The 62,980-nt window shown below is 47.4% G+C and overlaps 3 protein-coding genes and 2 pseudogenes across 3 annotated transcripts; 3 read left to right on the top strand and 2 right to left on the bottom strand.

The window, feature by feature from the left end:
• Positions 1 to 310: 310 nt before the first annotated feature.
• Positions 311 to 3,369, top strand: LOC141026775 (F-box protein At2g26160-like; annotated as a pseudogene).
• A 356-nt stretch (positions 3,370 to 3,725) lies between these two features.
• LOC109736566 (sphinganine C4-monooxygenase 1-like) lies at positions 3,726 to 5,015 on the bottom strand. Its single transcript, XM_020295782.3, has 2 exons — positions 4,791 to 5,015; positions 3,726 to 4,703 (listed from the first exon to the last, which is right to left on the bottom strand). The coding sequence occupies exons 1-2, from the start codon at positions 5,013 to 5,015 to the stop codon at positions 4,137 to 4,139; spliced, it is 792 nt and encodes a 263-aa protein (XP_020151371.1). The 3' UTR covers positions 3,726 to 4,136.
• A 9,621-nt stretch (positions 5,016 to 14,636) lies between these two features.
• Positions 14,637 to 19,867, top strand: LOC109736567 (COBRA-like protein 1; annotated as a pseudogene).
• Positions 19,868 to 34,195: 14,328 nt separating this feature from the next.
• LOC109736569 (putative F-box/LRR-repeat/kelch-repeat protein At1g11620) lies at positions 34,196 to 37,771 on the bottom strand. Its single transcript, XM_040395558.2, has 2 exons — positions 35,978 to 37,771; positions 34,196 to 34,593 (listed from the first exon to the last, which is right to left on the bottom strand). The coding sequence occupies exons 1-2, from the start codon at positions 37,242 to 37,244 to the stop codon at positions 34,520 to 34,522; spliced, it is 1,341 nt and encodes a 446-aa protein (XP_040251492.2). The 5' UTR covers positions 37,245 to 37,771; the 3' UTR covers positions 34,196 to 34,519.
• A 5,118-nt stretch (positions 37,772 to 42,889) lies between these two features.
• Positions 42,890 to 46,013, top strand: LOC120967820 (protein RDM16-like). The gene is made up of 7 exons (XM_073503574.1): positions 42,890 to 43,358; positions 43,741 to 43,803; positions 43,883 to 44,004; positions 44,132 to 44,347; positions 44,436 to 44,629; positions 44,731 to 44,894; positions 44,984 to 46,013. Exons 6-7 carry the CDS (start codon positions 44,809 to 44,811, stop codon positions 45,792 to 45,794), a joined length of 897 nt encoding a protein of 298 aa, XP_073359675.1. The 5' UTR covers positions 42,890 to 43,358; positions 43,741 to 43,803; positions 43,883 to 44,004; positions 44,132 to 44,347; positions 44,436 to 44,629; positions 44,731 to 44,808; the 3' UTR covers positions 45,795 to 46,013.
• The last annotated feature ends 16,967 nt before the right edge of the window (positions 46,014 to 62,980 follow it).

Here is a 62,980-nt window from a genome sequence, read left to right as displayed (position 1 = left end):
AGGACATACCTCAGAAGAGAAGCTTTTTACTAGTATATGGCTTTATGTGATATAAGGAAGGAAAGAAAATCGCCACTCTTATGTTTTTTTTAGAGAATTTTACACTAATCATCTGAACAAAACTCTTGGGCGAAAAATAATAATGTTCTGGGCCTAACTACGACTGAAAGCACACGGGTAAGCTGGGCGTGGATGGGCCGGGCCAAGCAGGTTCGTTTCAGCCGAATAAAAACCGGGCGCGCATACACATCGGCCATCTCCGGCGCCGCGGATTCCTTCTCCGTTGGTCGTTTCGTCGCCGACACATCCGATGGGGAAACGCGGTGCGGCGCAAGGGATAGACATAGACTGGCTTGAGTTCTTCAGGACCGGAAACCCAGAGCCACTGGAGACAAAGCTCTCGCCGCCGGCGCCCGCCGCTCTGCCCCCTAGGTCTGCAGAACCCTAACCCTGTGTTTCTCCTCTTCCTGATGCAAGTTCGTTATCTGGTGGTTGATGGCGGCCATGAATGATCGATGCTGCCCGGCCTGCCCCAAAATTATGTAGTCGAATTGTGCGATTGGACCTGGTGTTCATCTGACCCGAAAGAATTTTGCTCGTATTTTTCCAAAAGAATTTTGCTGGTATGCGCTTGGTGTTCTCGATCTCAAAAACACTTGGGAATTGGATAGCTAGTTACCAAAAATTATGTGCAGAAGGAGGGGTCGACCAAAAACAATAATTATACGATGAAAAGATTTGCTACGAGTATGATACTCTCACTACTTGGTATGCTATTTCTTTTCAACGATACTGAGAGCATCTTCAACAGCCGCGCAACGCGCGGCGTGTTAGAAAAGCGTTTGCAGCGCGTTGTTCGCGACTTTTTGCACGGCGAGGAGCGCTTGCTCCAGCGGCCGCTGCAAAGTTTAGTGCGCGCGAGCCGTTCCAACAAACGCGCTAAACTGCAGCGCATGCGACCAGACGGCGCTTGCCATATGTGCATTTTGGAGACAATGATGATATTTGAAACATGAGAACAAAGACATGGCATAGTTTAAAATCACCCAAACAAGTTCATAACATAAAAGTTCAAATTTATGCCCACAACATCATCCAACCAAGTTTAAAATCTGAACAAAGTTCATGACAAAAGTTCAAACAAACGATACCGGTGCTTGGAGGAGCACCGGCGGAGGCGAAGCCAAAGCTACCCGCGCTAGGGTTTGCGGCGGCGGCGGCAGAGGGGTCGCAGGTGTAGGAAGGGGTGAGGGGGGTGTTGGCGTGCCCGTCCATGGGCCAATTCGCCGCCGGCGGCGCGGACGGGGCGAAAGTGGCGCGGCGGAGAGAGTGCGGCACGAGCGCTCGAGTGTGCAGTGCGCGAAAGCGGGCGCACCAAATAAACGGCGCGCGATGGCGTTTCGGACCGCGCGCTGAACTCTTTATGCCGCGCACGCAGTTATTGTGCCTCCGCTGGAGCTCGCTTAGCGGTTGCACGCGCGCTAAAAACCACAAATTTCAGGCGCGGCGTTTATATAGCGCGGCTGTTGGAGATGCTCTGATGCTCAAGTCAGTAAACTATGAATCTCCCCCTGTTGGGTGAACTGGAAATATGCACATATTATGCTGTTGTACTCATGAAGTTGCTGGTTGTTTTGCTGTAGCTTATTGTAGCTTGGTATACATCTTATTCCGGAAAAAAATTGATGCTCACTGAGATGAGCATCTTTGTTTGTCTTAGTTTGTAGTACTGTAGTAGTTATGTCTCTGATACATAGTTTTAAATAGCTGGCTATAGCCCCGTTATAGCTCTGCTATAGCTGTTTGAGCATGTTGCCGCTAAATGATTTCATGTACAATTTGCCACTATAGCCTTGCTATAGCCCGCTATACCTGTTTTTAAGGGTTGCCGCTATATGCTATAGCCCGCTATTTAAAACACTAGTCTGATCTTGGATTTCTTGATTCTGATCTTTCTTTTTGAATTTTCTGTATGACAGAGAAGTTGCCGTTGTAGAGAAGCCACCTAATTTTTTTTGCCATGGCTTGGGCTCAAACGACTCAGACTCATCTGGACGACAAGTTTGGGCAGACCTTACGGACAGCCTGCTTCACCTAATCATTGTCCTCTTTAGCTCATTCCATGACTTCCTTGCTGTTAATAGCACCTGCCGCTCTTGGCATGCTACAGTTTCTTCCTTCCCGCCCATATATCACTTCTCCTTCCCACCTCTCTTTGTCAAAACAAGCCTTCATTATGCTCGTCGGCATATGGGCGACTACGATTCCTGCCACAACCCTTTATCTAACTACAAATGGCTGCTCCATGATCCTGCAAAGAAAAAATCATCCCTTCGTTGTTGAGCACCCCGACATACTCCATATTATGTGCGCTATTTGGGCTGCTCATATGGGTATTTGATCTTGTACTGTGAGGAGCAATGCTTCCTTATTGATGTGTACACAAGTACTATGGTGAAACCCCGTAAATTTCAACGCAGTGACAACTCTGAAATCTACTATGTCGTCTTTACGGCTCCTCTCAGTTCAACCAACTCGTGCCTTCTCCTTTTCTCGAGAAAGTCTATGTTCCGGTGGCAAGTTGGAACAAAGTCCTGGACGGACCACCCTTTTGTTGCTGCACGCATTCATCAAATTGTGTCCTTCAAAGGTCAGATTTTGGCCATGGACTATCTTCTGAAGCTCAATACCATTTCCTTGGCTCCTCGGCTTGGCATGCCGGAAGTACCACTTGTGTGGGGAGAGGACATGACCGCTGGCTTGCTTAAAAAATCATGGTTGGTGGTCTGTGGTGACATGCTTCTCAAGGTTGACCTCTCAATACATGATCTCAAATTCTGCTTTCAAGCCTACCGCCTGGACTTATCAGTCAAACCCGCTAAGTGGGCGAAGTTGGAGAAGTTGGGAAATTGGGCTCTCTTTGTTAGCCTTGATAGGAGGAGCTCTACATTTTCTTCCTTGAACCCTGAAAGATGGGGCGGGAAGAGTAATTGCATTTATGTTCCGAGCAAATCCAAAGATTCCGACGAACCTTGGATTGAGGTAGAGCTTGGTCAGTTCATGTCCAGGAGATCCCATCCCATTTCATACATTCTCGGACGCAAAAGCAAGCAGCTGGAGAGCTTCTGGGTGCTCCCCAGTTTGGTGTATGGTGTCAACAAGTGAACCATCATCTTTGCTCGTCGTGGAGTTTTTGCCTAGTCTTGCGCATGCCTTGTCAACTGGTGTGTTTATTATTTAGTATCCCTTACAAAAATAGCGAGGTAATCTCTATATTGTACTGCATTCAGCTAATAGTTTGGTTGGGTATTAATCCTGTATGCTGAACAAGAAAGATTTACTGGACTTGCCTTCCAACCTGGAACATGTTTTGATACTGTCTGATCACATATTTATCTTTCTTGGTCTGCATCTTCTCTTATTTACTTCTCCGCTTTCTTACTGTGATCTTTCGTTTTTCAAAAAAGAAAAGAACTCTTTCGCTTTAATGGAGTACATGGTTGTATAAATGATGGTTTCGTTCAGATAGATGCTGCTGAGATTTCATTCTTTCTCTCGATCTTCTATACTCGGATCTGGGGTACACTCTCAAAAATATATATAACATGTTCTACATTCATGTAGCGGCAAGCCGACAAGATAATCTGAATTGCAACACTGATTTCTTTCAGCTGCATGCCAGAGTTTCACACATGACACAACTTGCCTATGAATATTAGCCTAGTACTATTTTCTTTTAATCCGGTTAGCACGAATGAAGCAGATGTTTTCTGACTTTTGTAGAGACAGATCTCCAAATAGAAGCTTGCAGAAGATGAAGCTTTACTATCTAGTCTGATGTGGTGCTGCATGTTGTACAGAAAATCAAGGTGTTAGTTTTATGCAGCTTATTGCGATTGAAATGTATCAATTGTTTTCTCTGCCAGGCCTTGAAGCATGCCAGTTTCATCAAGAAGAAATTGCTCAGATGCTCGAATGACAGATATTACAAACCACCGCCGACAGGAAATGCACATGCTCCTATATATATGAACTTTTTTTGGGATATCAATTTCTGATGTATAGTAGCATCCTGGTTGCATGAGGGAAGGATAAATACCTTTGTGACATACAGTCAAATATGAAACACAATATGCTTAGTTAAGGGCTTCCATGGGCCGCACGAGGAGGCCTCCTTGGGGCCTGTGCTCGACCACATAGGGCATGTGCGTCCCAAACACCTTGTCCCACGTCACAAAGAAGGGCTGCGAGAAGTTGTATCTGCTAGCGCGCGGCTGATGGTGGACGTCGTGGTACAACGTGTTGTTCCAGAAGCAGAGGCGGAACACGTTCCCCGGCAGCCACAGGCCGCAGTGGTCGTCCACGCCCTTGACGGTGCAGAGCGTGAAGAAGAAGATGGAGACGCGGGGCGACATGCCGGAGGCGAGGAAGGCGAGCACGCCGCCGACGGTGTCGAGGAGGAGGCCCTCCACGGGGTGGTTGTACTGTGCACCGAAGGCGTAGGGCACGACGAGGCGGTGGTGCCACGAGTGGACGTGCCGGTACAGGAACTTGTTGCGGTGCATGTACCGGTGCCACGCGTACTGCCACCCGTCCAGCATGGACATGCCCACCACGATCTGCATCGCCACCGTCAGGCACGTGGCCCAGGTCGTCCGCTGCCGTGCTTCGCCGGCGGCCGTCCCGGTGCTTTCGCCTCGAAGCTGCAGTGGGTACTTGTCGGTGACTGTGTAAGTTTATATCATATGTATATGAATGTTTGCAGGTCCATGCATGGAGAATTCTTATACCGTGAAAATGGCGGCGGCGACGGCGGCCTGCACGAGCTGCTGGAGGAGGACGCCCTTGACGACGTCGCGCTTGGACACCAGGTTCTTGTTGCGCTCCTCCTCCCTTGGGTGTAGCCTGTACTGGTCCATGGACCGTCCAAGCGCCATGTACATGCCGGAGTAGACCCAGTAGGCAGCTATGGGGACGACAATGGCCAACGCTTCATCAGAGAATACGAGCTCCATGTCACTGTTCGTTCTAGTAGTAACTTTGCTTTTGCTAGCAGTGTCTGGTAGTACACCGGCGCTCTGGGTTTATATATATCGACCGATGAGAATGCTAGCTGGTTATACTCCCAACAGATTGCCTCGGTCATGGGACTCCGTTGTCAAGCTGTAATCATCGGACTCTTGAATTTTTCTTTCAAATCTAGCTGTAGAGCTTTACCCAGACGTCCCACATACGGAATTTAGTCAAAAGTCGTTCAAGCAAGGCGTTCCATGCACATAGGAATTTACTTAGTCAAAAGTGGTTCAAGCCGGACGTGTTCAACATACGGAATTTAGTCAACATATCGGTCGTTCCATGTTTGGATTTTAGTCGTTTAGTATAAGCTTGTGCGTGTCGATCCAAGGGAGAATCCCCAAAACTCAAAACCTCGTCTAACCTACAAATCTCGCTAGACTACCCGCCATCCGGAGGCATCCGCGTGCACTGCGCTTGTTCGGCCGCTCGATTCTTTTCCTGTAGCTCCGTTTTGGCTGCTGACGCGTGGTGAACCGTTCACTCTTTTTTATATTCACATATCTTTCAGGAGTAGCTGCCAAGTGGCCCTCATTATCTAAGGTACGGCGAATTAACTGCTTTTTACGGTTACTAAGATGCGCGTCGTTCGGGCGATGAAGCGAGGCCTAGAAAATATCTGGTCGCACTTCCTCTCTACTCCCTCCCACCTTGTCTCCTCCTCTTCTTCGTGCGGTGGACAGCGCAGCTCCTTGTGCCGCCATCCGTCCACCCTGCCGCTCGTGGAAATAAAGCAAGACCAAGAACAAGGGAAAGGGAGGACGTCGATGTGCATGCTGTTGGACTGAAAAGAATTCTTCAGTTTTGAAGGAAATATGCCCTAGAGGCAATAATAAAGTTATTATTTATTTCCTTATATCATGATAAATGTTTATTATTCATGCTAGAATTGTATTAATCGGAAACATAATACATGTGTGAATACATAGACAAACAGAGTGTCACTAGTATGCCTCTACTTGACTAGCTCGTTGATCAAAGATGGTTATGTTTCCTAGCCATAGACATGAGTTGTCATTTGATTAACGGGATTACATCATTAGGAGAATGATGTGATTGACTTGACCCATTCTGTTAGCTTAGCACTCGATCGTTTAGTATGTTACTATTGCATTCTTCATGACTTATACATGTTCCTATGACTATGAGATTATGCAACTCCCGTTTACCGGAGGAACACTTTGTGTGCTACCAAACGTCACCACGTAACTGTGTGATTATAAAGGTGCTCTACAGGTGTCTCCGAAGGTACTTGTTGGGTTGGCGTATTTCGAGATTAGGATTTGTCACTCCGATTGTCGGAGAGGTATCTCTGGGCCCTCTCGGTAATGCACATCACTTAAGCCTTGCAAGCATTGCAACTAATGAGTTAGTTGTGGGATGATGTATTACGGAACGAGTAAAGAGACTTGCCGGTAACGAGATTGAACTAGGTATTGAGATACCGACGATCGACTTTCGGGCAAGTAACATACCGATGACAAAGGGAACAACGTATGTTGTTATGCGGTCTGACCGATAAAGATCTTCGTAGAATATGTGGGAGCCAATATGAGCATCCAGGTTCCGCTATTGGTTATTGACGGAGATGTGTCTCGGTCATGTCTACATAGTTCTCGAACCCGTAGGGTTCGCACGCTTAACGTTTCGATGACAGTTATATTATGAGTTTATATGTTTTGATGTACCGAAGGTTATTCGGAGTCCCGGATGTGATCGCGGACACGACGAGGAGTCTCGAAATGGTCGAGACATGAAGATTGATATATTGGAAGCCTATATTTCGATATCGGAAGTGTTCCGGTTGAAATCGGGATTTTACCAGAGTACCGAGGGGTTACCGGAACCCCCCGGGGGCTTAATGGGCCATAGTGGGCCTTTGTGGAGAAGAGGAGAGGCGGCCAGGGCAGGGCCGCGCGCCCCTCCCCTCCTAGTCTGAATAGGACAAGGAGAGGGGGGCGGCGCCCCCCCTTTCCTTCCTCTCTCCCTCCTCTTTCCCCTCCACTCCTAATCCAACTAGGAAAAGGGAGGGAGTCCTACTCCCGGTGGGAGTAGGACTCCACCTGGCGCGCCCCTCCTGGCCGGCCGCACCTCCCCCTTGCTCCTTTATATACGGGGGCAGGGGGCACCCTAGAGACACAACAATTGATCGTTCGATCTTTTAGCCGTGTGCGGTGCCCCCCTCCACCATAGTCCACCTCGATAATACTGTAGCAGTGCTTAGGCGAAGCCCTGCGTTGGTAGAACATCATCATCATCACCACGCCGTCGTGCTGAAGAAACTCTCCCTCAACACTCACCTGGATCGGAGTTCGAGGGACGTCATCGGGCTGAACGTGTGCTGAACTCAGAGGTGTCGTGCGTTCGGTACTTGATCGGTCGGATCGTGAAGACGTACGACTACATCAACCGCGTTGTGCTAACGCTTCCGCTTTCGGTCTACGAGGGTTCGTGGACAACACTCTCCCCTCTCGTTGCTATGCATCACCATGATCCTGCGTGTGCGTAGGAATTTTTTTGAAATTACTGCGTTCCCTAACAGTGGCATCCGAGCCAGGTTTTATGCGTTGATGTTATGTGCACGAGTAGAACACAAGTGAGTTGTGGGCGATACAAGTCATACTGCTTACCAGCATGTCATACTTTGATTCAGCGGTATTGTTGGATGAAGCGGCTCGGACCGACATTACGCGTACACTTACACGAGACTGGTTTTACCTCCGTGCTTTGCACACAGGTGACTAGCGGGTGTCAGTTTCTCCAACTCTAGTTGAACCGAGTGTGGCTACGCCCGGTCCTTGAGAAGGTTAAAACAACACTAACTTGACGAACTATCGTTGTGGTTTTGATGCGTAGGTAAGAACGGTTCTTGCTCAGCCCATAGCAGCCACGTAAAACTTGCAACAACAAAGTAGAGGACGTCTAACTTGTTTTTGCAGGGCATGTTGTGATGTGATATGGTCAAGACGTGATGAGATATAAGTTGGTGTATGAGATGATCATGTTTTGGTGAAGTTATCAGCAACTGGCAAAAGCTTTATGGTTGTCTCTTTATTGCATAAGATGCAAGCGCCAAATAATTGCTTTACTTTATCGCTATGCGATAGCAATAGTTGCAAGAGCAATAGTTGGCGAGACGACCATGTGACGACACATTGATATAGATCAAGATGATGGAGATCATGGTGTCATGTCGGTGACGATGGAGATCATGACCATGCTTTGGAGATGGAGATCAAAGGCACAAGATGATGATGGTCATATCATGTCACATATTATGATTGCATGTGATGTTTATCTTTTATACATCTTATTTTGCTTAATTCGGCGGTAGCTTTATAAGATGATCTCTCACTAAATTTTAAGGTATAAGTGTTCTCCCTGAGTATGCACCGTTGCGAAAGTTCTTCGTGCTGAGACACCACGTGATGATCGGGTGTGATAGGCTCTACGTTCAAATACAACGGGTGCAAAACAGTTGCACACGCGGAATACTCAGGCTAAACTTGACGAGCCTAGCATATAACAGATATGGCCTCGGAACACTGAGACCGAAAGGTCGAGCGTGAATCATATAGTAGATTTGATCAACATAAATGATGTTCACCATTGAAACTACTCCATCTCACGTGATGATCGGACATGATTTAGTTGATATGGATCACGTGATCACTTAGAGGATTAGAGGGATGTCTATCTAAGTGGGAGTTCTTAAGTAATATGATTAATTGAACTTTAATTTATCATGAACTTAGTCCTGGTAGTATTAGCATATCTATGTTGTAGATCAATAGCTCGCAATGTTGCTCCCCGTTTAATTTTATATGTTCCTAGAGAAAACTAAGTTGAAAGATGTTAGTACCAATGATGCGGATTGGATCCGTGATCTGAGGTTTATCCTCATTACTGCACAGAAGAATTATGTCCTTGATGCACCGCTAGGTGACAGACCTATTGCAGGAGCAGATGCAGACGTTATGAATGTTTGGCTAGCTCAATATGATGACTACTTGATAGTTTAGTGCACCATGCTTAACAGCTTAGAATCGGGACTTCAAAGATGTTTTGAACATCATGGACCATATGAGATGTTCCAGGAGATTGAAGTTAATAAGAAGCCCAAGTTTGGACCTAAGCCCGAGACTGAGTGCTTCTACTGCAAAAGGACTGGTCACTAGAAGCAGAACTACCCCAAATAATTGGCGGATAAGAAGGATGGCAAAGTGAACAAAAGTATATTTGATATACATGTTATTGATGTGTACTTTACTAGTGTTTATAGCAACCCCTCAGTATTTCATACTGGTTTAGTTGCTAAGAGTAGTAACTTAAAACAGGAGTTGCAAAATGAACAGAGACTAGTTAAGGATGAAGTGACGATGTGTGTTGGAAGTAGTTCCAAGATTGATGTGATTATGATCGCACAATCCATATAACTTTCGGGATTAGTGTTGACCCTAAATAAGTGTTATTTGGTGTCTGCGTTGAGCATGAATATGATTGGATCATGTTTATTGCAAAACGGTTATTCATGTAAGTTGGAGAATAATTGTTGTTCTGTTTACATGAATAAAACCTTCTATGGTCATACACCCAATGAAAATGGTTTGTTGGATCTTGATCGTGGTGATACACATTTTCATAATATTGAAGCTAAAAGATGCAAAGTTAATAATGATAGTGCAACTTATTTGTGGCACTGCCGTTTAGGTCATATTGGTGTAAAGCGCATGAAGAAACTCCATGCTGATGGACTTTTGGAATCACTTGATTATGAATCACTTGATGCTTGCGAACCATGCCTCATGGGCAAGATGACTAAGACTCCGTTCTCCGGAACAATGGAGCGAGCAACTGACTTATTGGAAATAATACATACTGATGTATGCGGTCCGATGAGTGTTGAGGCTCGCGGCGGGTATCGTTATTTTCTCACCTTCACAGATGATTTAAGCAGATATGGGTATATCTACTTAATGAAACATAAGTCTGAAACATTTGAAAAGTTCATATAAGTTCAGAGTGAAGTGGAAAATCATCGTAACAAGAAAATAAAGTTTCTGCGACCTGATCGTGGAGGAGAATATTTGAGTTACGAGTTTGGTCTTCATTTGAAACAATGCGGAATAGTTTCGCAACTCATGCCACCCGGAACACCATAGTGTAATGGTGTGTCCGAACGTCGTAATCGTACTTTACTAGATATGGTGCGATCTATGATGTCTCTTACCGATTTACCACTATCGTTTTGGGGTTATGCATTAGAGACAGCTACATTCACGTTAAATAGGGCACCATCTAAATCCGTTGAGACGACACCGTATGAACTATGGTTTGGAAAAAAACTAAGCTGTCGTTTCTTAAAGATTGAGGTTGCAATGCTTATGTGAAAAAGTTTCAACCTCATAAGCTCAAACCCAAATCGGAGAAGTGCGTCTTCATAGGATACCCAAAAGAAAATGTTGGGTACACCTTCTATCACATATCCGAAGGCAAGATATTCGTTGCTGAGAATGGATCCTTTCTAGAGAAGGAGTTTTTCTCGAAAGAAGTGAGTGGGAGGAAAGTAGAACTTGATGAGGTAACTGTACCTGCTCCCTTATTGGAAAGTAGTTCATCACACAAATCTGTTCATGTGACTACTACACCAATTAGTGAGGAAGCTAATGATGATGATCATGTAACTTCAGATCAAGTTACTACCGAACCTCGTAGGTAAACCAGAGTGAGATCCGCACCAGAGTGGTACGGTAATCCTGTTCTGGAGGTCATGTTACTTGACCATGACGAACCTAAGAACTATGAGGAAGTGATGATGAGCCCAGATTCCGCGAAATGGCTTGAGGCCATGAAATCTGAGATGAGATCCATGTATGAGAACAAAGTATGGACGTTGATTGACTTGCCCAATGATCGGCGAGCCATTGAGATTAAATGGATCTTCAAGAGGAAGACGGACGCTGATAGTAGTGTTACTATCTACAAAGCTAGAATTGTCGCAAAAGGTTTTCGACAAGTTCAAGGTGTTGACTACGATGAGAGTTTCTCACTCGTATCTATGCTTAAGTCTGTCCGAATCATGTTAGCAATTGCCGCATTTTATGAAATCTGGCAAATGGATAAATAAAACTACATTTCTTAATGGATTTATTAAAGAAGAGTTGTATATGATGCAACCAGAAGGTTTTGTCAATCCTAAAGGTGCTAACAAAATATGCAAGCTCCGGTGATCCATCTATGGACTGGTGCAAGCATCTCGGAGTTGGAATATACGCTTTGATAAGTTGATCAAAGGATATAGTTTTATACAGACTTGCGGTGAAGCCTGTATTTACAAGAAAGTGAGTGGAAGCACTACAACATTTCTGATAAGTATATGTATGACATATTGTTGATCGAAAATAATGTAGAATTATTCTGCAAAGCTTAAAGGAGTGTTTGAAAGGAGTTTTTCAAAGAAAGACCTCGGAGAAGCTACTTACATATTGAGCATCAAGATCCATAGAGATAGATCAAGACGCTTGATAAGTTTTTTGAATGAGTACATACCTTGACAAAATTTTGAAGTAGTTCAAAATGGAACAGTCAAAGAAAGAGTTCTTGCCTGTGTTACAAGGTGTAAAATTGAGTAAGACTCAAAGCCCGACCACGGCAGAAGATAGAAAGAGAATGAAAGTCATTCCCTATGCCTTGGCCATAGGTTCTATAAAGTATGCCATGTTGTGTACTAGATCTATTGTATACCCTACACTGATTTTGGCAATGGAGTACAATAATGATCTAGGAGTAGATCACTGGACAGCGATCAAAATTATCCTTAAGTGGAATAAGGATATGTTTCTCGATTATGGAGGTGACAAAAAGGTTCGTCGTAAAGGGTTACGTCGATGCAAATTTTGACACTGATCCAGATGACTCTAAGTCTCAATCTGGATACATATTGAAAGTGGGAGCAATTAGCTAGAGTAGCTCCGTGCAGAGCATTGTTGACATAGAAATTTGCAAAATACATACGGATCTGAATGTGGCAGACCCGTTGACTAAACTTCTCTCACAAGCAAAACATGATCACACCTTAGTACTCTTTGGGTGTTAATCACATAGCGATGTGAACTAGATTATTGACTCTAGTAAACCCTTTGGGTGTTGGTCACATGACGATGTGAACTATGGGTGTTAATCACATGGTAATGTGAACTATTGGTATTAAATCACAGGGTGATGTGAACTAGATTATTGACTCTAGTGCAAGTGGGAGACTGAAGGAAATATGCCTTAGAGGCAATAATAAAGTTATTATTTATTTCCTTATATCATGATAAATGTTTATTATTCATGCTAGAATTGTATTAACCGAAAACATAATACATGTGTGAATACATAGACAAACAAAGTGTCACTAGTATGCCTCTACTTGACTAGCTCGTTGATGAAACATGGTTATGTTTCCTAGCCATAGACATGAGTTGTCATTTGATTAACGGGATCACATCATTAGGAGAATGATGTGATTGACTTGACCCATTCCGTTAGCTTAGCACTCGATCATTTAGTATGTTGCTATTGCTTTCTTCATGACTTATACATGTTCCTATGACTATGAGATTATGCAACTCCCGTTTACCGGAGGAACACTTTGTGTGCTACCAAACGTCACAACGTAACTGGGTGATTATAAAGGTGCTCTACAGGTGTCTCCGAAGGTACTTGTTGGGTTGGCGTATTTCGAGATTAGGATTTGTCACTCCGATTGTCGGAGAGGTATCTCTGGGCCCTCTCGATAATGCACATCACTTAAGCCTTGCAAGCATTGCAACTAATGAGTTAGTTCTGGGATGATGTATTACAGCACGAGTAAAGAGACTTGCCAGTAACGAGATTGAACTAGGTATTGAGATACCGACGATCGAATTTCGGGCAAGTAACATACCGATGACAAAGGGAACAATGTATGTTGTTATGCGGTCTGACCGATAAAGATCTTCGTAGAATATGTGGGAGCCAATATGAGCATCCAGGTTCCGCTATTGGTTATTGACCGGAGATGTGTCTCGGTCAGGTCTACATAGTTCTCGAACCCGTAGGGTCCGCACGCTTAATGTTTCGATGACAGTTATATTATGAGTTTATATGTTTTGATGTACCGAAGGTTATTCGGAGTCCCGGATGTGATCGCGGACACGACGAGGAGTCTCGAAATGGTCGAGACATGAAGATTGATATATTGGAAGCCTATATTTGGATATCGGAAGTGTTCCGGGTGAAATCGGGATTTTACCGGAGTACCGAGGGGTTACAGGAACACCCCGAGGGCTTAATGGGCCATAGTGGGCCTTTGTGGAGAAGAGGAGAGGCGGCCAGGGCAGGGCCGTGCGCCCCTCCCCCCTAGTCCGAATAGGACAAGGAGAGGGGGGCGGCGCCCCCCTTTCCTTCCTCTCTCCCTCCTCTTTCCCCTCCACTCCTAATCCAACTAGGAAAAGGGAGGGAGTCCTACTCCCGGTGGGAGTAGGACTCCACCTGGCGCGCCCCTCCTGGCCGGCCGCACCTCCCCCCTTGCTCCTTTATATACGGGGGCAGGGGGCACCCTAGAGACACAACAATTGATCGTTTGGTCTTTTAGCCGTGTGCGGTGCCCCCCTCCACCATAGTCCACCTCGATAGTACTGTGGCAGTGCTTAGGCGAAGCCCTGCGTCGGTAGAACATCATCATCGTCACCACGCCGTCGTGCTGACGAAACTCTCCCTCAACACTCGGCTGGATCGGAGTTCGACGGACGTCATCGGGCTAAACGTGTGCTGAATTCGGAGGTGCCGTGCGTTCGGTACTTGATCGGTCGGATCGTGAAGACGTACGACTACATCAACCGCGTTCTGCTAACGCTTCCGCTTTCGGTCTACGAGGGTACGTGGACAACACTCTCCCCTCTCGTTGCTATGCATCACCATGATGCTGCGTGTGCGTAGGAATTTTTTTGAAATTACTGCGTTCCCCAACAAGTTTGTCATTACATGGCTGATGCTCCTCTGCCTTAAACTTGTGGACAACGATATCTCAGGTTCCTCGGCATGTTCACTGAGCACTTCTGTTTTAATGTAATATGGCAATCGAAGTATCGAACCCTAGAGTATGGACACTTGCTCGTTTTTACCGGGAGCAACACATTTTAACCCTGAAGTATGAACGATTTAATCCCCGACGCCTAAAGTGGCAAAGTCCTCACCCCGCAACTTTCCCCTCCTCATTCTCTTCCTCCCGCAGCTCTCTGTTCACAAGTTCAAAACCAAATACAGCAAACAGGAAGGCCATGGCCTCACTTACCATGCTTGTATGCTGGGTCATCTGGAATGAGAGAAACACTAGAGTGTTTTGGAAGAAATCGACGTCGCCATACTACATTCTAAAACTCATCTAGTAGGAGGCCAAGACGCGGCTTACCGTGGGGGCTAAGCATCTGAGCATCATCATGCCACGAGAGTAGTCTTTTTCCTTTGTTTCAAAAAAAACAAGTTCCTCCTGCACTCTTGCTTCTTCACCACGAATCTGGTTCTTGAGCACGAGAACCATGTCTCCTGCTTGCTCTTGTTCGCCCTGGCTTGTCTTCTTGGTTCATCAGGTCAGCTACATTATTCTCTCTAGCTGTTTTTTAGGCCTGCTGTAATCCTACACCTACGTACCCATCTAGGTAAACTTACTTAAACTTCCTAATCCACTTCTCTCTCCCCTCTGATTTTCATGGATGGGGCCCGGGCTATTTTTTCCTTCCAATCAAATCACTGAAACCAGTTCTTACGTAACTTTACCTAGAATAATTACGTAGGTGTAGCAAAGCCCCCTAGCAACCAGTGGCGGAGCTTGATGAAGATTCTTGAGGGGGGCTTATCAGACTTGAGGGGGCGAAGAACATAAATTATGCATGGATTCTTTTTTCTAGAGTGGTGGGGGGGGGGGGGGCAATGACCCCCTTTGGCCCCCATGAAGCTAGAGATTGGTAATTCTACAAATCCCTTTGCCGCTGTGTGAGCAAAGATTGGAGTCCTCAACCCACTGGCATAGGACCCTGCTAATGTTGTGGCCTCCTTTGAAGTTTCAATTGGTCGATCAGGGGCCACAACCAAGACCTTGGAGGTGCCTAAATTTCACTCCGATGGCCCCTGGTCCAGGGTATACCTGTGGACCTGCAACCAAGTTCGATAAACCTACAAAGTTCACTACACCAGATGGAAGGAGGAAACTCAAGCCCACAGTAAGCCATTGTCTAATTTCTTGATGCATGGAAAGAATATCCCAAGAACTAGCATGCATATCTGACTGTTTGTTTTATTTTGCAGTGACATGGAATATGACTTGTACCTACTCACAGTTTTGCGCTCTGAGGTCTTCTACTTGCTGTTTATCCCTCTCAGTGTTTTACAGCGACACGCTTGTTACCTGCCCCAAATGCTCAAGTGGTTGCCAAGATAACAGTACAAAACCAGGAATCTGTGTAGAGTAAGTTACATTTGACAAAGCCCTAATAAACTAGAATGAAGAGCGAGCTTATTGTTCAGTTACCTGTGTGGAAATTATATGGTGGCTATTTGTGTTGTTGTTTTTTGTATTGATCTGACCCTCATAGGGGTATATATAGAGTAAATGAGAGAGGCCGGGATAGACTTGAAGTACAAGGCAAGGTTGTTTAAACCTATTTTATCTGTAATATCTCTAATAGATATTTATATCTAACTCTCAAATATTATCTCTAGTATCCCCCCCCCCCCTCAGTGGTAGCAGGAGTGAAGCAAACGATTGCCACTAAACTTGAAGTCTTGCGCTTCTATCATCTTCTCTGCTGCGACATCATCAACCGTGTCGGCACCTAGGGCGGTGACTGCGTCCCCTTCTGGTGCTTTCCTTGTCCATCCTCTATTCCCTCCCGTAGTCACAGCGGGAGTGGCGTGAACTCTAGTAACGACGCAGACGCTGTTGACTAGAGTTGTTACCGATGAGTTGCTGTAGACCAAGCCATTAATGTCAATGTCAAGGTAGATGATCATGGTGATGTAGCCATGGCCGAGGAAATCGTGGTCGATGGTGTAGTCGCCGTGGATGATGAAACCACACAAAGCCGGAGGCGCAAACAAATGTGCTATGTTGTAGATGACAGAGCTGTAGTCGTGGACGATGCACCTTGCGGATGTCAGAGGGTGCCGTTGGTGATGAGTCCACCGGTTTTTACTAGGACCGGAGGAAACCCATTGAGCACACATTGGTTTTGCCAGAACCATGTGGTCGTGTAGGGGTCATCACCATAGTGACACTGTGTCGATGCAGTCGTGCCGTCGTGGATGACGCGGTCGATGCCATTGTCGTGATGCGGTCATTGCCGTCGTCGTGGTCGCATCTTGCAGAAAAGTCTGTCAGAGGACGCTTGGTGTCCATCTTGTGGACCAGGTGGCGGCGATGTGTTGACGATGATGATGATGAAGACCACGTTGATGAAGACCTTGGCGATAAGTGTCAGCGATGGCGTGGCAGCGGCGTGTCGACGATAATGTGTTGCTTGAAATCGATGAAGAATTGCATAGCTTTCCACACTGGCCTGGCGTGTGGATGATGCATGTGGTGGTAGCTTCTCGTAGATGTGTTTGACAATGATTTTTTTTCTCAGGCGTGATGTAGTCGTACAGCTCGCTGTTGTGGCGCGGGGTCGGTGTAGATTGGCTTGATGCAGTGCAGATCGGTCGGTGTAGTCATTCGGCTTGGTGAAGAATTGTTGTTGGTCTTGGTCCTGCAATGCTCGGCCTGGTGAAGCCGGACATGTAGCAGCCATGTACGTTTCGGGGTAGCTGCAGATCTTGTCGAGCGGACCCTGGCGCATAAGCCTAAGGACCGGATCGAAATCTCTACATGAGAGCGACGCCCTCCTGTGATCGGACGCACGTGTCCGCACAGCGGCGCGGCGCTGGCGTTGCCGGTCGACCCTGCAGAAGGGCCGTGACTGGAGTCCATGTCTCATGCCATGCAGGTATGCACAGCGGTCCGGCGTCCGCATTGCCAATCGACCCTACAGAAGGGCCGTGGCTGGAGTCCACAACTCATGACATGCTCGTATGCATGTTCATCATGATGAAATAGGGTTCCCCGCTTTATATTATAAAGCACGAACAGGGATCACAAGGTAGCTGCCGGAGTGAACAACACATCAAGCCTAAAAGGAAAAAGAAGAAGAAAAATACCAACAACGGCAACTCGACAAGCATGGATGGTCCGCCACCGCTGTGCCCTTCATCTACGTCCCACCAGTCGCCATGGCACCGGACCACCGCATACCAGACAACACGAATGCGACGCCAATAACGCTGATGCCCGGACAAGTCCTAGGGTTTCCCCTAGCACGCGTAGAGGACCAGGGGATGGGTAGCACCGACGCCCTTCAGGAAGGAATGGTGGCACCCACCGGCGTCACCGCGTCGAAGCCGGATGAACCAGCATGGATTTCTCCCGCACCCCCATGCCCCGGCACCCACTAGAACGGAGCCATCCCACCATCTTACCACCTGCAAGCACACGCCACCACGGTCTTGGACCCATCCATGTTATCCCGTTGCGAACACCACCACGAGGTCAAGAGAGCAGAGGCAGGAAGTGCCCAGCTGGCACGGACTAAAGTGCCGGAGTCGAACAGGAGGGAACCGCCTCCACTGCCATCGCACGGAGGCCTCTGCCTCTAGCACCGACGCGGATTGCCGACCAGACGCCACAGCCGAGGCAAACCAGGCCACCCAGGCCTGGACGGGCCCATAACGGGACCGCAAGGCCCGGGCCACCGCGCTGTTGCACGCAGCCAACCGAGCCGCCACCCACCACCAGCCCGACGCACCGCCACCGCCTCCCGAGAGCCACACCGAAGCCACGCCTACAGCTGGCCCACCCAGACCAAGATGGGGCCCGAAGGGCCCAGATCTGGGCCAGGCGGGCGCCACCAGCCCGCGACGCCGCGCTGCCCCGCCGCCAACGACGCCACTGCCGACCAGAGCCCACCCCCACCCGCGCCAGGCACCCCCGCCGCCGCGCAAGACCGCCGCCGCCTGAAGGCACCGCTCAGAGCCGCTCTGTCCGGCGCCAGAGGAACCCTAGAAGCGGAAAGGCCGGGGGGCCGCCGCCAGCGTCGCCCGGGCCAGGCCCGCGGCAGGCGTCGGCGACGGTGGCGGGGAGATGGAGGAGAGAGGGGGAGCACTCGCGGAGGAAGGGGGGAAGCGCGGTCTGTCGCCCGCAGGGGTGACGTGGTCACGGTCGGGGAAGCTGACCGGTTCAGCGTGCGGTAGAGCATGTTCACCATGGCGAGTTGGTCCTGTGGCGAGTGTTGCCACGCACGTATGCATGTGGACACGGCCGTGTTCTTGCTGCTCGATGCGCTATGGAGTCGATAATGCTGCGGGCTCTTGGCGATGGACTGCGGCTGTGCGGCGCATGGCTGGACGGATTGTCGATGTAGAGCCCATGCGCACGTGGCGCTGGTCGTCGTTGCGAGCCGAAGCACGTCGTCGTCCCTGGTCGGTGCAGACGAACTGGCCTTTAGCAACGCGGATGCCCACCTCGTGCCCCGTGCGTTGCCGTAGGGACGCACAACCATGTACATTAACCTGATGCCGATTATGCACAACTATTCACCGGAATTAGACCTGATCCTGGGATTTATTAGTTGCTAAATTGGATCTAATCTATAAAACAGAAAATTTTGAAATTGATCTAATCTAATATATAAAACCGATCTGATCTTTGATCAGATTGGTTGCCGCGCCCCGGGGAGAGGAGATTAATCTCCCCGGGGCGGCGTGCCGCGGAAGGTGTGATTGTGACCAAGGATCGTTCGATGATGTTGGTCTAATGGCTCTTATACCATGTGAAAATTATATGATGGCTATTTGTGTTGTTGTGTGTTGTATTGATATGTATATACAACATATGAGAGAGGGATAGGCCTAGAGTACAAGGCAAGGTCGTTTAAACCTATTTTATCTTTAATAGATACTCCCTCTGTCTCAAAATATAAAAACGTTTTTAACATTACACTAGTATCAAAAACGTTCTTATATTATGGGACGGAGGAAGTATTTATCTCTAACTCTCAAATATTATCTCTAACAATCTGACAGTGGATGCTAAACCCTTTCGGGGAAACTTGCCATATCTTGATTCTGTCATGAATGGTCAAGACAAGAATGGCTTGGCACCTCTGGTCCAATGCACTACTCATATGTGCCCAATAAGAGTTCATTGGCATGTGAAGGCTAACTACAAGGTGTACTGGAGAGCCAAGATCATAGTGACAAACTTCAACTACCGGATGAATTACTCGCAGTAGAACCTAATAGCTCAGCAACGTAATTTCAACAGCTTGACTAGCATTGCCAGCTTCAACTACACATCTCTGAACCCTTATGGACTTATGAGTGAGCACCTCATCCCTGGACACTTGGTATTCCTTGTGTGAATTTTTTTCGGCTGTTGAGAAATCCTCTTATCGCAGATGACACCACTCGGGTATGGGGCATCAGGCACTACAATGATTACCTCTTGACTGTTGGACCTGATGGATATGTTCAGTCTAAGCTACTATTCCTGAAGGACCCGTCAGCATTCACCTTGCGGGCAGGATGGGCCTTTCCAAGAAGAGTGTACTTCAATGGCAACAAGTGTGTGACGCCGCCTCTAGATGCGTACCGATGGCTGCCAAACGCATCCACAAAATCAACTGTGTCAGTTATCGTCCCATTGGTTCTTTGGATATTGCTAGCTAATCCCTACTTCTGAGAAGAATGAAGGTGCATCATTAAGACATGCTTCTAATCTAGTTCAAGAGAAATCAGGGTGCCGCTTTGTCCTGTGGAACTCATCAATTATATTAAAATTTACTCGTCACTTGTGTATAAAATTAGGGCAGCGCTAGGCGCCGGCGCACCGGCCCAAACGTTTCGGCCGGTCCCCGCGCAGCCGCACGATTAGTGTCCCTAGGACCGCACGATTCAGCGAGCTATCCCCACGCGCGTCCCCTTCTTCCTCGCTTCAGATCCACCATATCCTCTCCGGTGGTTTGCACGTAGCCCCCACCCCGCCGATCGCCGGCTCACCGCCACCGATCGCCGGCTCACCGGGCTGCCCGCCGGCTCGCAGGCGGAGCCCGCCGTGGCCGCTCGCCCTGCTGGACAACTGCAAAAAAATATCTCTGTTTTGGCAGGTTCCAGCAAAATCAATTGCTGTTTCCAGCAAAAAAATTACGAACACAGTCTCCGCCCTTGCCACCCAGCAAAAAAATCAGCGCGAGCACCACCTCGCCGGTGGAAGCAATCCCATGAGCCAGTTCCAGCAAAGAAAAATGCAGGTTCCATCGAAAATCAATTACAGCAAAAACACTTCCGTCCCAGCAAAAAACTCAACATGCAGGTTCCAGCAAAAAATGCTGCTGGTAGAAGCAAAAACTACCGATTGTTCCAGCATCCCTGTTGCCCGGTTCCAACACGGTCACCATCCCCGCTGACCGGTTCCAGCAAAACAACCATAGCAGCAAAAAATCAGAAAAATCCGCTTGTAGCAAAGGAATAGCCTGTTCCAGCAAAATTTGACACTAGTTCCAGCAAAGATAAACATAGCAGCAAAAATCCCCAAAGTCTGATTGTGGCAAAGTAACTAGCCGGTTCCAGCAAAAAATATGCTGGTTCCAGCAAAAAAATATGCTGGTTCCAGCAAAAACCACATCGCCAGTGAGCGCGCTATAGCTCCAGCTCCAGTGGGCACGTCGTCTTGCCGGTTGCAGCAACCGCAGAGCCGGTTCCAGCAAAAATCCTGGCCGGTCGTAGCAAAATCGTTAGCCGGTTCCAGCAAAAATACAGTGGGAGCAGATTTTGGGTGGGGTGGGTGGTAGCAAAAACATGAGCTGGTTCCAGCAAAAATTATCTTCGGTTCCAACAAAATCATAGCATGGTTGTAGCAAAAAAATCGACTGAAAAAACACCGATGTCATGGAGATGGATGTAGCACAAATGCATCAAAACACCGGTAGTAACAAAAACCAAAAACGGTTGTAGCAAAATGGTTTGCCGGTTCCAGCAAAAACTAACGTGGCCACGAGCACCCTCATCCACCGTCGCGCCATGACCCCTGCGCATCGCCCCGGGTCACAGCAGCAGGAGCGCCCCCCGTCGTGGTCGCTCGCGCTGTGGGGTGGTCGTTGGGGCTGTGGGTTGGCTTTGGGTGCAGGTGTCCGGCGGCTGGCGAGGCGTAGAGTAGACGAGAGAGAGCTGGGATGTGCGTCATGGTGAATTTGGTAGTCTGAAGCAGAGGCGACTGGGGAAAAAAGAAGAAAGGAGATGAGGATAAGAAAGGAGCGATGGGGAACAGCGGTGGCGTGGGGCCCATAGTGATGCGTCCTGCGAGTGCGTGGAAGGATGATGTGGGGTTGAGCGTGTGGGGCTGAGAGGATGAGTCCACACGCGGGCCACACGATCACCCTCGATCGAACGAAGCGTACGCGACCGGCGGAGCGTTTCCGCCGGCGCGCAGCAGGGAAACGTTTCTCATAAAATTAACACTAGATTTATCCTATGGTATTTGCCCGCTAGCCTGCCCATTTGCATCACTATTGGTCAGCCTATTGGGCCTCAAACTACACAATTTGCTAATGTTGTTGGAACATTGGTGAGGATGCGACAAATGTCGAAGCATCAACAAAGGATATTATGTGGCAATATACGTTCTACCATCATTCACAGTCCTCTTTAGTATTATCTAACTATGTGTATTTTTTCAATGTTATTAAAGTCATTTCATGATGAGGGGGACAAGGTGATCGCGTTTGATCCTTACTACCATCTAACCGAAGTCACCGATGATGCCAATCTGCCACCATATGTCGACCAATCATCACAAAACAAAACACAACCAGGGCCTAATGTCGACCTAGCCACACAACTAGAATCTTGCTTACGCAACACATGATGTTGAGTAGCGCCTAAGGACACCGGTATCAAAACCACTCCCATGATGTCGAGAAGTGCCTAAGAACACTGCTATGATACCACTCCCATGACGCGGAGAGTATGGACCGTCCATGTAGGGCCGATTTAGGCAAGTGATGTGACACATCTTAGACAAGGGCCTAACCCAAGCATCAAGCACAAAGTAGAGTGGTTGGATTTGTTGTCGCACATGCCTTCGCAGGCCATGTCGAGCACTCCAAACTCTGCACTGATGTCGAAACCTGCCACCATGTGCCCTAGATATACCTAGTAGCTTAGCGTCCTGCCGCCAGGAGCAAAATAACAGATGTGTGTGCGGACACCTAGAGGCAGCCAACATCTGAGTAGATCAAGTCTGTCACGTGCACTAGTAGAAAAAGGACCATTTGTCCCGGTTTGTAAGGGCCTTTTGTCCCGGTTGTTGAACCGGGACTAAAGTGTCGTTACTAATGCCCTAAGCCTTTAGTCCCGGTTCTTACATGAACCGGGACAAATGGGCCTCCATGTGGCCCATGTGGCGAGCCCAGGCAGGAGGCCCTTTGGTCTCGGTTGGTGGCACCAACCGGGACCAATAGGCGTCCACGCGTCAGCAGCTGGCAGGAGCTGAGGTTTTTGTTTTTTTTGAAAGGGGTGGTTTAGGGGTTTTGGACTGTTAATTTAGGTGTTTCATATATTGTGTTATCTAGCTAATTAATAGAGAGAAGTGTCCCCTCTTATCTCCGTGCTTGGTCGACTTACGCTACGTATTATACGTATAGAGAGGACTCAACACGCTAGCTAGTAAGCAAATGAAGGAAACAGAAGATCGTCATGAACATATGCATACAGAGAGAAGTGATATCGACCACCTCTCCTTCTCCGAGAGATTGGTCGAACAACAAGTTCTCATATATCTATCCGACACTACTGGCTACATATATACAATATAATTATCTCTTACAATATAATCTCCTAATTATATACGAAGTCAAGGTCCATATGGTATTCTCCGTCTTTAGCGATCACGTGGTCAAGGAAGAATGCCGCCAATTCCTCTTGAATTGCTCGCATACGATCTGGTGGTAGGAGTTCATCCCGCATCCGAAAGATCTAATTTGAAGAAGGGGATCAATACATATATATATATATATATATATATATATATATATATATATATATATATATATATATATATATATATATATATATGAATAAATGAAACTCAACACAAATGATGGTAATAAAATAAAATTGTGAGTATTATTTCTTACGCACTCCATATTGTTTGTCAGAGTAGCCCCGCTCACAGGTCGTGTGGCGGATGGACTCGCAAACGTAGTATCCACAGTAATTATTCCCGGCTTCCTGCCACAACCACTTTACAAGAAATAGAGGTCAATCAAACTGATAAGCATGCATGCTATAAATGGTATTGATGAAACTAGCGCTTGAATCACTAGGAGATGCGCGGAACATGCTAGTAGTACTTACTTTCGGGTGTCTAAATTGCAGCTTCTTCGGCAGTACGGGAGCTTTATTGGTGAATTTTGTCCAAACCCTGCCAGACAAAGAAAACAATTACTTAATATCAGGAAATGAACAAAGTTGCTGATATGGTGCGATAATGATCGATTTAACTTACTTCTCGAGCATTTTAGTCATATCCGCATACTCCTTAGGATCTTTTCGTCTCGAGTTTAAGACGGTTACTAGTTCCTGCTCAAGCTTAATCTCTAGGAGAATATAGTAGAACCTGCGCACGCATGCATAACTCATCAATTACATTACTATAACTTGGACTAATAAGGGAAACCGAATATGCACAAGATAGTAACACTCACTTGAAGTTGTAAGGAAAGAGTATTATATCTTTGTTTTCATTTATTACCAACGATCGTAGCAAGCTGGCCTCGGTATCTTTGGCATGAAATTCAACCTCATATGCATCTATGAGATTTGTGTTAATGATCCCAATATCATCGATTTGTCTTTTCTTCAATTCAGCGATCTTCAATCTGCATAATACAGTGAGGATAATTATAAATATATGCAATGAAAGAGCTGACCTATATACAGAGACTTAATGACAGAAGTAGTACTTACATACAGTAGCAAGTGACCGTTAATTTATCGAGGGCCTGTTGATTGAAAAACTGGAAGAACTCCTCAAATGGAACATTCAACAGTTCAATCCCAACGAGGTCATGCTCCTCTTTAACTCTCAGCGTCAAAATATTCGTCCCCCAGACTCTCTGAAGGTTTTCATGTACCAATCATGGAATCTTCGCATCATCATTGTTAGAGATCTTTCATCTTTGACGAGAGGCTTCCCGTACTCGTATATGTGTTCGTCCACCTCCAAGAAATCATAATGTACATCATCGGGCAGGTAATCTCCAAGATTGCTATAACCGGGCACCATCCTCGGATCATTAGCGACGATATCGCTAGACACCTTGACCGGGGGCACGATTGGTCCGCTTGTTCGTCGAGCTGGGCAATTTTTTTCTCAGCTCATCGTTCTGCTAACCTTTGATCACTGATAGTACTTCCCGGCCGCGTCGCTTCGAGAAATGACTTTTCAATAATGCGGTCATAGTTGGCTTTCGGCGGAGACTTTGGTGGTTTCTTCAGGGCATCCATAGTGCGCTTCGCTTTCACCGTATCTATCTTCTCCTCCGGAGGTGAATGTTTCTTTGCTTTCACCCCTTCAAAGAATTTCATCACTTCGGCTCGCACGATATTCGTGTTTTCCTCCACGGTCCTCTCGTTTGGTAACTTCGACAGAGTCTTCAGAGAAGGACCGAATCTGTATTGCCTCCCGCCTCTGGCTGTACTGCTAGATGTCAGAGCAGACGGAGCGGCTGCGGTTGTCTTCTTTCGTGCTTGCTTACGAGGCGGAGGAGAAGGACTACGACGCGCCGGAGCAGCCGGAGTGGCGGCGGGTCTCTTCCGCCCTTGCTGGCGAGGCGGAGAAGGAGGAGGTTGGCTGCTCGGGCGCGCCGACGCAGGCGGAGAAGGAGGCGGAGTGCCGCCACGCGCCCGAGAAGGAGGCTGAGTGCCCTGATCACTCGCCGGAGGAGGAGGCGGAGGAGGAGGCGGAGTGCCCTGACTCGCCGGAGGAGGAGGAGGAGGCGGAGGCGTCCAGTTCGGAAGGTTGATGAGCTCCTTCCGCCATAGGCATGGAGTCTTCAGAAAAGAACCCAGCCGAGTCTCCCCTTCACCGGTAGGGTGGTCAAGCTCGAGGTCCTCAAATCCGTCCGTTATTTCATCCACCATCACCCTAGCATATCCTTCTGGAATCGGCCGGCAGTGGTAGGTTGCGCCAGGTTCAGTAGGTAAAACAGAGCCAACAGCCGCCTTGACTTTGAATTTCATCCATTGCGTCATAAGGTGGAAATGTTGAGACTCCGTGATAGCATCCACGGGGTAGCTAGCAGGAGCCGTGAAGACAGGCTCCAGCTGAAGCTGCTTGGTGGAAGCCACGCTGCTTCTCTGCTGAGATGACGGGGTAGCTTCAGGGGAAGCTTCGGCAGGTCGTTTGCTGCGATTTGCTTCTCGTTCCTCTATCGCTTGTACCCTTGCGTGCAGTGCCTGCAGTTGGGTATGCTCCACTTTCTTCCTCCTCTCCTGGCATTTGTAACCGCCTGCGTCCGGAAACCCAGCCTTCCACGGAACGGAGCCTGGAACGAACGTCCCTTGCTAGGCTGCATCGATATACTCCTGAAGCCTCGTGACTGGTATTCTCATTTGCTCGTCCGTCCAAACGCACTTCCCTGATATAGGGTCCAAGGTTCCGCCAACCCCGAAGAACCAAGTCCGGCAACGGTCTGGCCAGTTCAATGTCTCTAGTTCGACCCCTTTATCAATCAGGTCATTCTCAGCCTTGGCCCATAATGGTCGGGCTTTGAGGTAGCCACCTGACCCCGTGCGATGGTGAAGCTTCTTCTTCACAGCATTTTTCTTATTTGTCACTGACATCTTCTTACTCTTGTCCGATGTCTTGTGGGCCACAAATGCGGGCCAGTGATCTCTGATCTTCTCATACCGGCCGGTGAATTCTGGTGTCTCTTCTTTGTCGACAAATTTTTTCAGCTCATTCTTCCACCTCCTGAATAGTTCTGCCATCTTTTTAAGAGCATGAGACTTGATCAATTGCTCTTTAACTGGCTTCTCCGGATCCTCGTCTGGCGGTAGGGTGAAATTTGCTTTCAGCGCGGTCCAAAGATCATCTTTCTGCATATCGGAGACATAAGACACCTCAGGGTCTTCTTTAGCCGGCTTTAACCATTGGTGGATGCTGATTGGGATCTTGTCCCTAACAAGAACCCCGCACTGAGCAGCAAATGCTTCCTTTGTCCGGATGGGTTCAATCGGTTGGCCATCGCGCGCGATTTCTATGATCTCAAACCTTTCATCCGAGCGCAACTTTTTCTTGGGGCCTCGTCTCTTTACCGAAGTTGTGCTCGATCCGAAGGGCTAGAAAAAAAAGAAAGACGAGAGTTAATTAATATGTGTACATAGACCAAAACAATGAATGCATCAATTAGCTAGTCAGCACAGGCTTAACTAATATATATACCTGGCCGGACTCGGTTCGGTCACCGGAGCCGTCATCACGGTCTCCTTCTTGCACCGGCATTGGGTCACCAAAGCCGTCATCACGGTCTCCTTCTTGCATCGGCATTGGGTCACCGGAGCCGTCATCACGGTCTCCTTCTTGCACCGGCATTGGGTCACCGGAGCCATCATAATCATAGCCTGATTCTTCACCCTGTCCTTCCAGACCATCGGTGTCATTGAGAAACGACAAGACGGCATCACTTCCTTGTGTGATTATGTCCCCCAACACCGCTTCTGTTGCTTCGTCTCGGGGGTGCTCCATAGTTTCTGCAAATATTTACAACATGGCAATTATTATTCAAACATGACAGATGGATATATTAGTGGCAAACGTATAACTAGCTAGCTAATCACAATAAGGAATCATATTAATTAGTGGCCTCGACGCTGCTTCTCTAGGGTTTGGGGTGGCCTCGGCAACGCTTCAAGGGTTTGGGGTGGCCTCGACAACGCTTCAAGGGTATGGGGTGGCCTCGACGACAACGCTCTTTTAACTTGGTAAATTTGGGTGGCCTCGGGAGAGTTTGTCGGGTAGGGGCGCGGCGGGAGGGGGTAGGAGACCGACATTGTTTTTTTCTAGGGTTTGGGTGTCCTCGAGAGTTTTGGTCGAGCGAGAGGGCCGAGGGGTGCTCCCATGGTATAAGTTATCATGGTCGAGAGGGGGTATATATATCGACCGCCCCTCATGTCGAACTTATCCGGGAGGGGGTTATATCGACAACGACGACATACATACATGAGAAAATAATGTTATCGGGGAGGGGTTATATCGACCCCCCTCGTGTTGTAGTTATCGGGAGGGGGTATATCGACAACGACATACCCGATAAAAAATAAGAAAACGAAGAAGAAATAAAAAGAGAAGAAGAAGAAAGGAATAGAGGAGAAGATCGAAGAAAAAAAAGAAGAAAAAAAAGAGGAGAAGAAGAAAGGAATAGAGGAGAAGAAGAAAAAATAGAATTATTTTTATTCTATTTTTTCTTCTTCTCCTCTATTCCTTTCTTCTTCTCATTTTCTTTTTCTTCTTTTTTCCTCTTCTTATTTATTTCTCGTCTTCTTCCTCTCCTCTTCTTCTCCTTTCTTTCTCTTCTTATTTTCCTTTTTCCTCTCCTTCTTTCTCTTCTTCTTCCTTCTTCCTAGCTAGATATATAAAACTTTTCTAAAAAGGTAACTTTTGCATATATATATAAAAACTTTTCTAAAAATATGCATATAAAAAAAATTCTTCTTCCTTCTTCCTTCTTCCTTCTCGCTTCCTTCTTCCTAAATATATAAAACTTTCTAAAAATGAAACTAACCTAAAATGTACTAAATCAGAGAACATATATAGATAAAACTTTTCTAAAAATCTAACTTTTGCATATATGAACATATATACACAGAGAACATACATACATATATACATTTTTATAAAAAAGCAAAAAACAAATCATCATATATATGAACAAAAAATCTGAAAAAAAGGACATATAATCATATATACACACATACATATACTCACACATATACATATAATCTTGAAAAAAACATCATATAAATGTGGGGAAAAAACAGGGAGGAAGGGGGCGGCGCCGGCCTGACCAAGGAGGTGCGGCATGGTCGGGGCAGGGGCAGAGGCACGACGTCGGGGTAGAGGGCGGCGACGGCGGCGTGGCCGGGGCAGGGGTGACGGTGGCGTGGTCGATCGGGGCAGGGCGGGGGCGCGCGGCGTGGTCGGGCCGGGGCCGGGGCAGGGGCGACGGCGGCGTGGTCGGGGCGGGACGGCGGCGTGGTCGGGGCGGGGCGACGGCGGCGTGGTCGGGGCGGGCCGACGGCGGCGTGGTTGGGGCAAGGGCGGCGGCGTCGACGGGGCAGAGGGCGGCGACGGCGTCGACGGGGCGAGCTCGGGCAGCCTGGCGGCGGCGTCGGGGCGGGGCAACTGCAGAGATGAGTGTGAAAAACGCAAAGTGTTTTCTTATATACCAAGGGCATTAGTACCGGTTCGTGGCACCAACCGGTACCAATGCCACCTTTAGTACCGGTTGGTGCCACCAACCGGGACCAAAGGTCTCTTTTCAGGGAAGCTGCGGCCTTTGGTCCCGGTTGGTGGCACCAACCGGTACTAAAGGGTGGGCATTGGTTTCGGTTGGTGGCACGAACCGGTACCAATGTACCCCTTTAGTATCGGTTGGTGCCACCAACCGGGACCAAAGGCCGCGCATAGCGGCGTGGTGGTGGGAGTTTAGTCCCACCTCGCTAGTTGAGAGGGGAGCGCAGTGGTTTATAAGCCCCACTGCCGCACCCCTCTCGAGCTCCTCTCCATTGCAGGCTTACGGGCCTAATTGTGACTGCTATGCCAGATGGGCCTACTCGGCCTTCTGCGGGGCTGAATCCTGGCCCATTCATGGGTTTCTAGTCGTATTCAGGCCGTGGTGGCCCAGTAGGTGGCAAATTTTTTACTTTTCCCAGTTTTTTTTGCCTTTTTTTGTTTTGTTTCTACTTACAGCAAAATACTTATTTATTTTATTTTGTTTCTAATTACTTATTTATTTTATTTTATGATAATTCTTTTTGCTATTAAAGTTTCTAAACAAAAAAAGTTCTTTATGAAAATTCTTTTTGCTTTTAATGATTTTAAACAGAAAATACTTTAATAATTTTAGTTGCATCAATTTTATATAATTTTAGTAGAGGTTGCTTATAATGTTTTAAACAGAAAATACTTTGATAATTTTAGTTTCATAAATTATTAAAGTTTATTTTAATTTATTTTATTTTGTTTCTACTTATATATTTTATTATAGTTTATATTATTTTGTTTCTAATTACTTATTTATTTTATTTTATGATAATTCTTTTTGCTATTAAAGTTTGTAACAAAAAAGTTGTTTATGAAAATTCATTTTGCTTTTAGTGATTTTGAACAGAAAATACTTTGATAATTCATCATTTGACCCACATAGGATGTGCAAGAAAGTAGAGAGGGTTACGGCAAAAACTGGATGCACTTCGTGTATAAAAGGGACAATCTCTTTCGAAGTATCAGGGTTTCATACGGAAACTCGTCTGTTACAAAGGGATTTCATTTTTTGAACTTATATGAACTCCACAATTTTTCTGTGTTCAAAATGCACCATTTAAAGCCACGTCATCATTTTTCAACCCTTTCTGACTTCATTTGTTATTTTACATGCATTTAATGATTATTTTGAGCTATAAGACCCTGAAATTGAAAAGCATTTCAAATGAACTCTGAAAAGGTTGAAAGTTGGCATGGTATCATCATTTCACCCAAATGGCATGTGCAAGAAAGTAGAGAGGGTTACGGCAAAAACTGGATGCACTTCGTGTACAAAACGGACAATCTCTTTCGAAGTATCAGGGTTTCATACGGAAACTCGTCTGTTACAAAGGGATTTCATTTTTTTGAACTTATTTGAACTCCACAATTTTTCTGTGTTCAAAATGCACCATTCAAAGTCACATCATAAATTTTCAACCCTTTTTGACTTCGTTTGTTATTTTTCATGCATTTACTGATTATTTTGAGCTATAAGACCCTGAAATTGAAAAGCATTTCAAATGAACTCTGAAAAAGTTGAAAGTTGGCATGGTATCATCATTTCATCCACATAGCATGTGCAAGAAAGTAGAGAGGGTTACGGCAAAAACCGGATGCACTTCGTGTACAAAAAGGACAATCTCTTTCGAAGTATCAGGGTTTCATACGGAAACTCGTCTGTTACAAAGGGATTTCATTTTTTTGAACTTATTTGAACTCCAGAGTTTTTCTGTGTTCAAAATGCACCATTCAAAGCCACATCATCGATTTTTAACCCTTTCTGACTTCATTTGTTATTTTTCATGCATTTACTGATTATTTTGAGCTGTAAGACCCTGAAATTGATAAGTGACCAAATTAATAGAAGTTCATCATCACATTAAAACCAAAGTACATACATAGTTCTCATTGAACAACATATAGTTCTTCAGAGCATCTAATTAAACCATACATTGAAATTATGTAAAACATTTCAAGCAACAAGAAATACGATCATAATCGCAACCAAGGTAACAATTGATCCAACTGCATAATGATACCAAGCCTCGGTATGAATGGCATATTTTCTAATCTTTCTAATCTTCAACCGCATTGCATCCATCTTCATCTTGTGATTATCGATGACATCCGCAACATGCAACTCCAATATCATCTTCTCCTCCTCAATTTTTTTTATTCTTTCCTTCAAGTAATTGTTTTCTTCTTCAACTAAATTTACCCTCTCGACAATAGGGTCGGTTGGGATTTCCGGTTCAACCACCTCCTAGATAAATAAAATATACGTCATGTTGGTCGGCATAATTGTCATAAACAATAAATGAACCAAATAGTTATAAAAAGATAATATATACCACATCCGAATCATAGACAGGACGAGGGCCGACGTTGGCGGATACCAAAACCATCGCACTATATAATAACAAGGAATAATAAAAGTAAGAAAATTAGACAAGTATCTATCTGAAGTAAAAAAAAATTCTTTCAGAAAGAAGATAAGAACAAGAGGCTCACCACGGTGGTGCTGGCGACGAGATCGGCGCGGGCGATCGACGGCAGTGAAGACGGGGACGGGACGTGACGGACCGCTAAACCTGGACAAATCTCGGGGAAAATGGAGCTCGGAGGTCGAGTTTCGAGAGGAGAAAGATTAACTAGTGTGGCTCAGACATTTCATCGAACACTTCATGTGCATAGGAGGTGAGCTAGAGCACCCAAATGCCCTCCCCTCGCCGGCCAGAAAAAATAGAGCACTGCGGAGTGCTCTGCTGTGGCGATGGGGTATATATAGGCAGCTCATTTGTCCCGGTTCGTGGCTGAAACCGGGACTAAAGCCCAGCCATCTGTCCCGGTTCAAGCCAAGAACCGGGACCAATGGTTGTGGGCCAGGAGCAATGCCCATTGGTCCCGGTTTGTGTCTAGAACCGGGACAAATGAGTCCACACAAACCGGGACCAATGCCCATGAGGCCCCGGCCGGCCCCCTGGGCTCACGAACCGGGTCGAATGCCACATGGGTCCCGGTTCGTGGCCGAACCGGGACTAATGGACTGGCCAGGCCCGAACGAAAGCCCTGTTTTCTACTAGTGATGACACTGCAAATCGCCTTCTTTGAGGGATCGAGAACATGTGTCGCCACCAGCGGCCCCGTAAAAGGGAACCAGGAATATCCGCCATTGTAGTGAATCGATGATATGGAAGTATCCACTGCGAACCAGGGCCGACAGCACGGCTTGCCATTGTGCTATCACCGTAGCTAGAGTAGTACGACCACCACCAAGAAGACTCGAGGACGCCGCCTTGACGTTCAACGTCCATCAGTGCACACTCCGTTCAGGGTGAATCGCCACGCGCCAACTACGAGGGCTCCAGCATCGCAAGGAAGAAAGCCCGCCCACTGCTACCATTGGCGTTGCTTGTTAGTTTCCTTTGACACCAGCGAGGTGAGTGGGATGGGAGTTGGGGGAGACGGGGATGGCAACGGCCAAGGTTTCTCCCGCCCGCCCCTTGTGGGAATCTGTTCTCAAGTTAACATGTCTTAGTTTGAAAACCCTAGCCGTGTTTAGCAAGAAACAGTAAGGTACTCTCATCTTCCAAGATGTCATCTCATCACATATTTTAAGGCACATTAGACATTACCTACTAGTGAGTAAAGAGCATCTAACAGCACTAACATGAAATCTACATCATTCATTCCTCCCTTCGTTTAAAAATGAATAACTTATTGGAATAAAACATAAAAAGTGGAGAAAACATGAAGCCAACAAAGTCAGTGAATTAGTCTAGTGGAATATTCAACACGCGTTGGTTAGCTGGACATCAGTAGTAACATGACTAGATAAATTCAGGGCACTAGATATGTCCTTGCCATTTACTTGGTCTAAGTACGTACTTTCTGACCGTTCTCCAGTCCAATTAGAGCGTTATTGACCAGTCTAAAGAGTTACTCCAGTAATCTTTGTGCAGAGGGGTGTTTAAATGGTCCGGTGGTTCACCATGAAACAGGGATGCATCAATCAAGATATGCTTGGTGGTATGTAACCAATAACCCATGGCTGAATACATAGCTTCCGCAGCACCAACGAACTGTTCTCCATCCACTTCGATGCCATACCAGCTTCTGAAATTTGCTTTGCGTGGTCCTGATTGCCGGTATGTATCATCCCTATCTCCACATATACACTATTTTTGCCGATTCACATGCATACATGGATATTCCTTTTATAGTCTCAAGTTTCATTCCATCTTTTTTGTTTCAAACTAATGTATTGTCCAATGCTGTATTCCGCGGCAACTAGATTAAAGTGTATGATTGTTTGTGCCTACAAAATTTGAACATCAACTAACACATAGCTATAATCAGACCCCCTACACATACTGAGCCTGACAGAAAAAAGAAGCATATCCAAGGCAATGTTCCCCTCCAGCTCCATGCCACCCATTAAGCTCATATGTAGGAAAGACTAGAGAATGCAAAAAATTTGCACATCGTTTGCGCATGTGAGCCTGTAATTTTTTCACATATGCTCCGGTTGATTTGAAAAAGAATCAAAACGTACGTGTAAGATTTGAAAATTGCAATTCTTTTGCACATGTGAGCCTGTAATTTTCCTTAAAAAGTATATCTATTTTGTGTGCAGCATAAAAAAGAGGGAACAAGTATGCACAGCTTGTTTACTCTGTACAACACACAATAGACAATTAACAAATTATATGTATTCTCTGTTCTACAGTTCTTGAAGGGCAACATGACCACCCGCATCCATAATTTGGCCACCCACATCCATCCACATACTAACAATTGCGCGGGCTGAGGCACACATGAAGCACATCGGTGATTATTCAGAAACACCTCGTGAGCTGCTGCCCAGGCATCAGTTGTCAGTTGACCATTTCCTAAGCTTGCATTTCACGTTTTTTGGACCGTATACCATTCTCGAGAAGATTGGCCCGGCAGCATGCAAGTTAGACCTCCATATGTCACAACTTAAGCCTCATGTCCCAGATTTACACCCAGTACACTTCTCTGTCGAATCCGGTGTTACAGGATTGGGAACCTGAAGAATCCTGGACAGACGCCCGGTGAAGAAGGGCAATCTGCAAATTCTAGTGCAATGAAGCAATCTGCCACAGGAGATGGCGACCTCGGAGATGATGCGGTGCTGCACAAGCACAATCCGTCGGCTGCAGCTTGGGGAACTAGCTGCGCCTCAAGGGTGAACCAATGTCATGACTGGCTACAGTGCAGCCACGACAACAGGAAGTGGGCCCACGTGGTGTGCATTTTTGTGTGATGTGCGCCTGGAAGGTGGGCCAGGCAGGGCAGTGTGCATAGGCAGGTTATAAGCCTCTGTGTCAGCTGTTACACATTATTCCAGCAGAATAAATAACACTATTTGAAATGTGTCAGAACAATGTATGAAGAAATAGCAACACTAGAATGCATCAGAACACTTCTTCCAGGGGTATAATATGATATAATTGGAAAGAAAAGTCATGTTTATCAATGGCATATTCAGACGAAGGGCTTTTTTACATCACCCGATTTATTATGTTAAAAGGAAAAAACAGTACATGGGTCCTTCTTACAAACTCGGTAACGGCCCGGTATCTGAATTTTTCGCTCGGTACCCAAAACCATGCCTACTACAGATAAGAGAAAACACATAAAAAAGTTTCCGTAAACCGTGATATCACCAAAGCCCAGCTCAACGAGATTGCAAACTTTAGTCTCGTGCTTGAGAGATCAGAACAACATAAAATCAAGGATACACCCGAAAACCATAAAACCCATATAAATTAACAGCAAAGATCAGTATTCTAATTGATGCGTTGTGCCGCCTGCTCCACCTTCACCTTGTCCCCGACCACCAAGATCACTAAGTCCTGCATGAAGAATGAAATGGTTTACATAAGCATCGACTAACTTTCAGCGATCGCTCGGGTGAAATTTGTTTCCAGTAGCCATTTAATTTACAAAGATTCCATAAAGAGTGCACAATAGCTCCAAACCTAAAGATCGTTGTCCTAGATAATCTTCAAAAAGTTCCAATATCATATACCAACCAAGGCGACAGAAAGCTCATGATTCAATGTTTAATGGCCAGTTTATCTTCTACATTAAATCATTCTTTCCAAGAAGCAACTATTAATACTTCCCAAAAAGATATCCCAAACTGTTGTATCTTGCACAGTTTATAGCAAAAATTACTACTTCAATAAGGCCAGGGTTTTTTCTAAAGCTTCCATTGAGCTATAATTGCATTGATTTCCACAGGGCAAGTTCTGGTAGTGATGACCGATGGCTTACAGTAAACTTCCTGAGAGACAATGACCTTATCCTGAGGTTTCAGACTAAAGACACTGCCACCTGAGCGAGAACCCTTGGAAGGGACACTCACTCCTGTAGTTTAGAATTAATTAATCATTTTGCAGTACATTCGTTTGCAATAAGTTAGATAGTTAAAAATCAGTAGTTCTGAATTAAGGCCAACAGAGCCTTTTGTTCTGATTTTTTTGTTCCACCAATTGCTGCTAGGAGTAGGGTTAGCAGATGCTGCAAAACCTGTTGTGGGTAACTACGTATGCGTGGACTGCAACTGACAGAGCAATGGCCTAAATAATACTAACTTCAGATGGTTATTGCTAACTTGTTCAGTTACGCAATCCAGCATTTTGTACCAATAAATAAGATTAGCTGTTCACGTTTTTTGGCAATCTCCGACTATTCTGTCTCATGCATGCCAAAATGATCTGTACTATACCCACACAAATCTGAGTTCACATAAGACAGGTTTCAAACAGCGGCAATAGGCAAGCGAGTGAGCAATAATACAATATGTTATATTATTTTCTGAAAATTATATCGAATACAACAACAGTACTCCCTCCGGTCCTTTTTACTCCGCACATTAGCTTTGTCTGAAGTCAAAGTTTACTAAGTTTGACCAAATTTATATTAGAAAATATTAACATCTATAACATCTAATAAATATAATATGGAAATATATTCCGAGATGGATCTAATAATAAATGTGTTGTTATGTGAATGTTAATAATTTTTTGTATAAACTTGGTCAAAGTTGGATAATATTGACTTCAGACAAACCTAATATGCAGAGTAAAAAGGACCGGAGGGAGTACTACATCAAGCAGCCAAAGAAAAAATTGAGATCATGGAATTAAAATTGGAAGCCCAATACTTATGAAACAAAACCATCAGAGAAATACTGTATTTTCGTTACAATGCCATGTAAATGCATGTTATTACCTGCAGCAGCAAAGAAACTTTTGAATGGATATGGATAGATAGTGGACAGCCAACAATCAGGGTTGCTTTTAAATATCTCCTCAAACTGCAATGACTCGAGATGGACCATGAAGATGCCCCTAGACGTTGACAGAAATGCCACATTATCATCCCCAGCAATAAACATTACTCTTTTGATCCACTCCCCTGATTTCAGAGGGAGAAGCTTGCGCAACTCGAAAGTTCGTCCGGGCATCCACCCAGCAACACAGTCAAAATTAGTCGTCCTGTCCCATAGTTGCGCTCTGTAGGATTCCGACACGACGATGAAACCAAGCGTGCCACCAAGAGTACTCAAAAAGAGTCCCTGATGGTTGGCGACGCAGGCATCTGGTGGCACCTCGATCACTGCTAGGCTCTGTCTGTCGAAATTAAGCTCAAGGATGCCCATCTGAGGGCCAAAAAGAAACCAGTAGAGTGAATTCCCAAGCAGCATGCTTCGACTGCCAAGAGAAGACGGGGTATCAAATGGAACCATGGTTGAGATGAGATCGGCCCAGGCTCCCATCTCCGACGAGTAGACGCAAGCGTATGCGACGCCCTTGCTGACGCACGCCAAGACCACCTTGAAGGGGCTCGAATGGCAGGCACCGTGCACGTGGCCCTTGTCGCCGGCAACACAGAGCACATCCGCTTGCACATGGGACCCGCTCCAGTCGTGACCATCCAGCTGCGGTGAACTGCCTATGCAGCGGCGGTCGCCTGTGACGGGATCCCACACTAGGACGTGGCGGCAGCCCCTGCCGGTACGGTCACTGCAGATGAAGAGGACGCGGCCGTGGCGGCAGCTGTGGATGGACCAGATGCCGCCATCGCCGCCTTCGATGCCATCGAGCCGCAGGGAGAAGAGCTCTGGTGGGATGAGGTCCGGCGGATCGAGAGTCGACCTGAAGGGGGGTTCAACAAGGCTGGAGTTGAAGAACACGCCGACGATGGGGGGTTCGCGGTGGTGGGCACAGAAGCGGCGGAAGAACTGGGGGTCGGCGACGATGCGGCGCCAGCGTTTGCAGACGGTGGAGACGCGGGGGAGGGAGGAAGGTCGCGGGGGGAGCCGCAGGAGTATCTCCATCAGGAGGTCGTCGTCCTCCATCGGCGAAGAGGTGGGCGAAATTGACGCCCTGCGCGATGAAGGGGAGCAGGTCGAACCTGCCGGCGTCGATGCCGCCGCGCCACTCGCCTGCATCCCCGACTTTCTCCGGCAGCGGCGGCGAGGCTGTGCGGCGCGCATCTCGGCGGCGGCGGCACGGGAGGTGCGTCTCCCGTTCACGCAACCGCGGTGGGGTACGGTAAGTGGGCCGAATTTTTGGTCCGCGATACGTACGTATATCTTGGGCTGCACTGAGAGGGCCCGGGCCAGGACATCTTTGGGCCACAACCGCGAATCGGGCTGTGTTGGTTTGGGAACAGAGTGAAACGGAATGTTACGGTTTCATTCCATTAGAAATGGGTCGGTTTCGTTCTCGTGTTTGATAAGAGCAATTTCGAAGAATGGAATGATTACAATTTGGTGTTTGATTTGAGAGATGGAACGGAATGCAATTGTTAATCTCATATACCAAATGCATACTGAATTGGATTTGTATAGAAAACTCAATTGAGTACATACTGAACTAGTTATCAAATACATGTCTAAAATATATCAAAATTACAAAACTAAACTGAATGCATACTGAACATCCACTCATATACTAATTATTCACTCAAAAATCTTTCAAAATTAGAAGGCATCCACCCGTATACATGTCAGAAAATCTGTCTAAATACCCCGCAAAGAAAAGAAAATATGTCTAAATACAACGTAGTTTACTCAGAATCAAGCTTGCCATTTATTAGGAAAAGCTACCAAACTTCTGAACATAATAACGCGAGCTGTAAACTAATGGCTTAATGCTGATTTTCATATTATTCGAAACTATGCCCATAAAGATTCTTTTTTTAGAATATTAATGTTGATATCCAACCTTGAACATTCGTTATGCATGTCCTTACGGATTGATTGTTTTCGGTGAAGATATATAATACGTTGCAACCAAATTAAACTTGACTTGGATTATAGTTGATAACACATATATCAACAACAAAATGCTCTTATGCACATGCTATCATTGAGTACTAAAAATTACTCTCTTATTTCCTGCCTAATGCAGTATTTGTTGGGCATCACTGAGTAGGAATGCCAACAAAGGCGTGAATTGATATCGGCAACTAGGTAGATATTTATGTTGCCTAATAAACTGAACACAACTTCAGTACACTTAGAAAATCGTCCTACTTTTTTTTTGCGCAACACCATTTATCATGTTTTTGTCGTACGGCATCATGAAAGATTTCAAGGGATTTATTGACCTTGCTGAGTGTGTGTATGAGTGGTGATTTTATTTTCTCCCGTTGCAACGCACGAGCATCTTTGCTAGTATAAGAAGCAAAGGACGATGACCGCACCAGAAAACGGCCAAACAATGATCTAATTTGGAGTTTAAATTGGCCCGATCAAATTTGGGGTTTTGGACGGTCGCATTAGAAGTGTTTGGATGTCAAATCCGTATAGCGTCCATTTTTTTCTTGTAGGGACTATATAACTTCTGTGTTGGAGTTTTGGATACCGACCCTGCAAACACCATCGTGAGTCGCTGCTGTCGTCCTTGTTGAAATGGAAGAACCATGACCGCGACGAGCCCGACCAGGAAGGGAGGAAGCGGCCTAAGGCCTCAATGGAGCCACCTCTGATGAACGATGAAAGGCCAAGTGAGATTGCAGGAAGTTTGAGGACATTGATGCATATGATGATGCCAGGGGTAAGGGGACATGGGTCATCTTGTGAGCACAAGAAGTTGTAGTCAGGTGCTAATAGAGATTCACAAAGCGACACAATGCTTAATGTAAGTATCTTTGTATTGTTTTCTACAAAACATTTGTCAAGTATGGTTGCCCGCTATGAACGGCGTCGGCAGGGGCAACGGATACTTGGGCGGCAAGCGGATTTGGCGACCTTGAGGGAGAGGCGGTTGGATGGAGCGACAGAGGTCGGGCAAAGCCTGGGCGGGGTGTGGAGGGTTGCAGCGACAGTGGTGACTCGAAGAGTGGAGGAGGAGCGAAGTGTGAAAACGGAAGAAGAGGAGGATCCGAATGAGGTCTTGGGTTGGTCTAGACTATCAAAGTCCGACATGGCCAACATCCAGACTCCCCTAGCAGGTCGTCCGATTTGTGGTCGTGCTATGGGATTTCGAGCGTGTGGATCGGTCCGTCTCAGTTTAAACAGATGCATTTTTGGAGGACTAAAAATCTACGGATTGTGAAATCCAAACGTACATGGAAGGTTTGGGGTGTTCAGGCGTTAGAGAGACCCTTCCAATTTGCAAAGGACGCCGATAACTGCCACACGTGTGGCACAATGGACATCCGCCCACACGCCCCTGTGTGGCATATCAGCAGGCAGCCCACACGACTATGTGTGGGCAAATATTAAAACTGCCCACACGTGTGGCACGAAGAGCACCCTAACACACACGTTCAGTACGAGGGGATCGATCCCTCGCACGAATTCGTTCGCGGGGGGGGGGGGGGGGGGGGGCAAATAAAAGCCCACCAATTAAATGAAAAGGCCCAGATTTTGTTTTCTTTCTTTGACAAATAAAAGCCCAGATTTTGTTCAGCTACTAAAAAATGCCATCAGCTTTGAAAAATTGCCATTCGAGTTTTTTAACACTGGCAAAGGTTTATAAACACATATTTAATCCCCCAATAAAATATGGCAAATCTGCCATGACAAAAAAATTCAATATTGCCATGTGAAAAAACACAAAATAGTCAAAAATTTCATGTGAACACAAAAATTTAACAGGACAAATAAAAGATAAAAAATACAATGGCATTTTTAATTAAAATTGCCGTGTTTTGAAGGATAATTTTGCCGTGTGTTAGAAAAAACACAAAAGGTTGAAAATCAAGTATGAACAAAAGAGATCTGCCATGGCAGATTGGTATCAAAGAATTGCCGTGTTCTGTATGATGAAATTATTGTGTGTGAAAAACACAAAAAGTTGGAAATTCATGTATGAACAAGAAACTTGCCATGGCAGATTCGTATCAAAACTTGCCACGGTGAAATTCACGTAAACTAAATTTGCAAGGTTGTAAAAGAAGGAAGAAAATTGGCCATGCTCCATAAACTACCGCTGCCATGAAAGATGCAATGAGATCGCCATGGTCCCGTTGAAAAATGAAAACTTGCCATGTTGCAAAAAAAGAAATAAAATTTGCCATGCCCCGTAAACTACATTTGCCATGATACATACACTAAGTTTTTTTCGCACACGGCAAATTCATCATAGAAAACATGGCAGATTTGTATCAAAGAGTTGCCGTGTTTTGTATGATGAGTTTGCCATGTGCGAAAAAACACAAAAAGTTGAAGATCAAAGTATGAACAAGAAAAATTGCCATGGCAGATTCACATCCAAACTTACCATGGCAGATTCGTATTAAAACTAGCCACGGCGAATTCATGTAAACTAAATTTGCCATGATTTGAAAACTAAATTTGCCATGATTTGTAAAGTAAATTTGCCATGAACCAATAAACTGAATTTGCCATGATTTGTAAACTAAATTTGCCATGAACCAATAAACTAAATTTGCCATGATCAGTAAACTACATTTTCCATGGTGAATAAACTAAATTTGCCATTATTAACAAACTAAATTTGTCGTGGTTAAGTTAGAAAAAAAGCATAAAGATTGTCATGGGAGTGTTGACAAAAAACCCTAAATTTGCCATGTTTAGAATATAAAAAAGTTGTTCAAAAATTTGCCATGTTGTTTTTTTTAATCAAAATTGCCATATTTTGTGTGAATGAAAAATTGCCGTGCATGTGAAATACGATGAAAAATTGCTGTGCATGTGAAATACCACGAAAAAAATGATCAAAATTGCCATGGCAATGGCTTTTCAGAAATTGATGCTTCAAATTTATGTTTACACAAAATTCAGTTTGACATGGCAAAAAACTAACTCTGACAATTGAATAGCAACTTGCCATGGCAACTATTCACTAACAACAAAAGATGGAACCTATACACCGTTGTAAAAATTGCCATGTCAGTTGATTATAATTTGCCATGGAAAACAACTTTGCAATTAATAGTGAATTCCCCGTAGTATAATAAATTTGCCATCTTCAATGCAATAAAATTGCCATGTGATCTTTTTGTGAATTTGCCATATCAAAACAATAACATTGCCATTTGTCATGCATACAACAAAATGTTAAGTTGCCATCACACAAAGATTTCAGAAAAAAAATAGTGCCTCAATCAGGTCAGGTCAGGCAATGAAAAAGACATAGAGCTATCTAGTTGCAAACCAGAGCATGAGAACAAATGTACTACTAGCAGAACAGCAACGCACCATCTGAATCATTGCCGGGGCCAAGGAACTCCATGCGCATCTGGTGGATCCCGACTTCACCGGTGCATCCAGGCGTGCGCATTGGCCGGGCTCGCCATGGGGATCCTGCTCACCAGTGGTTGCACGGAAGCTCTCTGACGGAAACTGCTAGACAAGCTGCTCGCCCTCATGGCATCGCGCGCATGTTCCAGGCGTTCCAGTGGTCGCAACGCACATCTCCGCTGCCTACAGCTCGTGCTCCCGCTCATGGAGGAGCTCCGCGAGGCGTCCCAGCCCCGGCCCCTCACCGACAACGCTGAATGCCGCCTTGCCCTCCTCAGCCGCACCTTCCAAAGCCGCCCGCTGACCAGGCCGTCGCCCCCGCCGGCGTCCACTGCGACCATCCCGCGGTGTTGGAGCCCCCGAGCTCCGCGTGGCGTCCCCGCCCCGCCTCATTCATCGCCTTGCTCTCCTCACCTGCGCCTTCCAACCGCCCGCTGATCGGGCCATTGCCCCTGTCGGCGTCCACCACGACCATCCCGCGGCGCCGGAGCCCCAGTTGATCCGCAGATGCTCCTCTCCGACTGCGCCCCGCCTCCTTGAGTAGCGTCTCGTTGGCTTCGGCTCCGCCGCACCTCCTCAAGCTCCGCCTCGTCATCTCCGTCGCCCCGCCGCTGACACGCCCCGCGCCCGCGCGTGGAGGGACTCATTCTCCTCTTCCAGGGCCGTGCGAACGCCTCGACCTGGTCGTAGCCACGCCGTCGCCCGCCCTGCGGCGAGCCGCCGCTCATGGAGACGCCCACGCGGGTGGTCTCCGTGCCTTGGCGTTCTTGGGTTGGATCCAGCCATCTACCGCCATTTGGGGCCCTCCAACCACGCATCTAGCGCAGCCCTCGCCGGGAGTCGCCGGGATCCACGGGCTTTGCCAGATTAGAGGCTGGCGGGGGAGGAGAGAAGATGAGTGACGTACTGGTGTGGGTGGGAAAAAAAATTATATGAGACCAGGTCTCACGGTTAGCAGGTGAGACCCGCCCTGATGGATGACACGTGGCATTCACAAATCACAAAGCATATAATCTCCCCCCTATTTTAAGTGGAAGGTGGGGTAGATGCTTTATGATTTATGAATGCCACGTGTCATCTATCAGGATGGGTCTCGTGTGAGACCTGGTCTCACAGAATTCTTTTCCGTGTGGGTGAGTGGGGAAGAAAAGGTGAGGCGAGGAGTGGGAAGATAAGGTGAGGGAGAGGAGTCGGCGGCGTTCGGTCAGGTTAGTTTCAGCCCGCACGAGTCCGTGGGCAGACGTGGCAACTTTCAGTGCTCCAAAACTTGTGCAGCGTGATGGACGGCATCGAGTGCGTGTGGGCGAGATGCAAACACCCACACGTGTGGGCGTTAGTATTTTCGTTTGCAAATATGGAGTACTACAATCGAACATGTCTTTAGTTTGGATTTGTGGTCCGGATCGGTTTGGAATCCAAACTATACTCAAGTTTGGGTCCGTCTCCAAAATAGAGTCCTCATCCCCCACGCAAACGCCCACGCGCTAACCACCGCGGCGCCCAAATCTCCGGCGACCTGCTCCCATCCGCCCGTCTGAACTCCTCATCCATGGATCGCGACAGCGACCGCGATGAGGACCGCCACACCACCAACCACCAACTACAGCGGCGAGGACCGCCACCGACGCCGCCGCCGCGACAGCGACGGACATCACCACCACCACAAGGCTCGGGATTCCGTGGGGCGCCGCAATTCGGCCGACCGCGAGCCGCTGCCACTGCCGCCGCCGTCACGGAAACGAAAGGACCACGACAGCGGCCGGGAAAGGGGGGAAGCGGCCTAGGGCCTCAGTGGATCCGCCTCCGCGGAAGGAGGAAAGGCCACGGCGAGGGCGCAAGATGCTAGAGTCAGGTGCTGCAAATGGAGATCCACAGCGCGGCGCAGCACCTAATGTAAGCATCCTCTACTGTTTGTTTTCTTTCTTATACTGTTCATGCTTCATAGCGAATTAGCGATGTGATTTATGTTTCTGAAACTTGCGAAGTGATTCCTGATATGCTTAAGTACCAATTTGATGTGATGAACTCATAAGAAAGGGTTGCTATTGCATTTGTCTAGTTCATAGCGCACATTGCTGCTGAAGATGATATTTACATTGCTGCTGACTGTGATACTTATTTAGTGAATGTATGAGGGCAAGCCGGACAAGTACTTGCCGTTTTATGTAGAATAAATTTGGTCTACAGTAAGTTTTCTCTTTAATTAAAACGTTCATGTCAGGTTCATCATTGGATCCATTCATATGCTGACTTTGCATCTTAATTTTATTTGCAGGGTGGTGCTCTCAATTCTGCACCTGCTGTTGCGGTACCATCTGCTGGTCCCGTTCCTTCGAAGGTATATTCGATTACTACCACCAATGAAAATGGGGGAGTTAGTATTAGATCTGACGAAGTTACTGGAAAATCTAGTGCAGATGGAACTGCAAATTCATCTGCTGGCAGAAGTAGCAACTTAAGTCTTGATGATTTAGCGAAAGCTAAAAAGGCTTTGCAACTGAAGAGGGAATTATCAGAAAAACTCAAGAGATTACCTGTGGTAAGACAATACAGCTATTGCTGCTAGTCCTTTCCTTCATTGTTCTTTTTATACTTTTGTAACCATTCTAAACTCATGTTTTCCCACACAGCTTAATTAACTTGGTACTGCAATTCCTGATACACAGATTCCTTCACAAGAGATTGCTACTAAGATGGGATTTCGCCAGGATCCACAGTTTGCACCTTGTACCAGCATGCTCCCTGGTACATCCACTGGACTGAATGTTCCTCAAAGACCTGCCAAGGCCCCTGTTCTCGGTCTTGATGCTCAAGGTAGGGAAATCGATGAGCATGGAAATGTTATCAGCATGACCAAGCCAAGCAACCTGAGTACTCTGAAGGTAAACTTCTTCTGTGACTTAACATATATTTCAGGATGATATATAGTTCTGTACATTGACTCACTACTTCTGGTTCATCCTTTGCCAGGTCAACATTAACAAGCAGAAGAAGGATGCATTCCAAATTATCAAACCAGACTTGGAGTCGCTTGCAAAATCCACTGTTCATTTTGATGAAAGGATGGGCATCAACCCAACCAAGCTCCTTCGTCCTAAAAGGCCAGGATTCCAGTTTATTGAGGAAGAAAACTTTCGAGGGAGGCTGAATTGCAGAGGATTAAGGTCTGTAAGGATTAACCTTTTTTTGAATATATTAATTGCAGTCATGTTTTAGTTCATTGTACTTTGGTACCTAAACTTAATAGTTTGATTTGATTGTGCAGAATCAATTTGGTGAAGCACAAGCCAAAGAGCTTAAGGTAAAGCAAGCTCAACTTGCCAAGGCAAAGGTCGAAGCTGACATGAATCCAAACCTAATTGAAATTGCTCCTGGTGGAAGGCCTCCAAAGCAGAAGCGGAAGGAAGAGATTCCTGACATTGAGCCATGGTTTGCTGCTACCTCACTCTGTTGATTGTTTGTAGCCCTCCTTTATCCGTATACAGCTACTTACTAATGCCTGTTTTATTTATTTCCAGGGACTCAAAAATCCTGATATCTGCCACGTACGAGGACATCTCCTTGGAAAAGCTTAATATGGATAGGATCACCATCTACGTGCAACATCCAGAGCCATTGGAACCACCGGCTAAGCCCATGACACCACCGCCTCAGCCACTTAAGCTTACTAACAATGAGCAGAAGAAGTATAGAACACAGAGGCGCCTCGCTACGGAAAAAGATAGACAAGAAATGATTAGGCAAGGCCTCTTGGAGCCACCAAAGCCCAAGGTCAAGATGAGCAACCTTATGAAAGTACTTGGTGCACAGGCTACACAGGACCCGACACACATGGAGATGGAAATAAGAGCGGCTGCTGCAGAGCGTGAGCAGGCTCACGTGGACCGCAACATTGCCCGCAAACTCACACCATCTGAGCGCCGTGAGAAAAAGGAGAGGAAGCTTTTTGATGATCCTGACACATTAGACTATTTCACTATTTGTGTGTACAGAATCAGAGACCTGTCGCACAGTGAGGCACACTTTAAAGTGGATGTGAATGCCCGAGACAACCGGTTGACTGGCGCTGCAGTTATCACGGATGGTGTAAGTGTTGTGGTTGTGGAAGGAGGGGGGAAGTCGATCAAGAGGTACAATAACCTGATGCTGAACAGGATTGACTGGGCTGCTGCAGTTGGCGATGAGGATAATGACGCCGACGAGGAACCAGACAAGCCGGTGAATAGCTGTGCATTAGTATGGCAAGGTAGTGTGGTGAAGTCTGCCTTTCCCAGGTGGTTCGGCGTGCGTAGTGCCAGAGTGAGGCTGCTGCCAAGGTGGTGTTTTTAGATGCTAAAGTTGCACACTACTGGGACCTGGCTGTCAACTTCTCGGATGATTTGTCTTGAGCTCAAACTTCTGTTGAAGACGGTGAGAGTGATTGCTGTGGATCCTCGGTATTGTCATGAACATGTCATTTTCAGACTGTGATGAATTGAACGAATGAAAGAGCTGTTGGATTTTTTGTAATATGCTTTCAAATAAATCTAGTACGCCTTACAAGTTTAATACTCCCTCGGTCCCATAATGTAAGACTTTTTTGGCAGTACACTAGTGTCGAAAAACATCTTACATTATGGGACAGATTGCAGGCCTTGAATACTTTGAATACTTTTATGATATGAATTATATTTATGGAGTTACCTGCGATACTAGCTCGATGAGGTTACTGTGCTGCTTTTGATGGATCTGAACTTTTCTGCCACTGAATATATACTATATTAGAGCATCTCTAGCATCGCAGCCGAATCCGGGTCGATTTAGGGTTTGCATCCTGTTTCCCCCATCCACCTCTGCCGCGAAACCTCTCCTTCGGCGAGAAATCCCAAGAACTCCAGCTGCGATTTGCAGCGCTGTCCCCCACCCGAACTTGCCGGAGATGTCGACGACTGCTGGCGGTCGGGGTGACCGAGGGGGGCCGGCGGACTCTGCGGGAATGGCGGCCGTGGCGGGTTCAGTGATGACCGCCCCGCAAGCGGCGCAACGATGCGGAGGCTGGGAGCTCCTCCCTCCGCCCGTCGGTGGACGAACGGCGGAGGGAGCAGGCGTGGATCCGCGGCACCAGTGCAAGGGCATGGGCGAACTTTCGCTGCCTCGACCACATCTTCTCCCCGACGCTCAAGCATCGTCGGGAGGCTGTGAAGGCATGGTGGGAGGCCAAGGAGTACCAACTCGCGCAGACCCTCTTTAGCACACTCATGTATCACACCCTCCACGGCAACCCGCCCCGCTACGATGTCGAGGGCGATGGCGATGGCGACGATGAGTAGATGTAGTATGCTACTATGCTTTCCGTTTAGTAGAATTGTTCAATTTCGGTTTATATTATGGTAGTGTGATGAACTCCTCCATGCTATGTTTGAACTCCGGTGATCTATGTTTAAGAGTGAACTACAAATTTGAATATGTGGTGTCAGTTGCGGGATCTATTCTAGCTAAGCGTTTTGCGTCCTGCAAAAGTCGTTTCCGGGATAATGTAAATGAGTTTTGCGGGACGGCTGGTTGCGGGATCTGCTAGACATGCTCTTAAAAAAGAGTCAATCGTGCAAAGCCACAAATTTTGTACCCAGGGTTCCACAAATTTACATGGTATGTTGTCTAATCTTTCACAAGGAGCCCCATATCAATCTAAATGGCTTTGACAGCAAAATTGGCACCTCAGTGTTGGTGGAGATGGTGCCAGCGGAAAATTTACATGCCGTGGGACCCTATGATGAACTTGCCTGTCGTTGCTGGAAGGGTAATTTTCGCACATTAGAGGTCAACTCGGTGCTGATTTGCAGCAGGGTTACAGCAAACCATCTTCTATGCTGGTATTAAAGAAGGCCATGGCCCGATGATTCTAGAGGTCGTGTGGTTTCCCGCATTGCTCCCTTTGATAAAGAGCTTGTGCTGCTGGACTCTGGAGAAGGAGCATTGCAGGTGGATCCAGATGGCCGTATCATCCTTCAAGGGGGGTGTTGTAAGTGTGCAATGCAAGGGAATGCTCACGGTTTCGATAGAAGCCTACTCAAAGGCAGGTGTTGGTCATGCAGACTGCGTTGAATTCAGGCCCGGAGTCTCTCTCACAAGTAAAGGTACTTGCAACCTTGATTCCGCAGGGTGAAGTTTATTACTGGTTGGCCCTTTAATGGCAAATAAGGATAATCTGATGTACAATGGCCACTGAGCTGAACTAATTAAATCCATATCTAGTGTTCCCATCCCAGTAGCAGCATGTTAAGGATGTCGAGGAGCTAATTATGTGGTAGTGTATCCATTAACAAGTCATGCCTGGTCAAGTGTGCAAACGTTTTTAGAGGTCATGTTATGTCAAGTCTCCAGACTATTTCTAAGTCGTGTTTGGTGGAGTGCTTCAGGAACCGTTTAGCTGTTGCGGCCAGTCTGTATGCTCTACTTTGTTGTTCTGTTATCGTGAAATGGTAGAACCGGCCGTGAGATCGCTTGAATAACAAAATGTTTAAAACTAGTACACTACTTTTATTTGTGTATCGGGTGTATGTCACTTTTGCGGTTTTGATTTTACGCTTCTGGGAATAAAATGCCGTCAGTTGGCTGTCATTGCTTAATCTCTCAATGCACAATCGGCATCACTGGCCCCTTTTCTCCAATTCTTTCTTATGTTTCAGAAATACAAGAATAAGACATCATTCGACATGAGTGGTGAGCTACCTCAAAAGCAAAGAAATAAAAATAAGACGAAAAGGAAAGCTGTTGTTTCTGTACAAAAATCACCAACAAAATGGCGTTAGTTGACTGCGCCACCCACATGAGTGGTTTACAGGTTCAGGAACGATTGCTATGATACAATTTTTTTACACAAGAGGTTACACTGTTACAGACACATTGCGGCTTGAGAGATGACATCAGAATTTAAACATAATTCTATTTGTGGATATCCTAATTGTCTGTAGTACCGCTCTAAGTCACAAGTCATGTTTAGATGAAGTGCAGTTGTTTTCGTGCCTGTCTTTATTGATGAGTCGTGTCATGCTGCTCTCTACTGTAGCATAGTGATAGTACATGTCAAACAAAAAAAAAAGCATAGTGATAGTATATTATTAAAAAAAATCGATGAGTTGTTTTCTTGTATTTGTGCTGCATCACTGGCTCGTGGAAACAAAATACAACGACCACGGAGGAGGTAACGAGCCATCAGCCACCTCCCGCTACTTGCATCGGTGGCAGAGATATCATCTTCTTCGACAACCTCTTCCTTTGAGCCTTTGCGAGCAGAGTCGTTGGCTTGATCTGGCGATAATAGGTGTGACGCCCCCGATTCAATCGTACACTAATCATGCACGCAAACGTGTACGATCAAGATCAGGGACTCACGGGAAGATATCACAACACAACTCTAAAACATAAATAAGTCATACAAGCATCATAATACAAACAGGGGCCTCGAGGGCTCGAATACAAGTGCTCGATCATAGACGAGTCAGCGGAAGCAACAATATCTGAGTACAGACATAAGTTAAACAAGTTTGCCATAAGAAGGCTAGCACAAACTGGGATACAGATCGAAAGAGGCGCATGCCTCCTGCCTGGGATCCTCCTAACTACTCCTGGTCGTCGTCAGCGGGCTGCACGTAGTAGTAGGCTCCTCCGGTGTAGTAGGAGTCGTCGTCGACGGTGGCGTCTGGCTCCTGGGCTCCAGCATCTGGTTGCGACAACCAGGTAGAAAGGAAAGGGGGAAAAGAGGGAGAAAAGCAACCGTGAGTACTCATCCAAAGTACTCGCAAGCAAGGAGCTACACTACATATGCATGGTTATATGTGTAAAGGGCCATATGGGTGGACCGAACTGCAGAATGCCAGAATAAGGGGGGATAGCTAGTCCTGTCGAAGTCTACGCTTCTGGCAGCCTCCATCTTGCAGCATGTAGAAGAGAGTAGATTGAAGTCCTCCAAGTAGCATCACATAGCATAATCCTACCCGACGATCCCCTCCTCGTCGCCCTGTTAGAGAGCGATCACCGGGCTGTATCTAGCACTTGGAAGGGTGTGTTTTATTAAGTATCTGGTTCTAGTTGTCATAAGGTCAAGGTACAACTCCGGGTCGTCCATTTACCGGGGACACGACTATTCGAATAGATAAACTTCCCTGCAGGGGTGCACCACATAACCCAACACGCTCGATCCCATTTGGTCGGACACACTTTTCTGGGTCATGCCCGGCCGCGGAAGATCAACACGTCGCAGCCCCACCTAGGCACAACAGAGAGGTCAGCACGCCGGTCTAAATCCTATGCGCACAGGGGACTGGGCCCATCGCCCATTGCACACCTGTACGTTGCGTACGCGGCCGGAAGCAGACCTAGCCCCCTTAATACAAGTGCGAGCTTACATCCAATGGGGCGTGCGCCGCTCGGTCGCTGACGTCACGAAGGCTTTGGCTGATACCACGACGTCGAGTGCCCATAACTGTTCCCGCGTAGTTGGTTAGTGCGTATAGACCAAATGGCCAGACTCAGATCAAATACCAAGAACTCGTTAAGCGTGTTATTTAAGTAACCGCGGACACCGTCTCAACCTGCCCTGTCGCTCCGCCACAAGATCCACTCGCGGGTACTCCTACGAGCCGACCCGACTTTAGTCACCACAGGTGTCATGTATAGAGTATATAAGTATATACCCGTGATCACCGCCCAAGTGATCACGGCCCGATAGTATAGCACAGCAGACGGACAAGAATGTAGGACCACTGATGGAAAACTAGCATCCTATACTAAGCATGTAGGATTGCAGGTAAAGGTAACAACAGTAGTAGCAAGGATAGGCTATGCATCAGGATAGGATTAACGGAAAGCAGTAACATGCTACACTACTCTAATGCAAGCAGTATAGAGAAGAATAGGCGATATCTGGTGATCAAGGGGGGGGGGGGGGCTTGCCTGATTGCTCTGGCAAGAAGGAGGGGTCGTCAACAGCATAGTCGGTCGGGGCACCAGCAGCGGCGTCGGTCTCGTAGTCTACCGGAGAGAAGAGGGGGAAGAAACAATGAATACAATGCAAACAGATGCATGACGATGCATGACATGACAATGCGTGATGCTAGGTGTGCCCAACGCGGTACTAGGTGATACCGGCAAAGGGGGGAAACATCCGGGAAAGTATTCCCGTTGTTTCACGTTCTCGGACAGATGGACCGGAGGTAAAATGTTGCAGGTTCACTATGCTAGGTACGTGTGGTGAATGAACGGGCTGCGTATCCGGATTCGTCTTGTCGTTCTGAGCAACTTTCATGTAGAATGTATTTTCATCCGAGTTACGGATTATTTTATATGATTTTCTAAAGATTTAATCATTTTCTGGAATTACTCAAATTAACAGAAAATGACTATGACGTCAGCATGACGTATGAGTGATGTCAGCAGTAAACAGTACGGTTGACCAGGTCAAACTGACACGAGGGACCCACCTGTCATAGACAGTGGGTTAAATAGAGTTCAAGCTAATCTAATTTAGTTAGTAAAACTATTGGGCCCACCTGTCAGTGTCTATTTAACTAAACTAATTAGTTTTAATTATAAAAATGTTTATTTGGATAATTAACCAAGGGGGCCCACACGTCAGTGTCACTGGGCAGCCAGTCGGCAGTTGACTGGGTCAACTGGGGCCCACGGGGCCTGCTGGCAGTGACCCTGGGGTGGCCCCAGGTGTGCCACGTCGGCGGTGGCCGGCGGCTCGACGCCGGCGACGAAAATACGGCGGAGGCGCTCGGGACCTCGCCGGAATCCACATACAGGGGGCCATTTGGCCCGTGCGTTGGCGTGTTCGAACGAGTGAGCAACGCCGCATCCAACGCGGGTGGCCACGCGAGCTGCGATGGCCGGAGCCGCCGCCGGCGACAGGGACGGCGGAGACCCGAAGCACGGCGAACTCGCGCGCGATGAAATGGAGGCCAAAACGGGCGGCGCGCTACTCCTACGGCGACTACTCGAAGCCACGAACGCGTTGGTGAGCTCGGCGGACCGGGACGAGCCCTACCGTGATGGCTACGAGCTCGACAGCGGAGCCCGGGCGCGGCAATGGCGTCGCGTCGCGCACAGCTTGCTGCGGCGCGTAAACGGAGCTAGGACGGGGAGAGGAAGGGGTGGAGCTCACCGTGCGGGCGGAAGGAGGCCCATGAGTGAACGGGAGCGCAGGGGGAGGCGGGCCGGCGGTTGGCCTGCTGGGCCAGGTGGGCCGGTCTTGCCTGTGAGCTGGGCCGCCTGGTCCAGTGAGGGGGGGTTCCTTTTCTTTTCTTTTCTTTATTTTTCTTTTCTGTTTTATTTCACTTTAAAATACTTAGGCACTTTCTAAAAAATTGTTTTGTCCACAATAATTACCAGTGCGATATTTGGCACCTACCGAACATTTTTGTTTTGACTTTTGAAAACTTTGGGTGTTTGTCACTAATTCATTTTTTTGAATTTGAAATGTTTTGAACTAACACTTGATTAGCAACAGTAACAGAGATGACATGGCATCATCAGGAGAGTTTTACTGTAGCCTAATTATCCGGGTGTTACAAATCTCCTCCACTACAAGAAATCTCGTCCCGAGATTTAGGAGGTAGAAGGAAACAATGCGGGGTATTCACCACGCAGGCGATCCTCGCGTTCCCAGGTGGCTTCATCTTCAGAATGGTGCGACCACTGGACTTTGAGGAACTTGATCGCCTTCTGACGTGTGCGGCGTTCAGCTTGGTCGAGAATGCGGACCGGATGCTCTTTATAGGAGAGGTCCTGCTGCAATTCGAGCACTTCATGATCCACGGCTCGGATTGGGTCCTTGAAGCAACGGCGGAGCTGTGACACGTGGAACACATCGTGAACCTGAGAAAGGTTCGGCGGAAGCCCCAGTTGGTATGCCACTTTTCCACGCCTTTCCAGAATAGTGAATGGGCCAATATAGCGAGGAGCTAGTTTGCCCTTGATCCCGAAGCGGTGAGCACCCTTCATTGGTGTGACTCGAAGATAAGCCTTTTCGCCAGGTTGATAGACCATGTCTTTATGATGACGGTCATACTGACTCTTCTGACGTGACTGAGCAGTCTTGAGATTCTCACGAATAATGCGGACTTGTTCTTCGGCATGTTGGATAATATCCGGACCAAAGAATGGACGTTCCCCAGTTTCTGACCAGTTCAGAGGGGTTCGGCACTTTCGTCCATATAACATTTCGAAGGGGGGCATCTTCAGACTAGCTTGATAGCTATTATTATAAGAGAACTCAGCATACGGGAGAGATTCCTCCCATTTCTTGCCGAAGGAAATAACACAAGCTCGAAGCATGTCTTCGAGAACTTGGTTGACACGTTCAACTTGTCCTTGCGACTGAGGATGAAATGCAGTACTGAAAGACAGATGAGTCCCCATAGCTTCTTGGAAACTTGCCCAGAATCTTGAAGTGAATAAGCTGCCACGGTCTGAACTGATTACCAATGGAATACCGTGAAGTGAGACAATTCTGGACATGTAGAGAGTTGCAAGCTGACTAGCAGTGATCGTTTCTTTGACCGCCAGAAAATGTGCAACTTTGGAAAGTCGGTCAATGACGACAAGAATAGCATCATTACCTTTCTGTGATTTGGGAAATCCAGTGACGAAGTCCATCTCAACATGGTCCCATTTCCATTCAGGAATAGAGATATATAGGTTGCAGAGTTCCAGCAGGCCTTTGATGTTCTGCTTTGATACGACGGCAAACGTCACACTCAACAACATAACGAGCAATGTCTTGCTTCATATTAGACCACCAGAATCTCTGACGGATGTCTTGGTACATCTTTGTACTACCAGGATGGATACATAGAGGCGTATCATGAGCTTCTTTCATAACTTCCTGAGTCATATCCAGGTTTTTCTCTGCACATGGCACCACTAGGCGGCCCTTGAAGTACAAAGTGCCATCTTCAGCAATAGTGAAGGATGAGGGCTTTCCTTCTGCGAGGTAGCGCTTAATCTTGTGGGCTTCAGAGTCATATCCCTGTATTCCCTTGATGGAGTCCAAGAGATCTGGTTCGACAGCCAGGGTATTGAGCGAACCCTGGGAAACAACCCGGAGGTTCATCTTGCGAAACTCCTTAGGAGGGGGAGCGAGTGCACCCGAAGGAACAATATGGAGGTTCAGCTTTCTGAATTCTTCAACAAGCGAGGGCTGAACTTTGTGAACCTGGAGGTGGTTGCAGTAAGACTTGCAGCTCAAGGCATCAGCCATTACATTAGCCTTGCCTGGCGTATAGGAAATACCCAACTCAAAGTCTGCAACAATCTCCATCCATCTCTGCTGACGGAGGTTCAGGTCTGGCTGAGTAAACAGATACTTCAGACTTTGGTGGTCAGTGAAGATCTCGCAACGATTACCGAGAAGGTAATGTCGCCACTGCTTCAGCGCATGAATGGCAGCAGCAAGTTCAAGGTCGTGAACTGGGTAGTTCTCTTCGTGTGGGCGCAATTGCCGAGAGGCATAAGCAATCACTTTGCGGTCTTGCATTAGGACACAGCCTAATCCTTGACGGGAAGCGTCGCAGTAAATGACGAAGTCCTTCTTAGTATCAGGTGGAGCTAGAACTGGGGCAGAAGTCAACTTGTCTTTGAGTGCCTAGAAACTTTTCTGAAATTTGTCTGTCCATTGGAACTTGACGCCCTTATGCAACAGGTTAGTCAGAGGCCTGGCGATCTTGGAGAAGTTCTCGACGAATTGACGGCAATAGCTGGCGAGACCGAGAAAACTTCTGACTTGCTTAACGTTCTTGGAAGGAGTCCAATCAAGGATAGCCTGGACTCATTCAGGGTTGACGGCAATACCATCCTTAGAGATGACATGCCCAAGATAGGTTACTTCGGCTAGCAAGAATTCACATTTGGAGAACTTGGCATATAGTTGATGCTCTCGTAGCTTTTCCAGCACAACACGAAGATGTTCAGCATGTTCCTCTTCGTTCTTGGAAAATACCAGGATATCATCCAGATAAACCACGACGAACTTGTCGAGGTAATCCATGAATATATAGTTCATCAGACGAGAGAAGGTGGCTGGAGCATTGGTTAAACCGAAAGACATGATGGTGTACTCGTATGAACCATATCGAGTCACGAAAGCGGTCTTTGGGATATCCTCTTCGCAAACACGGATCTGGTGATAACCCAACCTCAAGTCGAGCTTAGAGAACACTGATGAACCCGCTAGTTGATCATACAGATCGTTGATCCGAGGAAGAGGGTATTTATTCTGAATGGTAGCTTGGTTTATAGGACGGTAGTCTTGAACTAATCGGTTTGTCCCATCCTTCTTCTTGACAAAGAGAGAAGGTGCTCCCCAAGGAGAGCAACTTGGGCGAATGAATCCTTTGTGAAGAGATTTGTCGATTTCCTCCTTAAGCTCAAGGAGTTCATGAGGCGGCATCTTGTAGGGTCGCTTGGCTATAGGAGTGGTGCGTGGTTTCAAGTCGATGATGAATTCGACAGCTCTAGCGGGGGGAATACCTGGAAGTTCTTCAGGAAAGACGTCGAGGAATTCACGCACGACGGGAATGTTTTCAATGCCCTCGAGTGGTGCAGCGTTCAATGCATTCAATGCATAGAGCCTGGCCTCGGCATTTTGCACCAGATGAGCTTGGTAAGTAACTATTTCATCTGAAGGGTGAAGTAGATGGACGGTCTTAGTGGCGCAAACTATAGAAACAGTATGCGCTTTCAACCAATCCATCCCCAAAATGAGGTCGATGTTAGACGACTTCAGGATAATGGGAGAGACATAGAATTCCAGCCCTTCGATTTCCACGGGGACGTCGATGCTAACCAGGGAGGTTTGACACTGTCCCACGGGGGTTTTGACCACTACAGAGGTGTTCATCTCCTCACATTTAACGTCGTGCTTATATGCAAAATCTTCTGACATGAATGAATGCGATGCACCTGTATCAAATAAAACGGATGCTGGTACTGAATTTACGAGGAGTGTACCCATCACAGTAGCAGGCTGGTCTTGAGCTTCGTTCAGATCAACGTGGTTGGCATGAGCACGACCATAAGACTTAGCATTGTTGTTGCGGGGCTGGTTGTTACCACGGCCAGCTGCGGGAAGGGCAAGTTGATTCTGATTCTGATTGCAGTCCCTGGCACGGTGACCTGGTTGACCACACCTGTAGCACAGACCATTATTGGGAGTGGGAACAGGAGCTTGGGATGGTGGAGCTAGAAGTCTTGGCTGCCTAGATGGTGGTGGAGGCAGACGAGGTGCAGCATAGGTCTGCCTTGGGGCAGATGCATTTGGACGGTACATGCTGTTCGGGATCCATATCTTACGCTTCTGCGAGGGCGGGCCCGAAGATGAGCCCGTGTCACGGTTGCGCCTGTGAGAGCTCTGGTATTCCTGCAGACCAGTTTCGACATTGATGGCCTTGTTCACGATGGTGGCGAAATCAGTAAAGTCATGCACTAGAAGTGCGAGCTTGATGTCAGCTTGAAGGCCGTCATGGAACTTCTCCTGTCTACGGGCATCAGTTGCGATGTCCTCTTCAGCATAGCGGGACAAGTCCAGAAACTCCCGCTGATAAGCTTCAACAGTTTTGTTGCCTTGGGTGAGGTTGTGGAACTCACGCTTCTTCGTCAATGACTCCCTGAGGAATGAAGCGGGCACGGAAAGCAGCTTGGAAGTCTGGCCAGGTGATGATTGTTCCAGCTGGCAGAGTACGCCTGTGGCTGTCCCACCATTGAGCTGCGGGTCCCTTCAGGAAGAAGGAAGCAAAGGTGACATAGCTGGCAGGGGCTACATCGGCAGACTCCATCTCATAGGTGATGTCACGGAGCCAGTCATCAGCATCTAGAGGCTGAGTTGAGCTGCGGTACACAGTTGGGTTGAGGCGCAAGAATTCCTGCAGAGTTATTGGGGTTGGCTGCTGGTTCATATTGGGGCGAGGAAACTGAGCCATCATATTTTCCATGAATTGGCGATTCAGTTCGAACTGTTGGATCATACCAGCCATGTACTCAAGTGGTGGTGGGGCATTGCCACCACTACCACGACCACATGGTCTAACCATCCTGCTAATATATAACAGGGGTAGTTCAGCATTGAGAAATTTGCAAAGACAAGAATCATTCATGATGAAACATGCATAATGAAAGGAGCACGATAGCTATTACATAGTAGTCGGCATAACTTACAAAAGGGGTCATGCATAGAGTTCAGTACACAGAGTTCAGTAGATAGACTAAAACACCATAGGCGGCACACAGGCTCGCGGCGAATGCATCTAACACTAACAAGCAAGCTTACATCAGTCCCAAGAGGTACTGTGGAGGTAGGTGTAGCCTGAAAGCTGGCAGTGTCGCATCGGGAACTCCACATCAGCAACCTGGGGTCCGCGAATACTCTGGTGCAGAACCTGACGCTCAGGTGGCAGAAGAGGATTAAGTGCGGGAGAGTAACCTCCCACATCTGGCCAGCCGACACCCTGGGGCATCACAGTCCTGGCTGGGTAGATCGCAGAACAGGGCAGCTCTCTAGATCGGACAAAGGGGTGCAACAGCGTCAGAGCACGGTAAATGTGCTGACGGGCGGTGTACAACTCGTGGCGAAGAGCTCGGTTAGCTCGATCCAGCCCATCAGCATGCAGAACCAGGTTCTGATGGTAGAAGGGCTCTTGGGTGACAGTGGAGTAGGCAGCAGTATAGTATCCCTCCGCACCAACATCAGATGCGATAGCCAAGGTTGGAAAAAGCGGTAGGCGTAAGCAAGGCGGTTGGCCTTCGCCTAGTGCCTAGGCGGTGCCTAAGCGCCCTAGGCGTGGCCTAGGCGGTAATATAGTTTTTACCCGTACTGTATTTGTGATTATTATATGGGTGTTGATATTAGTTTAGGGCATATAAATAAGTTAATTACCATCTACTGCCATTGGAATATAATCCATTTGGCACATCAGCTCAATATGTGGCATGATTTCTTGCTTGGGTAGGCAATTCCTTGCTTGCCCTGCCTAGACCTCCATTTATGCCCTAGGCGAGGCGTTTGGCCATTGCCTAGCGCCTAGGCATGCCTAAGCGCCTCCTAGGTACTGCCTTTTCCAACAGAGGCGATAGCAATGTGCCTGAAAGGGGAGGTGTCCAACTCCCGATACTCTCCACGAAGACGTGTCAGAGCAGCATAAGCAGCATCGTGGACAGCCATATCGATTGTCACTCCAACACCATGAGCGGTGTGCAGCACAGTAGTGGAGTCATACTCCCAAGAGTAGAGGTGGACGATGGCACGTTACTGCTCCTGGTTAAAGTCCTGGTACTCCTCGTAGACGGTGTACTCAGGGTGCCAGCGATAACCCAGATAGGTCATCATCTCAGCTAGCACAACAGGTGATCCCGAGGCACCAATGGCCGTCGTGTGGCGCACGACCTGCCTCGTGGGTTCCATCTGAAAGCAAAGATGTTTCAAAGGAGTTAAATGACGGTGTGGGAATTGTTCAAAATACTATTCTAAGAAATAACTATGGCTTATCCAACTTTGGGGTGACTGTGGTCACGGGATCCTAGTGTTAGAGTTAGTAAATTCGTTTAACCCGAGTAGAAAAGAGTTCAGAGTCCCAGAGTAAAGGTCGCGGAGTAAAAGATCCTAGTACCACCCAATGGCGATGTGGGCCCGTAAGCCACACAGCCGTGTTAGTAAAAGTTTTGCAATGTCTAGACTCGACTTCGGCCAAGGAGTGTGGAAGGGGGATTCCTACAGGCAGTCGGCTCTGATACCAACTTGTGACGCCCCCGATTCAATCGTACACTAATCATGCACGCAAACGTGTACGATCAAGATCAGGGACTCACGGGGAGATATCACAACACAACTCTAAAACATAAATAAGTCATACAAAATCATAATACAAGCCAGGGGCCTCGAGGGCTCGAATACAAGTGCTTGATCATAGACGAGTCAGCGGAAGCAACGATATCTGAGTACAGACATAAGTTAAACAAGTTTGCCTTAAGAAGGCTAGCACAAACTGGGATACAGATCGAAAGAGGCACATGCCTCCTGCCTGGGATCCTCCTAACTACTCCTGGTCGTCGTCAGCGGGCTGCACGTAGTAGTAGGCACCTCCGGTGTAGTAGGAGTCATCATCGACGGTGGCGTCTGGCTCCTGGGCTCCAGCATCTGGTTGCGACAACCAGGTAGAAAGGAAAGGGGGAAAAGAGGGAGAAAAGCAACTGTGAGTACTCATCCAAAGTACTCGCAAGCAAGGAGCTACACTACATATGCATGGTTATATGTGTAAAGGGCCATATCGGTGGACCGAACTGCAGAATTCTAGAATAAGGGGGGGATAGCTAGTCATGTCGAAGACTACGCTTCTGGCAGCCTCCATCTTGCAGCATGTAGAAGAGAGTAGATTGAAGTCCTCCAAGTAGCATCGCATAGCATAATCCTACCCGGCGATCCCCTCCTCGTCGCCCTGTTAGAGAGCGATCACTTGGCTGTATCTGGCACTTGGAAGGGTGTGTTTTATTAAGTATCCGGTTCTAGTTGTCATAAGGTCAAGGTACAACTCCGGGTCGTCCTTTTACCGAGGGACACGGCTATTCGAATAGATAAACTTCCCAGCAGGGGTGCACCACATAACCCAACACGCTCGATCCCATTTGGCCGGACACACTTTTCTGGGTCATGCCCGGCCGCAGAAGATCAACACGTCGCAGCCCCACCTAGGCACAACAGAGAGGTCAGCACGCTAGTCTAAATCCTATGCGCGCAGGGGTCTGGGCCCATCGTCCATTGCACACCTGCACGTTGCGTACGCAGCCGGAAGCAGACCTAGCCCCCTTAATACAAGTGCGAGCTTACGGTCCAATGCGGCGCGCGCCGCTCGGTCGCTGACGTCACGAAGGCTTCGGCTGATACCACGACGTCGAGTGCCCATAACTGTTCCTGCGTAGTTGGTTAGTGCGTATAGACCAAATGGCCAGACCCAGATCAAATACCAAGAACTCGTTAAGCGTGTTATTTTGAAGTAACCGCGGACGCCGTCCAGGGCCAGGCCCACCTCTCGCCTAGGTGGTCTCAACCTGCCCTGTCGCTCCGCCACAAGATCCACTCGCGGGTACTCCTACGAGCCGACCCGACTTTAGTCACCACAGGTGTCATGTATAGAGTATATAAGTATATACCCGTGATCACCGCCCAAGTGATCACGGCCCGATAGTATAGCACAACAGACGGACAAGAATGTAGGGCCACTGATGGAAAACTAGCACCCTATACTAAGCATGTAGGATTGCAGGTAAAGGTAACAACAGTAGTAGCAAGGATAGGCTATGCATCAGGATAGGATTAACGGAAAGCAGTAACATGCTACACTACTCTAATGCAAGCAGTATAGAGAAGAATAGGCGATATCTGGTGATCAAGGGGGGGGGGCTTGCCTGATTGCTCTGGCAAGAAGGAGGGGTCGCCAACAGCGTAGTCGGTCGGGGCACCAGCAGCGGCGTCGGTCTCGTAGTCTACCGGAGAGAAAAGGGGGAAGAAACAATGCATACAATGTAAACAGATGCATGACGATGCATGACATGACAAAGCGTGATGCTAGGTGTGCCCAACGCGGTACTAGGTGATACCGGCAAAGGGGAGGAAACATCCGGGAAAGTATTCCCGATGTTTCGCGTTTTCGGACAAATGGATCGGAGGTGAAATGTTACAGGTTCACTATGCTAGGGACGTGTGGTGAATGAACGGGCTGCGTATCCGGATTCGTCTCGTCGTTCTGAGCAACTTTCATGTAGAAGGTATTTTCATCCGAGTTACGGATTATTTTATATGATTTTCTAAAGATTTAATCATTTTCTGGAATTACTCAAATTAACAGAAAAGGAATATGATGTCAGCATGACGTATGAGTGATGTCAGCAGTCAACAGTATGGTTGACCAGGTCAAACTGACACGGGGGACCCACCTGTCATAGACAGTGGGTTAAACAGAGTTCAAACTAATCTAATTTAGTTAGTAAAACTACTGGGCCCACCTGTCAGTGTCTATTTAACTAAACTAATTAGTTTTAATTATAAAAATGTTTATTTGGATAATTAACTGAAGGGGGGCCCACACGTCAGTGTCACTGGGCAACCTAGCCAGCAGTTGACTGGGTCAACCCAGTCAACTGGGCCCCGCTGGCAGTGACCCTGGGGTGGCCCCAGGTGCGCCACGTTGGCGGTGGCTCGACGCCGGCGACGAAAATACGGCGGAGGCGCTCGGGACCTCGCCGGAATCCATGTACAGGGGGCCATTTGGCCCGTGCGTTGGCGGGTTCGAACGAGTGAGCAACGCCGCATCCAACGCGGGTGGCCACACGAGCTACGATGGCCGGAGCCGCCGCCGGCGACAGGGACGGCGGAGAACCGAAGCACGGCGAACTCGCGCGCGATGAAACGGAGGCCAAAACGGCGGTGCGCTACTACTATGGCGACTACTCGAAGCCACGAACGCGTTGGTGAGCTCGGCGGACCGGGACGAGCCCTACCGTGATGGCTATGAGCTCGACAGCGGAGCCCGGGCGCGGCAATGGCGTCATGTCGCGCACAGCTTGCTACGGCGCGTAAACGGAGTTAGGACGGGGAGAGGAAGGGGTGGAGCTCACCGTGCGGGCACAAGGAGGCCCCATGAGTGAACGGGAGCGCAGAGGGAGGACACGGTCGACGGGGATCACCGGCGGCCGAGGCGGAAGGGGATGAGGTGGATCCGGCGCTGTGGTGCCTCCCGGCTCCAACGGCGGGCACCGGTCGACGTGGAGGACGACGACGGACGCCTACGGCATGTCGGGGGTGCAGGGCGATGACGGTGGCCGCGGGGACGACGGAGAACGGCGGCGAGCACGCTCGGGCAGTGGGAAGGAGGGAGCGGCGTGGATCTGGGGGGAGAGGGAGAGGCGCAGAGGCCGAGAGGGTGAGTGGGGGTGAGTGGGAGAGGGGCCCGAGGAGGCGGGGGCGCTGGCGACCTTATCCTCTCCGGCGTCGGTGCCGGCGAGGTGGTCGGGCGGGAGCGCGCCCCTGTTCCGACCTGGGTCGGGGTAACAGGGAAGGAGGCGGCAGGGGGAGGCGGGCCGGGGGTTGGCCAGCTAGGCCAGGTGGGCCGGTCTGGCCTGTGAGCTGGGCCGCCTGGTCCATTGAGGGGGGTTCCTTTTCTTTTCTTTTCTTTATTTTTCTTTTCTGTTTTATTTCACTTTAAAATACTTAGGCATTTTCTAAAAAATTGTTTTCTCCACAATAATTACCAGTGCAATATTTTGGCACCCACCGAACATTTTTGTTTTGACTTTTGAAAACTTTGGGTGTTGGTCACTAATTCATTTTTTGAATTTAAAATGTTTTGAACTAACACTTGATTAGCAACAGTAACAGAGATGACATGACATCATCAGGAGAGTTTTACTGTAGCCTAATTATCCGGGCGTTACAATAGGGTGGCTGCCTATCTAGATCAGGGTGACCTCCCATCGATTTGCTTGGCGCATCGTACGCAGCAATTCAATGAGATTTGTGTACTTTAGTGGTCGGATTTCTCGATGTTGTCCATTATTGACGTGAGCTATGGTGGTATAACACCGACAAGTTCAATTACGGTTGTGGCAAGAATTTGAAAGCATATAGTTGTAGTCATAGTCTTCCGTTTGTTTAGGGTGGTTTTCGTGCTTATGGGTTCTCTGTATCCATGTTGATCTAAGATAAAGTAGATATAGTACGTTCAAAAAACGGGATTGCTATCTCACATATAGATGTGAAATACTTATCTCACATCTAAGTCTAGAGCCGCTGATTATTTTTTCTTTAATATTCGCGCAACCTGATCACCTCGCTCGTGCGCTTGCTGGCGTCGTGGTCTCGCATGCGGCGGTCGTGTCGAGGTCCATACGAGTGGGAGGCGGACTGTTTTTGTTGTTTTTATTCGCGTTGTTGTGCTACCTGGCACTACTAGGGAAAACCTTGTACACAGAACTTTAGCAGTAACACTGGTTAAAATGGGGCGTTAGTGCTACATAGCAGTAGCGCGTGCACGTGAACTGCACAATAGATACGGGTGTAGCAGTAGTGCGTCTCCTGGGCATTGTTTGTCCACGTTCTCTTCGCATTCCAGCCCCCAGTGAAGTGAGGGACAAGGGAGGTTGTGGTTCCTCGGTTCACTTGCACTCCCTCATCCACTCTCATTCTGTTATGTTTTTCTTTTCTCTTTTCCATTTTTTTAAATTCTTGAAAGTTAAATGTTGACCATCAAACTGTGCGTTGTTTTTTTTCTTGTCCGAGTTACAAATTCATCTTCAACTCGTAACTTGGGCCTAACATTTTTTTCCGGTTGCAATCTCACCTTTGACTCGCAACTAGGTCACAATATATTTTTCTCAGTTGCAAGTCCACCCTCGACTTGTAACTAAGACCCAACCTTTTTTGTCCCAATTACAAATTCACACTCGATCCACAACTGGAGCCTGATCTTTTTTTAGTCTCAATTGCAAGT

The sequence above is a fragment of the Aegilops tauschii genome, chromosome 7 (genome assembly GCF_002575655.3).
Source record: "Aegilops tauschii subsp. strangulata cultivar AL8/78 chromosome 7, Aet v6.0, whole genome shotgun sequence".
Taxonomy (NCBI): Eukaryota; Viridiplantae; Streptophyta; class Magnoliopsida; order Poales; family Poaceae; genus Aegilops; species Aegilops tauschii.
The sequence above is the reverse complement of the archived record's forward strand: the minus strand, read 5'-3'. Positions and strand labels throughout refer to the sequence as shown.

What these genes read in the sequence shown, in the direction of transcription:
- LOC109736566 (XM_020295782.3), bottom strand. Translation starts at nt 5,015, where the DNA reads ATGGAGCTCGTATTCTCTGATGAAGCGTTGGCCATTGTCGTCCCCATA. An exon ending in TCGCCGCCGCCATTTTCACG is followed by an intron (nt 4,704 to 4,790) that starts GTATAAGAATTC and finishes TACCCACTGCAG; the next exon opens with CTTCGAGGCGAAAGCACCGG.
- LOC109736569 (XM_040395558.2), bottom strand. Translation starts at nt 37,244, where the DNA reads ATGCGCGCCGCACAGCCTCGCCGCCGCTGCCGGAGAAAGTCGGGGATG. An exon ending in AAGTTTCTTTGCTGCTGCAG is followed by an intron (nt 34,594 to 35,977) that starts GTAATAACATGC and finishes TTCTTCATGCAG; the next exon opens with GACTTAGTGATCTTGGTGGT.
- LOC120967820 (XM_073503574.1), top strand. Translation starts at nt 44,809, where the DNA reads ATGAATCCAAACCTAATTGAAATTGCTCCTGGTGGAAGGCCTCCAAAG. An exon ending in ATTCCTGACATTGAGCCATG is followed by an intron (nt 44,895 to 44,983) that starts GTTTGCTGCTAC and finishes ATTTATTTCCAG; the next exon opens with GGACTCAAAAATCCTGATAT.